This window comes from Mesoplodon bidens, assembly GCF_964165515.1.
Source record: "Mesoplodon bidens genome assembly, contig: HAP1_SCAFFOLD_190, whole genome shotgun sequence".
NCBI lineage: Eukaryota > Metazoa > Chordata > Mammalia > Artiodactyla > Ziphiidae > Mesoplodon > Mesoplodon bidens.
The window spans coordinates 593,470-665,558 of NW_027671870.1; positions in this window are offsets into that span (position 1 = coordinate 593,470).

Sequence of the window (72,089 nt, forward strand, 5' to 3'; positions counted from 1 at the left end):
ATGTACCAATAGTGTATATAATCGCATGGGGACTATATACACTAAAGAACACACCGGAAAATTCTGGATTTTATGGTAAATGTGTTCTTTTGGGTTGCTTTGGGTTCTCAAAAAAAAAAATTAGAAAGAAATCAAGAGCCCAATATAAGGAGCAAGATAGCAACCCTCTTGTCTGTTATCCTTTAAAGGGGTAACCCCTTGAATTTTGAATAAAATCGATGATGGAAGGAGTTTTAACAGGCACGTACACTGGAATTTTTATCCTTATAAAAATCGTTACTGGGCTTCCCTGGTGGCGCAGTGGTTGAGAGTCTGCCTGCCGATGCAGGGGACACGGGTTCGTGCCCCGGTCCGGGAGGATCCCCCATGCCGTGGAGCAGCTGGGCCCGTGAGCCATGGCCGCCGAGCCTGCACGTCTGGGGCCTGTGCTCCGCAACGGGAGAGGCCACAACAGTGAGAGGCCCGCGTACAGGAAAAAAAAGAACAGTCGTTACTAATTTTCAAACATATAGGCTTGAATGCTAACAAATTTTAAAGTACTTATTTTGCAATATAGAGAAGAGCAAAGCTTCATCTTAAGACAGGAAATCTAGCTTTGCTCTCCCCAATTCATGCAGACAAAGTTTTCCAAAATTGAGAGTTTTGGAAAATACTTTTACTAACCAGTCTTTCTAAAAATATATTACTTTTCAAAATTCCAGAACTGAGACTGCTTTAAATGTCAATTTTATTTTAGGTACAGCCAACTTTCTATTGTAGACTAGTAGTGGCATTTGGTAACTATACAATGTATGAACGTGTCTTTTTTTCTTAATGTCAGAAATATTATTTTGCAATTTATTCTTATTACCTGCCTTAGACTATAGAGTTCTATGAAGAGAAAGGCATTGTGTTATTTACAGTTGAATCAACATAACAGTCCAGGTTCTGAAATGTTGGAAGTTCTCATTAAATATTTCACAATAGAAAAATTTAGAAATGAATGAACAAGGTGATTTAGCTTATGTTTCTCCTGCATGAATCCTTTATGCTAATAATTCCTGAATCGTATTTTACCTTTATGATCAGATAGTTGTTACAGTGTCCCTCCCTTGCCTGGGGGTGTGTGTGTGTGCACTCAGATGCACGTACACACAGTAATGTTGCAGCTAACGTCATGGGTTTAAAAACATATATTTTTAAGATTTTTTTTTTTTTGGATGTGGACCATGTTAAAAGACTTTTATTGAATTTGTTACAATATTGTTACTGTTTTATGTTTTGGTGTTTTGGTTGCAAGCCATGTGAGATCTTAGCTCCCCGACCAGGGATTGAACCCGCCCTCCCTGCATTGGAAGGTGAGGTCTTAACCTCTAGAATGCTAGGAAAGTCCCCGTGATGGCCTTTATAGGCCCTAGAATACCATTTCTCAACCCATTAGACTTCAATGGGCCCCAGGGGTACAACGAATGTTTTGGCCAGCAAAGAAAAAGAAAGGGAACGGAAAAGGGGCCAGAACTCATCATGCGGCCTGTGCGCTCTCTCTAGCTAGCCTTCTTGAAGGTTTAACTGACAAAATAGACACTGTCTCTATGGTGATCTTTCTCCCGGAACATTTTTTAGTACCATTTTTCGACATCAAAGAGTAAAGCTTTAAAGGTAGACTCACCAATGGCTCTCTGCGGGATCTCCTTTGTGTTTCTATGATGTAGTATATGCCACCCCTTATCGTTCTAATACATTCTTAAAGTAGAACTCTTTTTATGTCTGCAAAGATCTTTCACCTTCTCAGTCCTGAAGATATCTATCTGTTCTTCTTGGACAAAAAAAAAAAAAAAAAAATAGAAACCCTGGGCTACAAAATGCTAAGTAGGGATTAAACCACCTCTGACTCTGAATTCTTGAGTTCTTCCTGTCCATGAACCCACAATTACTCACCTTTCTTTAAATATAATTAATGTATATGTTTTTAAAAAGTCATATGGGAAATAGTAAATGAAAGTTAAGTAATAGAATTAATTGAAGCAGCAGAGGTTAATCACAAAGTATGTGTGTATTTATCCTTGAAGCCGTTCATCCCGAACGTGTATACAAATATTTGGACGCTCATGGAAGGGTAAAGACGTATCATACTATATTTTACATTTTCTGTTAACATTCATCATTGTTTTCCGATTGATCCCAGTCTGTGTAATTATGATTATAATGTTATAAAGAAAGAATGTATCTAATTGATCAACAGTGACAGAGTATTAACAGAAAACGGGCCCACGCTTACTCACCACAATATTTCATCATTTTGAAGGACACATACTCACTCAGTAGTGCTTATATATTTGCAAATACTGATCTACTGAAGCAGGTTGGCTTCGTTTCTCCTTACTTGACGCTGAGTATGGCTTTCAGCACTTCTCAAAACCCTTCACTCTCAACATATTGATATTGTATATTTAAAAAGAAGACAAGGGCTGAAGGACTTAATTATTGACTCACTTGCATGCTAACACATTCTTTATAGACTATTTTCCCAGTAAGAGTTTTCTGATGTGAATAGCAAGTGAAAGATTTTCCACATCATCTTTAGAATGGGCATCTCCTCAGCGTGAGCCCTTTCTTGTTCAGTCAGGAATATGGAACCACTGAAGAATGTCCTTCCTTCATGACACTGAGACTACTTTTTCAGTGTGAGCCCTGTCATGTCTCATGAGTCCAGGTCTAATGGAACTCGAGCATTCATTTCATCCGATTTCTTCTACAGCAGTGATTAGATGGTGTACCCCAAGAGGGCTCTCCTTGTAGTAAACCTTGGGCTGTCTTCTCTACTGTGTCAGGGATGCAGCCCACTCTGAGCTCTCTGTGTATCCTGAGGCTGGAGCTCCACCTGAAGGCTCTTCCACCATGATTACAGGCTCCGGGTTTCTCTCCACATGACTTTCCTGGTGAGTTAAAAGGGATAATTTCTGGCTGAAGGCTCAATATCATTGATTAGAGACACAGGGTTTCTACTCGGTATGAATTCTCTGGCGTTTATAAAAGCGGGAGCTCTGGGTAAAGGCTGCACCACCTGGATTCCAGACATAGGGTGTCTCTCCTGTGAGTTTTCTAGTGCGTATAAGCGTGAGAGCTGCGTTTCAAGGCTTTTCCACACTCATTGCCTTTGTAGGGTTTCTCATCAGTGTGAATTCTCACCCATGACTAAGGTTATGGCTTCGACTAAGTGCTTTCTCACATAAATGATATTCATTGTGGTTTCTCTCCTGTGTGACTGTGCTCATGACATTGAAGGGTTGCATGGTCACCGAAAGCTCCTCCACAGTCATTCCAAGCATAGGGCTTCTCCCCCGTTTGAGTTTACTGGTGTGAATAAGTGTCAGCTCTCTGGCTGCAGTACCTTTATAAGGTTCGTCTCCTCCAGTGCGAGCCGTTGGTGTATACATGCGAGGCTTCAGCCGAATATTTTCACACGTTCAGGACATTTGCAAGAGTCACTCCAGGGTGCACTCTCTCATGTTGTCTAAGGTTGGAGGGTGACTAAATGCCTTCCACATTCTGAGTTCTGCATGATTTCCCTCTAGTATAATTAGCTTAAGCCTCTCGCATTCGGGCTGAAAGTGCAACACACGTGGAGTTAAGGTTGCTGTATGCGAAATGTCCTCATATCCATGGCATTCTGTGAGCTCTTCTCCAGCATGAAATCCCTGCTGTTGACAAGGAAAGAGAGGCTGTTAAAGATTACTCACATCATACTCATTCAGTCATTTCCCGACATGTGAATTCTAGGCGGCGCCCTCCGTGATGGTCTTCATTCAAAATCTCCGCATACTCGTTACTTTCACAGGTAATGTTACTTTGCTGAATTCCCACAGATTTTCTGTCTGGTAAACCCTCACTGGTCATAGCCTTCTGATTAAGTTTTAGGTCTTCTTTATGTTTCCAACACCATATCCATGAGCTCTGTTTAATCAATTACATTTTCATTGACGCTCAGGTCAGAGTTTGACATGTAATGTCAAATGACATGGGTCCTCAGATTAAATGGATAGAAAATCTCCTGGCCACAGGTCCAAGGCCATGGAGGGCAGAGCTAGGGTGGAGGCTCTGATGTTGCTGATTCCCACGTGGGGAGGAACCAAGGTGACTGAGGACAATTGCATCCGGGGCAGCGGTGGGGGCGGGGGGCAACAGGGAAGGTGGGGCGCTAAAGACCTGGAATGGGTGTTGTTGAACAAATGACGGTTCCTTTCACCAAGAATTATTAAATAAGAACTTTGGAAGAGGTGTCCTTGCTGTGGAGACAAGACTCTCCAGGAGACCATGGTAAGGGTTACCTGGGAATTAACGTGAACCCTAGGAACTGAATCTTAATAAACCAGTAACTGTGAACAGTAAGTCGAATCAAAGTGTAGCACCCGATCATTTGCATTGTTTCCTGCCAAATGGAGATATTCTGTACTCCCTACATGCCGAGGAGCCAATGCAGCCTTGCTCTTGACCATGGGAGGAAAAATCGTTCCTTCTGTCTGCGCATGCCTGTGGGTAAGCTGGCAGGGGTCACCCCCAGCTGGGTGGTTGGCGATTCACGTCTGGTGGATCTAACAATAGTTTGAAAGCCTGGCTTCTCATGGCTGCTTTCTCTTTCCTCAGATTTATCTGCTTGATTTTCGGATTGGCCCTGCCCAAGGATGCAGGGGAGGGCAGGTGGTGGCAGAGTTCCTGATAATGAAACAACAGGTGAGAAAAAAAAAAACCAAAAAAACAAAAAAAACTTAGTTTGATTCCTGAATTGATCCGTCTTTTGCCAAATGGTCAGGTTTCTACTTTGGGTCCGGATCTTCTAAGTGCACCCAGGAAATAGTAACTCCAGTTACGTGCACCACCCTGTTAAGGATACAGCAGGTCAGGGACCAATGTAGAAACACTCTCTTTCCCGACATTTACGTTCACTTCTTCCAGCCTCCATTAAGGCTGTGACCTCACAGAAGACGGGAGAGGTATTTTCCTTCTCTTCTTTTAAAGGTCGTCCCTTGGGCTCCGTGGCCTCCTTCATCATGCTACTGGCTGCGGTGGACTTAGGAATGCGGTGAACACAGGGGCTAGAGAATGACTCAGAACAGAAATCTGTGGGGAGCAGGCGTTTCATCAGGTGAGTCCTGTGTCATAGGTGCTGTGGTGAGCGGGGGTTTGGTGAGAGAGAGCAATAAAGAATCATTTATTTTTCCTAATTTAAAAAGCTTAACTTTTTACAGACTACTCCTAAACATTTTGACAGCTTCCAAAAGATAAACGTAAGTTCCTTAGCAAAGTTATTCACATAAGTGTTTTCCTTTGTGTTCTTAACCTTCATTCAAATTAGGAAGTTGAATGCAATGTCTGCAGATTCTTATTTTCTTAATTGTGACTGTGTATGGAGGAGAAGGGCCATAGTACACAGAACCAAATGTCGAGCGCTGGACAGCAAATGACAGTCTGGAGAGCTCCAGGACCTCACTCCCACGCAGAGACATCAGTAAAACAACCAGGACCTGCCTGAATGAGCTGGGGTTCTAGCCCAGGGAACCCCAGAAGTGGGAACAATGGGCTTTCTGATCCCACCATTGGCAGCCCTGGGAAGTGTGCCTATTAGACCCGGGGATGTGTGTGTGTGTGTGTGTGCGTGTGTGTGTGCGCACACGTGTGTTTGTTTCTTTTTCCTGACACCCCTGGACTTGCCGAGTGTGCGTCACTGTTGCATGAAAGCTACGGCCATGTGGTGCTAAAGTTCTAAGACCCTCTCAGTCTTGTATCTTCCTGCGTTGCATACATAAAATTTCTCTAATAGGTCCAGATGCAAATGTTCAGTTGTCTCCTTGGCTCCTACCTGCAATGGCATGGGGTTGTCTTGCTTGGGAAAGCAGCTCTAGGCTCATGGAGAGAAGAGCTGCACGGGTGTAGGGTGGGCAGAGAGAATTGGAGAAAGCAAGTGAATTGCTATGGTCTCCTGATTCGGAGGTAAGAGGCTGGGCACTAAGGCAACCCAAGTCTTCAGAGTCAGGCTTCTGACTGAAGAATTCTCTACATTACCGTGAGGAGCGCATCTCCTTCGCGTCAGCCTCCTGCCCACATCTTCCCAGCCCCGTCCGCTGCTGGGGTCGCGTCGTGCCATGCCTAGGCGAACTGGCAGGTAGCTCCTTCGGCGGACGCACGGAGACGAACGCGAGCCTTTGGGCGGTCGGAGCTGCTCCGTCGCCGGCCAGCGATCAGAATCCATCCCGCTGACGTTCAAGCCCGTTGTCGGGAGCCACCTGGCGGCCGCTTTTATATTGTCCCTTCCCTCCTGAGCTTTGGCGAACTTGGCGAGGGATGTGACTCGCCCGCCAGGCGAGGGCCAGAGTTCCGGGAGGCCGGCGACGCTGGCGGCGACCGTCCCGCTGGTGCGGAGCGGTGGGCGAGGCCTGCTCTCACCGGAGATTGAATGTGGAGCGCCGTGTGTTGTGGGGCCGCCGCTGAGCTCCTTGGGAGGGTTAGGGGGAGGTCTGCGCCGGTCGACCAGCACTCCCTGGTGTCCCTTGGCCCGCGGAGACACCCCCCGCCCCACACACACACGTCCTGCTACGCGTGACCAGGAGAGGATGTCCGTGCCCGACGTCGTACTCCGTGTGTCACGATGCGTCGGTGCGTCCTCGCCGCCTTGGGGGCCCGGGTCATGCCGGTGCAGTCGTGGCGGTCTGGCTGCGCAACAGGGGCCACTTCAGTTGCTCCGGGTCCCAGGCGAGGCGGTCACGGGGGCGGAACTTGCACCGAGGCAGGGGCATGGGATGCCTGTCAACAGACTGCATCCACCCGGCAGGTTAAACGGGCGTCTATGCAGGGAGCTCCCGTCCCAACTTCCTGGTAGCCTCGTCAGCGTGGCGCTTGCGTTTCGAACCTGTTCAGGTCCGCTCACCGAGGTGTGTCGAGGGCAAGCGTGTAGGGCGCTCGTGGAGGGGCGGCAGTTCCTCCTAGGCTTCGGTGGTCCTAAGTCGTAGACGTTTCTCTTTGGGAAACAGGGAACGCCCGGGGCACACGTGATAGTCGTGAGGAGACACGAGCCTGGCCGCGGTCCTGCAAGGGCGCGGTCGTCAGTAGCTTCACTGAAGAAGCTCTGCAGACAGTGAACGGCCTAGAGACGCGCGTGCGGAGGGCAGGACCCCCCCCAGAGCAAGAAATGGGAACGATGGTGTCCTGTTTCGAGGACGGGTGTCAGCGGCGTGGCGGTGCGCCTTCGCTCGTGTGCCCTCTGAATACTTCCCGTGGAAGTTCACACCAGTTGCACGTCACTTGGCGTGTGCGGCGGCAAGGTCGACCAGATGGGCAGATTTCGGTATTGGGGCGAGGGGAAAATTTCATGAATTGAGGCTCTTTTGGTTGTGAGAGTCACTACAATGTGAACAGTAGTGAAAAAAGAAACCTTAAGATTTACAATAAATCGACACTACTGTAAGAATTACTATAAAAACATACTATGCAACTTGCAGGTATTCTTGCATCTGGTAAGCCATTTCTTTCTTAAAAGGGCAGTATTGCATCATGAAACATATAAGTAAGTGCATTTTTAGATTTTGATGTTGTATTTAGGAATATATATAATTTCGAATGTACCAATAGTGTATATAATCGCATGGGGACTATATACACTAAAGAACACACCGGAAAATTCTGGATTTTATGGTAAATGTGTTGTTTTGGGTTGCTTTGGGTTCTCAAAAAAAAAAATTAGAAAGAAATCAAGAGCCCAATATAAAGAGCAAGATAGCAACCCTCTTGTCTGTTATCCTTTAAAGGGGTAACCCCTTGAATTTTGAATAAAATCGATGATGGAAGGAGTTTTAACAGGCACGTACACTGGAATTTTTATCCTTATAAAAATCGTTACTGGGCTTCCCTGGTGGCACAGTGGTTGAGAGTCTGCCTGCCGATGCAGGGGACACGGGTTCGTGCCCCGGTCCGGGAGGATCCCCCATGCCGTGGAGCAGCTGGGCCCGTGAGCCATGGCCGCCGAGCCTGCACGTCTGGGGCCTGTGCTCCGCAACGGGAGAGGCCACAACAGTGAGAGGCCCGCGTACAGGAAAAAAAAGAACAGTCGTTACTAATTTTCAAACATATAGGCTTGAATGCTAACAAATTTTAAAGTACTTATTTTGCAATATAGAGAAGAGCAAAGCTTCATCTTAAGACAGGAAATCTAGCTTTGCTCTCCCCAATTCATGCAGACAAAGTTTTCCAAAATTGAGAGTTTTGGAAAATACTTTTACTAACCAGTCTTTCTAAAAATATATTACTTTTCAAAATTCCAGAACTGAGACTGCTTTAAATGTCAATTTTATTTTAGGTACAGCCAACTTTCTATTGTAGACTAGTAGTGGCATTTGGTAACTATACAATGTATGAACGTGTCTTTTTTTCTTAATGTCAGAAATATTATTTTGCAATTTATTCTTATTACCTGCCTTAGACTATAGAGTTCTATGAAGAGAAAGGCATTGTGTTATTTACAGTTGAATCAACATAACAGTCCAGGTTCTGAAATGTTGGAAGTTCTCATTAAATATTTCACAATAGAAAAATTTAGAAATGAATGAACAAGGTGATTTAGCTTATATTTCTCCTGCATGAATCCTTTATGCTAATAATTCCTGAACCGTATTTTCCCTTTATGATCAGATAGTTGTTACAGTGTCCCTCCCTTGCCTGGGGGTGTGTGTGTGTGCACTCAGATGCACGTACACACAGTAATGTTGCAGCTAACGTCATGGGTTTAAAAACATATATTTTTAAGATTTTTTTTTTTGGATGTGGACCATGTTAAAAGACTTTTATTGAATTTGTTGCAATATTGTTACTGTTTTATGTTTTGGTGTTTTGGTTGCAAGCCATGTGAGATCTTAGCTCCCCGACCAGGGATTGAACCCGCCCTCCCTGCATTGGAAGGTGAGGTCTTAACCTCTAGAATGCTAGGAAAGTCCCCGTGATGGCCTTTATAGGCCCTAGAATACCATTTCTCAACCCATTAGACTTCAATGGGCCCCAGGGGTACAACGAATGTTTTGGCCAGCAAAGAAAAAGAAAGGGAACGGAAAAGGGGCCAGAACTCATCATGCGGCCTGTGCGCTCTCTCTAGCTAGCCTTCTTGAAGGTTTAACTGACAAAATAGACACTGTCTCTATGGTGATCTTTCTCCCGGAACATTTTTTAGTACCATTTTTCGACATCAAAGAGTAAAGCTTTAAAGGTAGACTCACCAATGGCTCTCTGCGGGATCTCCTTTGTGTTTCTATGATGTAGTATATGCCACCCCTTATCGTTCTAATACATTCTTAAAGTAGAACTCTTTTTATGTCTGCAAAGATCTTTCACCTTCTCAGTCCTGAAGATATCTATCTGTTCTTCTTGGACAAAAAAAAAAAAAAAAATAGAAACCCTGGGCTACAAAATGCTAAGTAGGGATTAAACCACCTCTGACTCTGAATTCTTGAGTTCTTCCTGTCCATGAACCCACAATTACTCACCTTTCTTTAAATATAATTAATGTATATGTTTTTAAAAAGTCATATGGGAAATAGTAAATGAAAGTTAAGTAATAGAATTAATTGAAGCAGCAGAGGTTAATCACAAAGTATGTGTGTATTTATCCTTGAAGCCGTTCATCCCGAACGTGTATACAAATATTTGGACGCTCATGGAAGGGTAAAGACGTATCATACTATATTTTACATTTTCTGTTAACATTCATCGTTGTTTTCCGATTGATCCCAGTCTGTGTAATTATGATTATAATGTTATAAAGAAAGAATGTATCTAATTGATCAACAGTGACAGAGTATTAACAGAAAACGGGCCCACGCTTACTCACCACAATATTTCATCATTTTGAAGGACACATACTCACTCAGTAGTGCTTATATATTTGCAAATACTGATCTACTGAAGCAGGTTGGCTTCGTTTCTCCTTACTTGACGCTGAGTATGGCTTTCAGCACTTCTCAAAACCCTTCACTCTCAACATATTGATATTGTATATTTAAAAAGAAGACAAGGGCTGAAGGACTTAATTATTGACTCACTTGCATGCTAACACATTCTTTATAGACTATTTTCCCAGTAAGAGTTTTCTGATGTGAATAGCGAGTGAAAGATTTTCCACATCATCTTTAGAATGGGCATCTCCTCAGCGTGAGCCCTTTCTTGTTCAGTCAGGAATATGGAACCACTGAAGAATGTCCTTCCTTCATGACACTGAGACTACTTTTTCAGTGTGAGCCCTGTCATGTCTCATGAGTCCAGGTCTAATGGAACTCGAGCATTCATTTCATCCGATTTCTTCTACAGCAGTGATTAGATGGTGTACCCCAAGAGGGCTCTCCTTGTAGTAAACCTTGGGCTGTCTTCTCTACTGTGTCAGGGATGCAGCCCACTCTGAGCTCTCTGTGTATCCTGAGGCTGGAGCTCCACCTGAAGGCTCTTCCACCATGATTACAGGCTCCGGGTTTCTCTCCACATGACTTTCCTGGTGAGTTAAAAGGGATAATTTCTGGCTGAAGGCTCAATATCATTGATTAGAGACACAGGGTTTCTACTCGGTATGAATTCTCTGGCGTTTATAAAAGCGGGAGCTCTGGGTAAAGGCTGCACCACCTGGATTCCAGACATAGGGTGTCTCTCCTGTGAGTTTTCGAGTGCGTATAAGCGTGAGAGCTGCGTTTCAAGGCTTTTCCACACTCACTGCCTTTGTAGGGTTTCTCATCAGTGTGAATTCTCACCCATGACTAAGGTTATGGCTTCGACTAAGTGCTTTCTCACATAAATGATATTCATTGTGGTTTCTCTCCTGTGTGACTGTGCTCATGACATTGAAGGGTTGCATGGTCACCGAAAGCTCCTCCACAGTCATTCCAAGCATAGGGCTTCTCCCCCGTTTGAGTTTACTGGTGTGAATAAGTGTCAGCTCTCTGGCTGCAGTACCTTTATAAGGTTCGTCTCCTCCAGTGCGAGCCGTTGGTGTATACATGCGAGGCTTCAGCCGAATATTTTCACACGTTCAGGACATTTGCAAGAGTCACTCCAGGGTGCACTCTCTCATGTTGTCTAAGGTTGGAGGGTGACTAAATGCCTTCCACATTCTGAGTTCTGCATGATTTCCCTCTAGTATAATTAGCTTAAGTCTCTCGCATTCGGGCTGAAAGTGCAACACACGTGGAGTTAAGGTTGCTGTATGCGAAATGTCCTCATGTCCATGGCATTCTGTGAGCTCTTCTCCAGCATGAAATCCCTGCTGTTGACAAGGAAAGAGAGGCTGTTAAAGATTACTCACATCATACTCATTCAGTCATTTCCCGACATGTGAATTCTAGGCGGCGCCCTCCGTGATGGTCTTCATTCAAAATCTCCGCATACTCGTTACTTTCACAGGTAATGTTACTTTGCTGAATTCCCACAGATTTTCTGTCTGGTAAACCCTCACTGGTCATAGCCTTCTGATTAAGTTTTAGGTCTTCTTTATGTTTCCAACACCATATCCATGAGCTCTGTTTAATCAATTACATTTTCATTGACGCTCAGGTCAGAGTTTGACATGTAATGTCAAATGACATGGGTCCTCAGATTAAATGGATAGAAAATCTCCTGGCCACAGGTCCAAGGCCATGGAGGGCAGAGCTAGGGTGGAGGCTCTGATGTTGCTGATTCCCACGTGGGGAGGAACCAAGGTGACTGAGGACAATTGCATCCGGGGCAGCGGTGGGGGCGGGGGGCAACAGGGAAGGTGGGGCGCTAAAGACCTGGAATGGGTGTTGTTGAACAAATGACGGTTCCTTTCACCAAGAATTATTAAATAAGAACTTTGGAAGAGGTGTCCTTGCTGTGGAGACAAGACTCTCCAGGAGACCATGGTAAGGGTTACCTGGGAATTAACGTGAACCCTAGGAACTGAATCTTAATAAACCAGTAACTGTGAACAGTAAGTCGAATCAAAGTGTAGCACCCGATCATTTGCATTGTTTCCTGCCAAATGGAGATATTCTGTACTCCCTACATGCCGAGGAGCCAATGCAGCCTTGCTCTTGACCATGGGAGGAAAAATCGTTCCTTCTGTCTGCGCATGCCTGTGGGTAAGCTGGCAGGGGTCACCCCCAGCTGGGTGGTTGGCGATTCACGTCTGGTGGATCTAACAATAGTTTGAAAGCCTGGCTTCTCATGGCTGCTTTCTCTTTCCTCAGATTTATCTGCTTGATTTTCGGATTGGCCCTGCCCAAGGATGCAGGGGAGGGCAGGTGGTGGCAGAGTTCCTGATAATGAAACAACAGGTGAGAAAAAAAAAAACCAAAAAAACAAAAAAAACTTAGTTTGATTCCTGAATTGATCCGTCTTTTGCCAAATGGTCAGGTTTCTACTTTGGGTCCGGATCTTCTAAGTGCACCCAGGAAATAGTAACTCCAGTTACGTGCACCACCCTGTTAAGGATACAGCAGGTCAGGGACCAATGTAGAAACACTCTCTTTCCCGACATTTACGTTCACTTCTTCCAGCCTCCATTAAGGCTGTGACCTCACAGAAGACGGGAGAGGTATTTTCCTTCTCTTCTTTTAAAGGTCGTCCCTTGGGCTCCGTGGCCTCCTTCATCATGCTACTGGCTGCGGTGGACTTAGGAATGCGGTGAACACAGGGGCTAGAGAATGACTCAGAACAGAAATCTGTGGGGAGCAGGCGTTTCATCAGGTGAGTCCTGTGTCATAGGTGCTGTGGTGAGCGGGGGTTTGGTGAGAGAGAGCAATAAAGAATCATTTATTTTTCCTAATTTAAAAAGCTTAACTTTTTACAGACTACTCCTAAACATTTTGACAGCTTCCAAAAGATAAACGTAAGTTCCTTAGCAAAGTTATTCACATAAGTGTTTTCCTTTGTGTTCTTAACCTTCATTCAAATTAGGAAGTTGAATGCAATGTCTGCAGATTCTTATTTTCTTAATTGTGACTGTGTATGGAGGAGAAGGGCCATAGTACACAGAACCAAATGTCGAGCGCTGGACAGCAAATGACAGTCTGGAGAGCTCCAGGACCTCACTCCCACGCAGAGACATCAGTAAAACAACCAGGACCTGCCTGAATGAGCTGGGGTTCTAGCCCAGGGAACCCCAGAAGTGGGAACAATGGGCTTTCTGATCCCACCATTGGCAGCCCTGGGAAGTGTGCCTATTAGACCCGGGGATGTGTGTGTGTGTGTGTGTGCGTGTGTGTGTGCGCACACGTGTGTTTGTTTCTTTTTCCTGACACCCCTGGACTTGCCGAGTGTGCGTCACTGTTGCATGAAAGCTACGGCCATGTGGTGCTAAAGTTCTAAGACCCTCTCAGTCTTGTATCTTCCTGCGTTGCATACATAAAATTTCTCTAATAGGTCCAGATGCAAATGTTCAGTTGTCTCCTTGGCTCCTACCTGCAATGGCATGGGGTTGTCTTGCTTGGGAAAGCAGCTCTAGGCTCATGGAGAGAAGAGCTGCACGGGTGTAGGGTGGGCAGAGAGAATTGGAGAAAGCAAGTGAATTGCTATGGTCTCCTGATTCGGAGGTAAGAGGCTGGGCACTAAGGCAACCCAAGTCTTCAGAGTCAGGCTTCTGACTGCAGAATTCTCTACATTACCGTGAGGAGCGCATCTCCTTCGCGTCAGCCTCCTGCGCACATCTTCCCAGCCCCGTCCGCTGCTGGGGTCGCGTCGTGCCATGCCGAGGCGAACTGGCAGGTAGCTCCTTCGGCGGACGCACGGAGACGAACGCGAGCCTTTGGGCGGTCGGAGCTGCTCCGTCGCCGGCCAGCGATCAGAATCCATCCCGCTGACGTTCAAGCCCGTTGTCGGGAGCCACCTGGCGGCCGCTTTTATATTGTCCCTTCCCTCCTGAGCTTTGGCGAACTTGGCGAGGGATGTGACTCGCCCGCCAGGCGAGGGCCAGAGTTCCGGGAGGCCGGCGACGCTGGCGGCGACCGTCCCGCTGGTGCGGAGCGGTGGGCGAGGCCTGCTCTCACCGGAGATTGAATGTGGAGCGCCGTGTGTTGTGGGGCCGCCGCTGAGCTCCTTGGGAGGGTTAGGGGGAGGTCTGCGCCGGTCGACCAGCACTCCCTGGTGTCCCTTGGCCCGCGGAGACACCCCCCGCCCCCCCCCCACACGTCCTGCTACGCGTGACCAGGAGAGGATGTCCGTGCCCGACGTCGTACTCCGTGTGTCACGATGCGTCGGTGCGTCCTCGCCGCCTTGGGGGCCCGGGTCATGCCGGTGCAGTCGTGGCGGTCTGGCTGCGCAACAGGGGCCACTTCAGTTGCTCCGGGTCCCAGGCGAGGCGGTCACGGGGGCGGAACTTGCACCGAGGCAGGGGCATGGGATGCCTGTCAACAGACCGCATCCCCCCGGCAGGTTAAACGGGCGTCTATGCAGGGAGCTCCCGTCCCAACTTCCTGGTAGCCTCGTCAGCGTGGCGCTTGCGTTTCGAACCTGTTCAGGTCCGCTCACCGAGGTGTGTCGAGGGCAAGCGTGTAGGGCGCTCGTGGAGGGGCGGCAGTTCCTCCTAGGCTTCGGTGGTCCTAAGTCGTAGACGTTTCTCTTTGGGAAACAGGGAACGCCCGGGGCACACGTGATAGTCGTGAGGAGACACGAGCCTGGCCGCGGTCCTGCAAGGGCGCGGTCGTCAGTAGCTTCACTGAAGAAGCTCTGCAGACAGTGAACGGCCTAGAGACGCGCGTGCGGAGGGCAGGACCCCCCCAGAGCAAGAAATGGGAACGATGGTGTCCTGTTTCGAGGACGGGTGTCAGCGGCGTGGCGGTGCGCCTTCGCTCGTGTGCCATCTGAATACTTCCCGTGGAAGTTCACACCAGTTGCACGTCACTTGGCGTGTGCGGCGGCAAGGTCGACCAGATGGGCAGATTTCGGTATTGGGGCGAGGGGAAAATTTCATGAATTGAGGCTCTTTTGGTTGTGAGAGTCACTACAATGTGAACAGTAGTGAAAAAAGAAACCTTAAGATTTACAATAAATCGACACTACTCTAAGAATTACTATAAAAACATACTATGCAACTTGCAGGTATTCTTGCATCTGGTAAGCCATTTCTTTCTTAAAAGGGCAGTATTGCATCATGAAACATATAAGTAAGTGCATTTTTAGATTTTGATGTTGTATTTAGGAATATATTTAATTTCGAATGTACCAATAGTGTATATAATCGCATGGGGACTATATACACTAAAGAACACACCGGAAAATTCTGGATTTTATGGTAAATGTGTTCTTTTGGGTTGCTTTGGGTTCTCAAAAAAAAAAATTAGAAAGAAATCAAGAGCCCAATATAAGGAGCAAGATAGCAACCCTCTTGTCTGTTATCCTTTAAAGGGGTAACCCCTTGAATTTTGAATAAAATCGATGATGGAAGGAGTTTTAACAGGCACGTACACTGGAATTTTTATCCTTATAAAAATCGTTACTGGGCTTCCCTGGTGGCGCAGTGGTTGAGAGTCTGCCTGCCGATGCAGGGGACACGGGTTCGTGCCCCGGTCCGGGAGGATCCCCCATGCCGTGGAGCAGCTGGGCCCGTGAGCCATGGCCGCCGAGCCTGCACGTCTGGGGCCTGTGCTCCGCAACGGGAGAGGCCACAACAGTGAGAGGCCCGCGTACAGGAAAAAAAAGAACAGTCGTTACTAATTTTCAAACATATAGGCTTGAATGCTAACAAATTTTAAAGTACTTATTTTGCAATATAGAGAAGAGCAAAGCTTCATCTTAAGACAGGAAATCTAGCTTTGCTCTCCCCAATTCATGCAGACAAAGTTTTCCAAAATTGAGAGTTTTGGAAAATACTTTTACTAACCAGTCTTTCTAAAAATATATTACTTTTCAAAATTCCAGAACTGAGACTGCTTTAAATGTCAATTTTATTTTAGGTACAGCCAACTTTCTATTGTAGACTAGTAGTGGCATTTGGTAACTATACAATGTATGAACGTGTCTTTTTTTCTTAATGTCAGAAATATTATTTTGCAATTTATTCTTATTACCTGCCTTAGACTATAGAGTTCTATGAAGAGAAAGGCATTGTGTTATTTACAGTTGAATCAACATAACAGTCCAGGTTCTGAAATGTTGGAAGTTCTCATTAAATATTTCACAATAGAAAAATTTAGAAATGAATGAACAAGGTGATTTAGCTTATGTTTCTCCTGCATGAATCCTTTATGCTAATAATTCCTGAATCGTATTTTACCTTTATGATCAGATAGTTGTTACAGTGTCCCTCCCTTGCCTGGGGGTGTGTGTGTGTGCACTCAGATGCACGTACACACAGTAATGTTGCAGCTAACGTCATGGGTTTAAAAACATATATTTTTAAGATTTTTTTTTTTTTTGGATGTGGACCATGTTAAAAGACTTTTATTGAATTTGTTACAATATTGTTACTGTTTTATGTTTTGGTGTTTTGGTTGCAAGCCATGTGAGATCTTAGCTCCCCGACCAGGGATTGAACCCGCCCTCCCTGCATTGGAAGGTGAGGTCTTAACCTCTAGAATGCTAGGAAAGTCCCCGTGATGGCCTTTATAGGCCCTAGAATACCATTTCTCAACCCATTAGACTTCAATGGGCCCCAGGGGTACAACGAATGTTTTGGCCAGCAAAGAAAAAGAAAGGGAACGGAAAAGGGGCCAGAACTCATCATGCGGCCTGTGCGCTCTCTCTAGCTAGCCTTCTTGAAGGTTTAACTGACAAAATAGACACTGTCTCTATGGTGATCTTTCTCCCGGAACATTTTTTAGTACCATTTTTCGACATCAAAGAGTAAAGCTTTAAAGGTAGACTCACCAATGGCTCTCTGCGGGATCTCCTTTGTGTTTCTATGATGTAGTATATGCCACCCCTTATCGTTCTAATACATTCTTAAAGTAGAACTCTTTTTATGTCTGCAAAGATCTTTCACCTTCTCAGTCCTGAAGATATCTATCTGTTCTTCTTGGACAAAAAAAAAAAAAAAAATAGAAACCCTGGGCTACAAAATGCTAAGTAGGGATTAAACCACCTCTGACTCTGAATTCTTGAGTTCTTCCTGTCCATGAACCCACAATTACTCACCTTTCTTTAAATATAATTAATGTATATGTTTTTAAAAAGTCATATGGGAAATAGTAAATGAAAGTTAAGTAATAGAATTAATTGAAGCAGCAGAGGTTAATCACAAAGTATGTGTGTATTTATCCTTGAAGCCGTTCATCCCGAACGTGTATACAAATATTTGGACGCTCATGGAAGGGTAAAGACGTATCATACTATATTTTACATTTTCTGTTAACATTCATCGTTGTTTTCCGATTGATCCCAGTCTGTGTAATTATGATTATAATGTTATAAAGAAAGAATGTATCTAATTGATCAACAGTGACAGAGTATTAACAGAAAACGGGCCCACGCTTACTCACCACAATATTTCATCATTTTGAAGGACACATACTCACTCAGTAGTGCTTATATATTTGCAAATACTGATCTACTGAAGCAGGTTGGCTTCGTTTCTCCTTACTTGACGCTGAGTATGGCTTTCAGCACTTCTCAAAACCCTTCACTCTCAACATATTGATATTGTATATTTAAAAAGAAGACAAGGGCTGAAGGACTTAATTATTGACTCACTTGCATGCTAACACATTCTTTATAGACTATTTTCCCAGTAAGAGTTTTCTGATGTGAATAGCGAGTGAAAGATTTTCCACATCATCTTTAGAATGGGCATCTCCTCAGCGTGAGCCCTTTCTTGTTCAGTCAGGAATATGGAACCACTGAAGAATGTCCTTCCTTCATGACACTGAGACTACTTTTTCAGTGTGAGCCCTGTCATGTCTCATGAGTCCAGGTCTAATGGAACTCGAGCATTCATTTCATCCGATTTCTTCTACAGCAGTGATTAGATGGTGTACCCCAAGAGGGCTCTCCTTGTAGTAAACCTTGGGCTGTCTTCTCTACTGTGTCAGGGATGCAGCCCACTCTGAGCTCTCTGTGTATCCTGAGGCTGGAGCTCCACCTGAAGGCTCTTCCACCATGATTACAGGCTCCGGGTTTCTCTCCACATGACTTTCCTGGTGAGTTAAAAGGGATAATTTCTGGCTGAAGGCTCAATATCATTGATTAGAGACACAGGGTTTCTACTCGGTATGAATTCTCTGGCGTTTATAAAAGCGGGAGCTCTGGGTAAAGGCTGCACCACCTGGATTCCAGACATAGGGTGTCTCTCCTGTGAGTTTTCGAGTGCGTATAAGCGTGAGAGCTGCGTTTCAAGGCTTTTCCACACTCACTGCCTTTGTAGGGTTTCTCATCAGTGTGAATTCTCACCCATGACTAAGGTTATGGCTTCGACTAAGTGCTTTCTCACATAAATGATATTCATTGTGGTTTCTCTCCTGTGTGACTGTGCTCATGACATTGAAGGGTTGCATGGTCACCGAAAGCTCCTCCACAGTCATTCCAAGCATAGGGCTTCTCCCCCGTTTGAGTTTACTGGTGTGAATAAGTGTCAGCTCTCTGGCTGCAGTACCTTTATAAGGTTCGTCTCCTCCAGTGCGAGCCGTTGGTGTATACATGCGAGGCTTCAGCCGAATATTTTCACACGTTCAGGACATTTGCAAGAGTCACTCCAGGGTGCACTCTCTCATGTTGTCTAAGGTTGGAGGGTGACTAAATGCCTTCCACATTCTGAATTCTGCATGATTTCCCTCTAGTATAATTAGCTTAAGTCTCTCGCATTCGGGCTGAAAGTGCAACACACGTGGAGTTAAGGTTGCTGTATGCGAAATGTCCTCATGTCCATGGCATTCTGTGAGCTCTTCTCCAGCATGAAATCCCTGCTGTTGACAAGGAAAGAGAGGCTGTTAAAGATTACTCACATCATACTCATTCAGTCATTTCCCTACATGTGAATTCTAGGCGGCGCCCTCCGTGATGGTCTTCATTCAAAATCTCCGCATACTCGTTACTTTCACAGGTAATGTTACTTTGCTGAATTCCCACAGATTTTCTGTCTGGTAAACCCTCACTGGTCATAGCCTTCTGATTAAGTTTTAGGTCTTCTTTATGTTTCCAACACCATATCCATGAGCTCTGTTTAATCAATTACATTTTCATTGACGCTCAGGTCAGAGTTTGACATGTAATGTCAAATGACATGGGTCCTCAGATTAAATGGATAGAAAATCTCCTGGCCACAGGTCCAAGGCCATGGAGGGCAGAGCTAGGGTGGAGGCTCTGATGTTGCTGATTCCCACGTGGGGAGGAACCAAGGTGACTGAGGACAATTGCATCCGGGGCAGCGGTGGGGGCGGGGGGCAACAGGGAAGGTGGGGCGCTAAAGACCTGGAATGGGTGTTGTTGAACAAATGACGGTTCCTTTCACCAAGAATTATTAAATAAGAACTTTGGAAGAGGTGTCCTTGCTGTGGAGACAAGACTCTCCAGGAGACCATGGTAAGGGTTACCTGGGAATTAACGTGAACCCTAGGAACTGAATCTTAATAAACCAGTAACTGTGAACAGTAAGTCGAATCAAAGTGTAGCACCCGATCATTTGCATTGTTTCCTGCCAAATGGAGATATTCTGTACTCCCTACATGCCGAGGAGCCAATGCAGCCTTGCTCTTGACCATGGGAGGAAAAATCGTTCCTTCTGTCTGCGCATGCCTGTGGGTAAGCTGGCAGGGGTCACCCCCAGCTGGGTGGTTGGCGATTCACGTCTGGTGGATCTAACAATAGTTTGAAAGCCTGGCTTCTCATGGCTGCTTTCTCTTTCCTCAGATTTATCTGCTTGATTTTCGGATTGGCCCTGCCCAAGGATGCAGGGGAGGGCAGGTGGTGGCAGAGTTCCTGATAATGAAACAACAGGTGAGAAAAAAAAAAACCAAAAAAACAAAAAAAACTTAGTTTGATTCCTGAATTGATCCGTCTTTTGCCAAATGGTCAGGTTTCTACTTTGGGTCCGGATCTTCTAAGTGCACCCAGGAAATAGTAACTCCAGTTACGTGCACCACCCTGTTAAGGATACAGCAGGTCAGGGACCAATGTAGAAACACTCTCTTTCCCGACATTTACGTTCACTTCTTCCAGCCTCCATTAAGGCTGTGACCTCACAGAAGACGGGAGAGGTATTTTCCTTCTCTTCTTTTAAAGGTCGTCCCTTGGGCTCCGTGGCCTCCTTCATCATGCTACTGGCTGCGGTGGACTTAGGAATGCGGTGAACACAGGGGCTAGAGAATGACTCAGAACAGAAATCTGTGGGGAGCAGGCGTTTCATCAGGTGAGTCCTGTGTCATAGGTGCTGTGGTGAGCGGGGGTTTGGTGAGAGAGAGCAATAAAGAATCATTTATTTTTCCTAATTTAAAAAGCTTAACTTTTTACAGACTACTCCTAAACATTTTGACAGCTTCCAAAAGATAAACGTAAGTTCCTTAGCAAAGTTATTCACATAAGTGTTTTCCTTTGTGTTCTTAACCTTCATTCAAATTAGGAAGTTGAATGCAATGTCTGCAGATTCTTATTTTCTTAATTGTGACTGTGTATGGAGGAGAAGGGCCATAGTACACAGAACCAAATGTCGAGCGCTGGACAGCAAATGACAGTCTGGAGAGCTCCAGGACCTCACTCCCACGCAGAGACATCAGTAAAACAACCAGGACCTGCCTGAATGAGCTGGGGTTCTAGCCCAGGGAACCCCAGAAGTGGGAACAATGGGCTTTCTGATCCCACCATTGGCAGCCCTGGGAAGTGTGCCTATTAGACCCGGGGATGTGTGTGTGTGTGTGTGTGCGTGTGTGTGTGCGCACACGTGTGTTTGTTTCTTTTTCCTGACACCCCTGGACTTGCCGAGTGTGCGTCACTGTTGCATGAAAGCTACGGCCATGTGGTGCTAAAGTTCTAAGACCCTCTCAGTCTTGTATCTTCCTGCGTTGCATACATAAAATTTCTCTAATAGGTCCAGATGCAAATGTTCAGTTGTCTCCTTGGCTCCTACCTGCAATGGCATGGGGTTGTCTTGCTTGGGAAAGCAGCTCTAGGCTCATGGAGAGAAGAGCTGCACGGGTGTAGGGTGGGCAGAGAGAATTGGAGAAAGCAAGTGAATTGCTATGGTCTCCTGATTCGGAGGTAAGAGGCTGGGCACTAAGGCAACCCAAGTCTTCAGAGTCAGGCTTCTGACTGCAGAATTCTCTACATTACCGTGAGGAGCGCATCTCCTTCGCGTCAGCCTCCTGCGCACATCTTCCCAGCCCCGTCCGCTGCTGGGGTCGCGTCGTGCCATGCCGAGGCGAACTGGCAGGTAGCTCCTTCGGCGGACGCACGGAGACGAACGCGAGCCTTTGGGCGGTCGGAGCTGCTCCGTCGCCGGCCAGCGATCAGAATCCATCCCGCTGACGTTCAAGCCCGTTGTCGGGAGCCACCTGGCGGCCGCTTTTATATTGTCCCTTCCCTCCTGAGCTTTGGCGAACTTGGCGAGGGATGTGACTCGCCCGCCAGGCGAGGGCCAGAGTTCCGGGAGGCCGGCGACGCTGGCGGCGACCGTCCCGCTGGTGCGGAGCGGTGGGCGAGGCCTGCTCTCACCGGAGATTGAATGTGGAGCGCCGTGTGTTGTGGGGCCGCCGCTGAGCTCCTTGGGAGGGTTAGGGGGAGGTCTGCGCCGGTCGACCAGCACTCCCTGGTGTCCCTTGGCCCGCGGAGACACCCCCCGCCCCCCCCCCACACGTCCTGCTACGCGTGACCAGGAGAGGATGTCCGTGCCCGACGTCGTACTCCGTGTGTCACGATGCGTCGGTGCGTCCTCGCCGCCTTGGGGGCCCGGGTCATGCCGGTGCAGTCGTGGCGGTCTGGCTGCGCAACAGGGGCCACTTCAGTTGCTCCGGGTCCCAGGCGAGGCGGTCACGGGGGCGGAACTTGCACCGAGGCAGGGGCATGGGATGCCTGTCAACAGACCGCATCCCCCCGGCAGGTTAAACGGGCGTCTATGCAGGGAGCTCCCGTCCCAACTTCCTGGTAGCCTCGTCAGCGTGGCGCTTGCGTTTCGAACCTGTTCAGGTCCGCTCACCGAGGTGTGTCGAGGGCAAGCGTGTAGGGCGCTCGTGGAGGGGCGGCAGTTCCTCCTAGGCTTCGGTGGTCCTAAGTCGTAGACGTTTCTCTTTGGGAAACAGGGAACGCCCGGGGCACACGTGATAGTCGTGAGGAGACACGAGCCTGGCCGCGGTCCTGCAAGGGCGCGGTCGTCAGTAGCTTCACTGAAGAAGCTCTGCAGACAGTGAACGGCCTAGAGACGCGCGTGCGGAGGGCAGGACCCCCCCAGAGCAAGAAATGGGAACGATGGTGTCCTGTTTCGAGGACGGGTGTCAGCGGCGTGGCGGTGCGCCTTCGCTCGTGTGCCATCTGAATACTTCCCGTGGAAGTTCACACCAGTTGCACGTCACTTGGCGTGTGCGGCGGCAAGGTCGACCAGATGGGCAGATTTCGGTATTGGGGCGAGGGGAAAATTTCATGAATTGAGGCTCTTTTGGTTGTGAGAGTCACTACAATGTGAACAGTAGTGAAAAAAGAAACCTTAAGATTTACAATAAATCGACACTACTCTAAGAATTACTATAAAAACATACTATGCAACTTGCAGGTATTCTTGCATCTGGTAAGCCATTTCTTTCTTAAAAGGGCAGTATTGCATCATGAAACATATAAGTAAGTGCATTTTTAGATTTTGATGTTGTATTTAGGAATATATTTAATTTCGAATGTACCAATAGTGTATATAATCGCATGGGGACTATATACACTAAAGAACACACCGGAAAATTCTGGATTTTATGGTAAATGTGTTCTTTTGGGTTGCTTTGGGTTCTCAAAAAAAAAAATTAGAAAGAAATCAAGAGCCCAATATAAGGAGCAAGATAGCAACCCTCTTGTCTGTTATCCTTTAAAGGGGTAACCCCTTGAATTTTGAATAAAATCGATGATGGAAGGAGTTTTAACAGGCACGTACACTGGAATTTTTATCCTTATAAAAATCGTTACTGGGCTTCCCTGGTGGCGCAGTGGTTGAGAGTCTGCCTGCCGATGCAGGGGACACGGGTTCGTGCCCCGGTCCGGGAGGATCCCCCATGCCGTGGAGCAGCTGGGCCCGTGAGCCATGGCCGCCGAGCCTGCACGTCTGGGGCCTGTGCTCCGCAACGGGAGAGGCCACAACAGTGAGAGGCCCGCGTACAGGAAAAAAAAGAACAGTCGTTACTAATTTTCAAACATATAGGCTTGAATGCTAACAAATTTTAAAGTACTTATTTTGCAATATAGAGAAGAGCAAAGCTTCATCTTAAGACAGGAAATCTAGCTTTGCTCTCCCCAATTCATGCAGACAAAGTTTTCCAAAATTGAGAGTTTTGGAAAATACTTTTACTAACCAGTCTTTCTAAAAATATATTACTTTTCAAAATTCCAGAACTGAGACTGCTTTAAATGTCAATTTTATTTTAGGTACAGCCAACTTTCTATTGTAGACTAGTAGTGGCATTTGGTAACTATACAATGTATGAACGTGTCTTTTTTTCTTAATGTCAGAAATATTATTTTGCAATTTATTCTTATTACCTGCCTTAGACTATAGAGTTCTATGAAGAGAAAGGCATTGTGTTATTTACAGTTGAATCAACATAACAGTCCAGGTTCTGAAATGTTGGAAGTTCTCATTAAATATTTCACAATAGAAAAATTTAGAAATGAATGAACAAGGTGATTTAGCTTATGTTTCTCCTGCATGAATCCTTTATGCTAATAATTCCTGAATCGTATTTTACCTTTATGATCAGATAGTTGTTACAGTGTCCCTCCCTTGCCTGGGGGTGTGTGTGTGTGCACTCAGATGCACGTACACACAGTAATGTTGCAGCTAACGTCATGGGTTTAAAAACATATATTTTTAAGATTTTTTTTTTTTTTGGATGTGGACCATGTTAAAAGACTTTTATTGAATTTGTTACAATATTGTTACTGTTTTATGTTTTGGTGTTTTGGTTGCAAGCCATGTGAGATCTTAGCTCCCCGACCAGGGATTGAACCCGCCCTCCCTGCATTGGAAGGTGAGGTCTTAACCTCTAGAATGCTAGGAAAGTCCCCGTGATGGCCTTTATAGGCCCTAGAATACCATTTCTCAACCCATTAGACTTCAATGGGCCCCAGGGGTACAACGAATGTTTTGGCCAGCAAAGAAAAAGAAAGGGAACGGAAAAGGGGCCAGAACTCATCATGCGGCCTGTGCGCTCTCTCTAGCTAGCCTTCTTGAAGGTTTAACTGACAAAATAGACACTGTCTCTATGGTGATCTTTCTCCCGGAACATTTTTTAGTACCATTTTTCGACATCAAAGAGTAAAGCTTTAAAGGTAGACTCACCAATGGCTCTCTGCGGGATCTCCTTTGTGTTTCTATGATGTAGTATATGCCACCCCTTATCGTTCTAATACATTCTTAAAGTAGAACTCTTTTTATGTCTGCAAAGATCTTTCACCTTCTCAGTCCTGAAGATATCTATCTGTTCTTCTTGGACAAAAAAAAAAAAAAAAATAGAAACCCTGGGCTACAAAATGCTAAGTAGGGATTAAACCACCTCTGACTCTGAATTCTTGAGTTCTTCCTGTCCATGAACCCACAATTACTCACCTTTCTTTAAATATAATTAATGTATATGTTTTTAAAAAGTCATATGGGAAATAGTAAATGAAAGTTAAGTAATAGAATTAATTGAAGCAGCAGAGGTTAATCACAAAGTATGTGTGTATTTATCCTTGAAGCCGTTCATCCCGAACGTGTATACAAATATTTGGACGCTCATGGAAGGGTAAAGACGTATCATACTATATTTTACATTTTCTGTTAACATTCATCATTGTTTTCCGATTGATCCCAGTCTGTGTAATTATGATTATAATGTTATAAAGAAAGAATGTATCTAATTGATCAACAGTGACAGAGTATTAACAGAAAACGGGCCCACGCTTACTCACCACAATATTTCATCATTTTGAAGGACACATACTCACTCAGTAGTGCTTATATATTTGCAAATACTGATCTACTGAAGCAGGTTGGCTTCGTTTCTCCTTACTTGACGCTGAGTATGGCTTTCAGCACTTCTCAAAACCCTTCACTCTCAACATATTGATATTGTATATTTAAAAAGAAGACAAGGGCTGAAGGACTTAATTATTGACTCACTTGCATGCTAACACATTCTTTATAGACTATTTTCCCAGTAAGAGTTTTCTGATGTGAATAGCGAGTGAAAGATTTTCCACATCATCTTTAGAATGGGCATCTCCTCAGCGTGAGCCCTTTCTTGTTCAGTCAGGAATATGGAACCACTGAAGAATGTCCTTCCTTCATGACACTGAGACTACTTTTTCAGTGTGAGCCCTGTCATGTCTCATGAGTCCAGGTCTAATGGAACTCGAGCATTCATTTCATCCGATTTCTTCTACAGCAGTGATTAGATGGTGTACCCCAAGAGGGCTCTCCTTGTAGTAAACCTTGGGCTGTCTTCTCTACTGTGTCAGGGATGCAGCCCACTCTGAGCTCTCTGTGTATCCTGAGGCTGGAGCTCCACCTGAAGGCTCTTCCACCATGATTACAGGCTCCGGGTTTCTCTCCACATGACTTTCCTGGTGAGTTAAAAGGGATAATTTCTGGCTGAAGGCTCAATATCATTGATTAGAGACACAGGGTTTCTACTCGGTATGAATTCTCTGGCGTTTATAAAAGCGGGAGCTCTGGGTAAAGGCTGCACCACCTGGATTCCAGACATAGGGTGTCTCTCCTGTGAGTTTTCGAGTGCGTATAAGCGTGAGAGCTGCGTTTCAAGGCTTTTCCACACTCACTGCCTTTGTAGGGTTTCTCATCAGTGTGAATTCTCACCCATGACTAAGGTTATGGCTTCGACTAAGTGCTTTCTCACATAAATGATATTCATTGTGGTTTCTCTCCTGTGTGACTGTGCTCATGACATTGAAGGGTTGCATGGTCACCGAAAGCTCCTCCACAGTCATTCCAAGCATAGGGCTTCTCCCCCGTTTGAGTTTACTGGTGTGAATAAGTGTCAGCTCTCTGGCTGCAGTACCTTTATAAGGTTCGTCTCCTCCAGTGCGAGCCGTTGGTGTATACATGCGAGGCTTCAGCCGAATATTTTCACACGTTCAGGACATTTGCAAGAGTCACTCCAGGGTGCACTCTCTCATGTTGTCTAAGGTTGGAGGGTGACTAAATGCCTTCCACATTCTGAATTCTGCATGATTTCCCTCTAGTATAATTAGCTTAAGTCTCTCGCATTCGGGCTGAAAGTGCAACACACGTGGAGTTAAGGTTGCTGTATGCGAAATGTCCTCATGTCCATGGCATTCTGTGAGCTCTTCTCCAGCATGAAATCCCTGCTGTTGACAAGGAAAGAGAGGCTGTTAAAGATTACTCACATCATACTCATTCAGTCATTTCCCTACATGTGAATTCTAGGCGGCGCCCTCCGTGATGGTCTTCATTCAAAATCTCCGCATACTCGTTACTTTCACAGGTAATGTTACTTTGCTGAATTCCCACAGATTTTCTGTCTGGTAAACCCTCACTGGTCATAGCCTTCTGATTAAGTTTTAGGTCTTCTTTATGTTTCCAACACCATATCCATGAGCTCTGTTTAATCAATTACATTTTCATTGACGCTCAGGTCAGAGTTTGACATGTAATGTCAAATGACATGGGTCCTCAGATTAAATGGATAGAAAATCTCCTGGCCACAGGTCCAAGGCCATGGAGGGCAGAGCTAGGGTGGAGGCTCTGATGTTGCTGATTCCCACGTGGGGAGGAACCAAGGTGACTGAGGACAATTGCATCCGGGGCAGCGGTGGGGGCGGGGGGCAACAGGGAAGGTGGGGCGCTAAAGACCTGGAATGGGTGTTGTTGAACAAATGACGGTTCCTTTCACCAAGAATTATTAAATAAGAACTTTGGAAGAGGTGTCCTTGCTGTGGAGACAAGACTCTCCAGGAGACCATGGTAAGGGTTACCTGGGAATTAACGTGAACCCTAGGAACTGAATCTTAATAAACCAGTAACTGTGAACAGTAAGTCGAATCAAAGTGTAGCACCCGATCATTTGCATTGTTTCCTGCCAAATGGAGATATTCTGTACTCCCTACATGCCGAGGAGCCAATGCAGCCTTGCTCTTGACCATGGGAGGAAAAATCGTTCCTTCTGTCTGCGCATGCCTGTGGGTAAGCTGGCAGGGGTCACCCCCAGCTGGGTGGTTGGCGATTCACGTCTGGTGGATCTAACAATAGTTTGAAAGCCTGGCTTCTCATGGCTGCTTTCTCTTTCCTCAGATTTATCTGCTTGATTTTCGGATTGGCCCTGCCCAAGGATGCAGGGGAGGGCAGGTGGTGGCAGAGTTCCTGATAATGAAACAACAGGTGAGAAAAAAAAAAACCAAAAAAACAAAAAAAACTTAGTTTGATTCCTGAATTGATCCGTCTTTTGCCAAATGGTCAGGTTTCTACTTTGGGTCCGGATCTTCTAAGTGCACCCAGGAAATAGTAACTCCAGTTACGTGCACCACCCTGTTAAGGATACAGCAGGTTAGGGACCAATGTAGAAACACTCTCTTTCCCGACATTTACGTTCACTTCTTCCAGCCTCCATTAAGGCTGTGACCTCACAGAAGACGGGAGAGGTATTTTCCTTCTCTTCTTTTAAAGGTCGTCCCTTGGGCTCCGTGGCCTCCTTCATCATGCTACTGGCTGCGGTGGACTTAGGAATGCGGTGAACACAGGGGCTAGAGAATGACTCAGAACAGAAATCTGTGGGGAGCAGGCGTTTCATCAGGTGAGTCCTGTGTCATAGGTGCTGTGGTGAGCGGGGGTTTGGTGAGAGAGAGCAATAAAGAATCATTTATTTTTCCTAATTTAAAAAGCTTAACTTTTTACAGACTACTCCTAAACATTTTGACAGCTTCCAAAAGATAAACGTAAGTTCCTTAGCAAAGTTATTCACATAAGTGTTTTCCTTTGTGTTCTTAACCTTCATTCAAATTAGGAAGTTGAATGCAATGTCTGCAGATTCTTATTTTCTTAATTGTGACTGTGTATGGAGGAGAAGGGCCATAGTACACAGAACCAAATGTCGAGCGCTGGACAGCAAATGACAGTCTGGAGAGCTCCAGGACCTCACTCCCACGCAGAGACATCAGTAAAACAACCAGGACCTGCCTGAATGAGCTGGGGTTCTAGCCCAGGGAACCCCAGAAGTGGGAACAATGGGCTTTCTGATCCCACCATTGGCAGCCCTGGGAAGTGTGCCTATTAGACCCGGGGATGTGTGTGTGTGTGTGTGTGCGTGTGTGTGTGCGCACACGTGTGTTTGTTTCTTTTTCCTGACACCCCTGGACTTGCCGAGTGTGCGTCACTGTTGCATGAAAGCTACGGCCATGTGGTGCTAAAGTTCTAAGACCCTCTCAGTCTTGTATCTTCCTGCGTTGCATACATAAAATTTCTCTAATAGGTCCAGATGCAAATGTTCAGTTGTCTCCTTGGCTCCTACCTGCAATGGCATGGGGTTGTCTTGCTTGGGAAAGCAGCTCTAGGCTCATGGAGAGAAGAGCTGCACGGGTGTAGGGTGGGCAGAGAGAATTGGAGAAAGCAAGTGAATTGCTATGGTCTCCTGATTCGGAGGTAAGAGGCTGGGCACTAAGGCAACCCAAGTCTTCAGAGTCAGGCTTCTGACTGCAGAATTCTCTACATTACCGTGAGGAGCGCATCTCCTTCGCGTCAGCCTCCTGCGCACATCTTCCCAGCCCCGTCCGCTGCTGGGGTCGCGTCGTGCCATGCCGAGGCGAACTGGCAGGTAGCTCCTTCGGCGGACGCACGGAGACGAACGCGAGCCTTTGGGCGGTCGGAGCTGCTCCGTCGCCGGCCAGCGATCAGAATCCATCCCGCTGACGTTCAAGCCCGTTGTCGGGAGCCACCTGGCGGCCGCTTTTATATTGTCCCTTCCCTCCTGAGCTTTGGCGAACTTGGCGAGGGATGTGACTCGCCCGCCAGGCGAGGGCCAGAGTTCCGGGAGGCCGGCGACGCTGGCGGCGACCGTCCCGCTGGTGCGGAGCGGTGGGCGAGGCCTGCTCTCACCGGAGATTGAATGTGGAGCGCCGTGTGTTGTGGGGCCGCCGCTGAGCTCCTTGGGAGGGTTAGGGGGAGGTCTGCGCCGGTCGACCAGCACTCCCTGGTGTCCCTTGGCCCGCGGAGACACCCCCCGCCCCCCCCCCACACGTCCTGCTACGCGTGACCAGGAGAGGATGTCCGTGCCCGACGTCGTACTCCGTGTGTCACGATGCGTCGGTGCGTCCTCGCCGCCTTGGGGGCCCGGGTCATGCCGGTGCAGTCGTGGCGGTCTGGCTGCGCAACAGGGGCCACTTCAGTTGCTCCGGGTCCCAGGCGAGGCGGTCACGGGGGCGGAACTTGCACCGAGGCAGGGGCATGGGATGCCTGTCAACAGACCGCATCCCCCCGGCAGGTTAAACGGGCGTCTATGCAGGGAGCTCCCGTCCCAACTTCCTGGTAGCCTCGTCAGCGTGGCGCTTGCGTTTCGAACCTGTTCAGGTCCGCTCACCGAGGTGTGTCGAGGGCAAGCGTGTAGGGCGCTCGTGGAGGGGCGGCAGTTCCTCCTAGGCTTCGGTGGTCCTAAGTCGTAGACGTTTCTCTTTGGGAAACAGGGAACGCCCGGGGCACACGTGATAGTCGTGAGGAGACACGAGCCTGGCCGCGGTCCTGCAAGGGCGCGGTCGTCAGTAGCTTCACTGAAGAAGCTCTGCAGACAGTGAACGGCCTAGAGACGCGCGTGCGGAGGGCAGGACCCCCCCAGAGCAAGAAATGGGAACGATGGTGTCCTGTTTCGAGGACGGGTGTCAGCGGCGTGGCGGTGCGCCTTCGCTCGTGTGCCATCTGAATACTTCCCGTGGAAGTTCACACCAGTTGCACGTCACTTGGCGTGTGCGGCGGCAAGGTCGACCAGATGGGCAGATTTCGGTATTGGGGCGAGGGGAAAATTTCATGAATTGAGGCTCTTTTGGTTGTGAGAGTCACTACAATGTGAACAGTAGTGAAAAAAGAAACCTTAAGATTTACAATAAATCGACACTACTCTAAGAATTACTATAAAAACATACTATGCAACTTGCAGGTATTCTTGCATCTGGTAAGCCATTTCTTTCTTAAAAGGGCAGTATTGCATCATGAAACATATAAGTAAGTGCATTTTTAGATTTTGATGTTGTATTTAGGAATATATTTAATTTCGAATGTACCAATAGTGTATATAATCGCATGGGGACTATATACACTAAAGAACACACCGGAAAATTCTGGATTTTATGGTAAATGTGTTCTTTTGGGTTGCTTTGGGTTCTCAAAAAAAAAAATTAGAAAGAAATCAAGAGCCCAATATAAGGAGCAAGATAGCAACCCTCTTGTCTGTTATCCTTTAAAGGGGTAACCCCTTGAATTTTGAATAAAATCGATGATGGAAGGAGTTTTAACAGGCACGTACACTGGAATTTTTATCCTTATAAAAATCGTTACTGGGCTTCCCTGGTGGCGCAGTGGTTGAGAGTCTGCCTGCCGATGCAGGGGACACGGGTTCGTGCCCCGGTCCGGGAGGATCCCCCATGCCGTGGAGCAGCTGGGCCCGTGAGCCATGGCCGCCGAGCCTGCACGTCTGGGGCCTGTGCTCCGCAACGGGAGAGGCCACAACAGTGAGAGGCCCGCGTACAGGAAAAAAAAGAACAGTCGTTACTAATTTTCAAACATATAGGCTTGAATGCTAACAAATTTTAAAGTACTTATTTTGCAATATAGAGAAGAGCAAAGCTTCATCTTAAGACAGGAAATCTAGCTTTGCTCTCCCCAATTCATGCAGACAAAGTTTTCCAAAATTGAGAGTTTTGGAAAATACTTTTACTAACCAGTCTTTCTAAAAATATATTACTTTTCAAAATTCCAGAACTGAGACTGCTTTAAATGTCAATTTTATTTTAGGTACAGCCAACTTTCTATTGTAGACTAGTAGTGGCATTTGGTAACTATACAATGTATGAACGTGTCTTTTTTTCTTAATGTCAGAAATATTATTTTGCAATTTATTCTTATTACCTGCCTTAGACTATAGAGTTCTATGAAGAGAAAGGCATTGTGTTATTTACAGTTGAATCAACATAACAGTCCAGGTTCTGAAATGTTGGAAGTTCTCATTAAATATTTCACAATAGAAAAATTTAGAAATGAATGAACAAGGTGATTTAGCTTATGTTTCTCCTGCATGAATCCTTTATGCTAATAATTCCTGAATCGTATTTTACCTTTATGATCAGATAGTTGTTACAGTGTCCCTCCCTTGCCTGGGGGTGTGTGTGTGTGCACTCAGATGCACGTACACACAGTAATGTTGCAGCTAACGTCATGGGTTTAAAAACATATATTTTTAAGATTTTTTTTTTTTTTGGATGTGGACCATGTTAAAAGACTTTTATTGAATTTGTTACAATATTGTTACTGTTTTATGTTTTGGTGTTTTGGTTGCAAGCCATGTGAGATCTTAGCTCCCCGACCAGGGATTGAACCCGCCCTCCCTGCATTGGAAGGTGAGGTCTTAACCTCTAGAATGCTAGGAAAGTCCCCGTGATGGCCTTTATAGGCCCTAGAATACCATTTCTCAACCCATTAGACTTCAATGGGCCCCAGGGGTACAACGAATGTTTTGGCCAGCAAAGAAAAAGAAAGGGAACGGAAAAGGGGCCAGAACTCATCATGCGGCCTGTGCGCTCTCTCTAGCTAGCCTTCTTGAAGGTTTAACTGACAAAATAGACACTGTCTCTATGGTGATCTTTCTCCCGGAACATTTTTTAGTACCATTTTTCGACATCAAAGAGTAAAGCTTTAAAGGTAGACTCACCAATGGCTCTCTGCGGGATCTCCTTTGTGTTTCTATGATGTAGTATATGCCACCCCTTATCGTTCTAATACATTCTTAAAGTAGAACTCTTTTTATGTCTGCAAAGATCTTTCACCTTCTCAGTCCTGAAGATATCTATCTGTTCTTCTTGGACAAAAAAAAAAAAAAAAATAGAAACCCTGGGCTACAAAATGCTAAGTAGGGATTAAACCACCTCTGACTCTGAATTCTTGAGTTCTTCCTGTCCATGAACCCACAATTACTCACCTTTCTTTAAATATAATTAATGTATATGTTTTTAAAAAGTCATATGGGAAATAGTAAATGAAAGTTAAGTAATAGAATTAATTGAAGCAGCAGAGGTTAATCACAAAGTATGTGTGTATTTATCCTTGAAGCCGTTCATCCCGAACGTGTATACAAATATTTGGACGCTCATGGAAGGGTAAAGACGTATCATACTATATTTTACATTTTCTGTTAACATTCATCGTTGTTTTCCGATTGATCCCAGTCTGTGTAATTATGATTATAATGTTATAAAGAAAGAATGTATCTAATTGATCAACAGTGACAGAGTATTAACAGAAAACGGGCCCACGCTTACTCACCACAATATTTCATCATTTTGAAGGACACATACTCACTCAGTAGTGCTTATATATTTGCAAATACTGATCTACTGAAGCAGGTTGGCTTCGTTTCTCCTTACTTGACGCTGAGTATGGCTTTCAGCACTTCTCAAAACCCTTCACTCTCAACATATTGATATTGTATATTTAAAAAGAAGACAAGGGCTGAAGGACTTAATTATTGACTCACTTGCATGCTAACACATTCTTTATAGACTATTTTCCCAGTAAGAGTTTTCTGATGTGAATAGCGAGTGAAAGATTTTCCACATCATCTTTAGAATGGGCATCTCCTCAGCGTGAGCCCTTTCTTGTTCAGTCAGGAATATGGAACCACTGAAGAATGTCCTTCCTTCATGACACTGAGACTACTTTTTCAGTGTGAGCCCTGTCATGTCTCATGAGTCCAGGTCTAATGGAACTCGAGCATTCATTTCATCCGATTTCTTCTACAGCAGTGATTAGATGGTGTACCCCAAGAGGGCTCTCCTTGTAGTAAACCTTGGGCTGTCTTCTCTACTGTGTCAGGGATGCAGCCCACTCTGAGCTCTCTGTGTATCCTGAGGCTGGAGCTCCACCTGAAGGCTCTTCCACCATGATTACAGGCTCCGGGTTTCTCTCCACATGACTTTCCTGGTGAGTTAAAAGGGATAATTTCTGGCTGAAGGCTCAATATCATTGATTAGAGACACAGGGTTTCTACTCGGTATGAATTCTCTGGCGTTTATAAAAGCGGGAGCTCTGGGTAAAGGCTGCACCACCTGGATTCCAGACATAGGGTGTCTCTCCTGTGAGTTTTCGAGTGCGTATAAGCGTGAGAGCTGCGTTTCAAGGCTTTTCCACACTCACTGCCTTTGTAGGGTTTCTCATCAGTGTGAATTCTCACCCATGACTAAGGTTATGGCTTCGACTAAGTGCTTTCTCACATAAATGATATTCATTGTGGTTTCTCTCCTGTGTGACTGTGCTCATGACATTGAAGGGTTGCATGGTCACCGAAAGCTCCTCCACAGTCATTCCAAGCATAGGGCTTCTCCCCCGTTTGAGTTTACTGGTGTGAATAAGTGTCAGCTCTCTGGCTGCAGTACCTTTATAAGGTTCGTCTCCTCCAGTGCGAGCCGTTGGTGTATACATGCGAGGCTTCAGCCGAATATTTTCACACGTTCAGGACATTTGCAAGAGTCACTCCAGGGTGCACTCTCTCATGTTGTCTAAGGTTGGAGGGTGACTAAATGCCTTCCACATTCTGAATTCTGCATGATTTCCCTCTAGTATAATTAGCTTAAGTCTCTCGCATTCGGGCTGAAAGTGCAACACACGTGGAGTTAAGGTTGCTGTATGCGAAATGTCCTCATGTCCATGGCATTCTGTGAGCTCTTCTCCAGCATGAAATCCCTGCTGTTGACAAGGAAAGAGAGGCTGTTAAAGATTACTCACATCATACTCATTCAGTCATTTCCCTACATGTGAATTCTAGGCGGCGCCCTCCGTGATGGTCTTCATTCAAAATCTCCGCATACTCGTTACTTTCACAGGTAATGTTACTTTGCTGAATTCCCACAGATTTTCTGTCTGGTAAACCCTCACTGGTCATAGCCTTCTGATTAAGTTTTAGGTCTTCTTTATGTTTCCAACACCATATCCATGAGCTCTGTTTAATCAATTACATTTTCATTGACGCTCAGGTCAGAGTTTGACATGTAATGTCAAATGACATGGGTCCTCAGATTAAATGGATAGAAAATCTCCTGGCCACAGGTCCAAGGCCATGGAGGGCAGAGCTAGGGTGGAGGCTCTGATGTTGCTGATTCCCACGTGGGGAGGAACCAAGGTGACTGAGGACAATTGCATCCGGGGCAGCGGTGGGGGCGGGGGGCAACAGGGAAGGTGGGGCGCTAAAGACCTGGAATGGGTGTTGTTGAACAAATGACGGTTCCTTTCACCAAGAATTATTAAATAAGAACTTTGGAAGAGGTGTCCTTGCTGTGGAGACAAGACTCTCCAGGAGACCATGGTAAGGGTTACCTGGGAATTAACGTGAACCCTAGGAACTGAATCTTAATAAACCAGTAACTGTGAACAGTAAGTCGAATCAAAGTGTAGCACCCGATCATTTGCATTGTTTCCTGCCAAATGGAGATATTCTGTACTCCCTACATGCCGAGGAGCCAATGCAGCCTTGCTCTTGACCATGGGAGGAAAAATCGTTCCTTCTGTCTGCGCATGCCTGTGGGTAAGCTGGCAGGGGTCACCCCCAGCTGGGTGGTTGGCGATTCACGTCTGGTGGATCTAACAATAGTTTGAAAGCCTGGCTTCTCATGGCTGCTTTCTCTTTCCTCAGATTTATCTGCTTGATTTTCGGATTGGCCCTGCCCAAGGATGCAGGGGAGGGCAGGTGGTGGCAGAGTTCCTGATAATGAAACAACAGGTGAGAAAAAAAAAAACCAAAAAAACAAAAAAAACTTAGTTTGATTCCTGAATTGATCCGTCTTTTGCCAAATGGTCAGGTTTCTACTTTGGGTCCGGATCTTCTAAGTGCACCCAGGAAATAGTAACTCCAGTTACGTGCACCACCCTGTTAAGGATACAGCAGGTCAGGGACCAATGTAGAAACACTCTCTTTCCCGACATTTACGTTCACTTCTTCCAGCCTCCATTAAGGCTGTGACCTCACAGAAGACGGGAGAGGTATTTTCCTTCTCTTCTTTTAAAGGTCGTCCCTTGGGCTCCGTGGCCTCCTTCATCATGCTACTGGCTGCGGTGGACTTAGGAATGCGGTGAACACAGGGGCTAGAGAATGACTCAGAACAGAAATCTGTGGGGAGCAGGCGTTTCATCAGGTGAGTCCTGTGTCATAGGTGCTGTGGTGAGCGGGGGTTTGGTGAGAGAGAGCAATAAAGAATCATTTATTTTTCCTAATTTAAAAAGCTTAACTTTTTACAGACTACTCCTAAACATTTTGACAGCTTCCAAAAGATAAACGTAAGTTCCTTAGCAAAGTTATTCACATAAGTGTTTTCCTTTGTGTTCTTAACCTTCATTCAAATTAGGAAGTTGAATGCAATGTCTGCAGATTCTTATTTTCTTAATTGTGACTGTGTATGGAGGAGAAGGGCCATAGTACACAGAACCAAATGTCGAGCGCTGGACAGCAAATGACAGTCTGGAGAGCTCCAGGACCTCACTCCCACGCAGAGACATCAGTAAAACAACCAGGACCTGCCTGAATGAGCTGGGGTTCTAGCCCAGGGAACCCCAGAAGTGGGAACAATGGGCTTTCTGATCCCACCATTGGCAGCCCTGGGAAGTGTGCCTATTAGACCCGGGGATGTGTGTGTGTGTGTGTGTGCGTGTGTGTGTGCGCACACGTGTGTTTGTTTCTTTTTCCTGACACCCCTGGACTTGCCGAGTGTGCGTCACTGTTGCATGAAAGCTACGGCCATGTGGTGCTAAAGTTCTAAGACCCTCTCAGTCTTGTATCTTCCTGCGTTGCATACATAAAATTTCTCTAATAGGTCCAGATGCAAATGTTCAGTTGTCTCCTTGGCTCCTACCTGCAATGGCATGGGGTTGTCTTGCTTGGGAAAGCAGCTCTAGGCTCATGGAGAGAAGAGCTGCACGGGTGTAGGGTGGGCAGAGAGAATTGGAGAAAGCAAGTGAATTGCTATGGTCTCCTGATTCGGAGGTAAGAGGCTGGGCACTAAGGCAACCCAAGTCTTCAGAGTCAGGCTTCTGACTGCAGAATTCTCTACATTACCGTGAGGAGCGCATCTCCTTCGCGTCAGCCTCCTGCGCACATCTTCCCAGCCCCGTCCGCTGCTGGGGTCGCGTCGTGCCATGCCGAGGCGAACTGGCAGGTAGCTCCTTCGGCGGACGCACGGAGACGAACGCGAGCCTTTGGGCGGTCGGAGCTGCTCCGTCGCCGGCCAGCGATCAGAATCCATCCCGCTGACGTTCAAGCCCGTTGTCGGGAGCCACCTGGCGGCCGCTTTTATATTGTCCCTTCCCTCCTGAGCTTTGGCGAACTTGGCGAGGGATGTGACTCGCCCGCCAGGCGAGGGCCAGAGTTCCGGGAGGCCGGCGACGCTGGCGGCGACCGTCCCGCTGGTGCGGAGCGGTGGGCGAGGCCTGCTCTCACCGGAGATTGAATGTGGAGCGCCGTGTGTTGTGGGGCCGCCGCTGAGCTCCTTGGGAGGGTTAGGGGGAGGTCTGCGCCGGTCGACCAGCACTCCCTGGTGTCCCTTGGCCCGCGGAGACACCCCCCGCCCCCCCCCCACACGTCCTGCTACGCGTGACCAGGAGAGGATGTCCGTGCCCGACGTCGTACTCCGTGTGTCACGATGCGTCGGTGCGTCCTCGCCGCCTTGGGGGCCCGGGTCATGCCGGTGCAGTCGTGGCGGTCTGGCTGCGCAACAGGGGCCACTTCAGTTGCTCCGGGTCCCAGGCGAGGCGGTCACGGGGGCGGAACTTGCACCGAGGCAGGGGCATGGGATGCCTGTCAACAGACCGCATCCCCCCGGCAGGTTAAACGGGCGTCTATGCAGGGAGCTCCCGTCCCAACTTCCTGGTAGCCTCGTCAGCGTGGCGCTTGCGTTTCGAACCTGTTCAGGTCCGCTCACCGAGGTGTGTCGAGGGCAAGCGTGTAGGGCGCTCGTGGAGGGGCGGCAGTTCCTCCTAGGCTTCGGTGGTCCTAAGTCGTAGACGTTTCTCTTTGGGAAACAGGGAACGCCCGGGGCACACGTGATAGTCGTGAGGAGACACGAGCCTGGCCGCGGTCCTGCAAGGGCGCGGTCGTCAGTAGCTTCACTGAAGAAGCTCTGCAGACAGTGAACGGCCTAGAGACGCGCGTGCGGAGGGCAGGACCCCCCCAGAGCAAGAAATGGGAACGATGGTGTCCTGTTTCGAGGACGGGTGTCAGCGGCGTGGCGGTGCGCCTTCGCTCGTGTGCCATCTGAATACTTCCCGTGGAAGTTCACACCAGTTGCACGTCACTTGGCGTGTGCGGCGGCAAGGTCGACCAGATGGGCAGATTTCGGTATTGGGGCGAGGGGAAAATTTCATGAATTGAGGCTCTTTTGGTTGTGAGAGTCACTACAATGTGAACAGTAGTGAAAAAAGAAACCTTAAGATTTACAATAAATCGACACTACTCTAAGAATTACTATAAAAACATACTATGCAACTTGCAGGTATTCTTGCATCTGGTAAGCCATTTCTTTCTTAAAAGGGCAGTATTGCATCATGAAACATATAAGTAAGTGCATTTTTAGATTTTGATGTTGTATTTAGGAATATATTTAATTTCGAATGTACCAATAGTGTATATAATCGCATGGGGACTATATACACTAAAGAACACACCGGAAAATTCTGGATTTTATGGTAAATGTGTTCTTTTGGGTTGCTTTGGGTTCTCAAAAAAAAAAATTAGAAAGAAATCAAGAGCCCAATATAAGGAGCAAGATAGCAACCCTCTTGTCTGTTATCCTTTAAAGGGGTAACCCCTTGAATTTTGAATAAAATCGATGATGGAAGGAGTTTTAACAGGCACGTACACTGGAATTTTTATCCTTATAAAAATCGTTACTGGGCTTCCCTGGTGGCGCAGTGGTTGAGAGTCTGCCTGCCGATGCAGGGGACACGGGTTCGTGCCCCGGTCCGGGAGGATCCCCCATGCCGTGGAGCAGCTGGGCCCGTGAGCCATGGCCGCCGAGCCTGCACGTCTGGGGCCTGTGCTCCGCAACGGGAGAGGCCACAACAGTGAGAGGCCCGCGTACAGGAAAAAAAAGAACAGTCGTTACTAATTTTCAAACATATAGGCTTGAATGCTAACAAATTTTAAAGTACTTATTTTGCAATATAGAGAAGAGCAAAGCTTCATCTTAAGACAGGAAATCTAGCTTTGCTCTCCCCAATTCATGCAGACAAAGTTTTCCAAAATTGAGAGTTTTGGAAAATACTTTTACTAACCAGTCTTTCTAAAAATATATTACTTTTCAAAATTCCAGAACTGAGACTGCTTTAAATGTCAATTTTATTTTAGGTACAGCCAACTTTCTATTGTAGACTAGTAGTGGCATTTGGTAACTATACAATGTATGAACGTGTCTTTTTTTCTTAATGTCAGAAATATTATTTTGCAATTTATTCTTATTACCTGCCTTAGACTATAGAGTTCTATGAAGAGAAAGGCATTGTGTTATTTACAGTTGAATCAACATAACAGTCCAGGTTCTGAAATGTTGGAAGTTCTCATTAAATATTTCACAATAGAAAAATTTAGAAATGAATGAACAAGGTGATTTAGCTTATGTTTCTCCTGCATGAATCCTTTATGCTAATAATTCCTGAATCGTATTTTACCTTTATGATCAGATAGTTGTTACAGTGTCCCTCCCTTGCCTGGGGGTGTGTGTGTGTGCACTCAGATGCACGTACACACAGTAATGTTGCAGCTAACGTCATGGGTTTAAAAACATATATTTTTAAGATTTTTTTTTTTTTGGATGTGGACCATGTTAAAAGACTTTTATTGAATTTGTTACAATATTGTTACTGTTTTATGTTTTGGTGTTTTGGTTGCAAGCCATGTGAGATCTTAGCTCCCCGACCAGGGATTGAACCCGCCCTCCCTGCATTGGAAGGTGAGGTCTTAACCTCTAGAATGCTAGGAAAGTCCCCGTGATGGCCTTTATAGGCCCTAGAATACCATTTCTCAACCCATTAGACTTCAATGGGCCCCAGGGGTACAACGAATGTTTTGGCCAGCAAAGAAAAAGAAAGGGAACGGAAAAGGGGCCAGAACTCATCATGCGGCCTGTGCGCTCTCTCTAGCTAGCCTTCTTGAAGGTTTAACTGACAAAATAGACACTGTCTCTATGGTGATCTTTCTCCCGGAACATTTTTTAGTACCATTTTTCGACATCAAAGAGTAAAGCTTTAAAGGTAGACTCACCAATGGCTCTCTGCGGGATCTCCTTTGTGTTTCTATGATGTAGTATATGCCACCCCTTATCGTTCTAATACATTCTTAAAGTAGAACTCTTTTTATGTCTGCAAAGATCTTTCACCTTCTCAGTCCTGAAGATATCTATCTGTTCTTCTTGGACAAAAAAAAAAAAAAAAATAGAAACCCTGGGCTACAAAATGCTAAGTAGGGATTAAACCACCTCTGACTCTGAATTCTTGAGTTCTTCCTGTCCATGAACCCACAATTACTCACCTTTCTTTAAATATAATTAATGTATATGTTTTTAAAAAGTCATATGGGAAATAGTAAATGAAAGTTAAGTAATAGAATTAATTGAAGCAGCAGAGGTTAATCACAAAGTATGTGTGTATTTATCCTTGAAGCCGTTCATCCCGAACGTGTATACAAATATTTGGACGCTCATGGAAGGGTAAAGACGTATCATACTATATTTTACATTTTCTGTTAACATTCATCATTGTTTTCCGATTGATCCCAGTCTGTGTAATTATGATTATAATGTTATAAAGAAAGAATGTATCTAATTGATCAACAGTGACAGAGTATTAACAGAAAACGGGCCCACGCTTACTCACCACAATATTTCATCATTTTGAAGGACACATACTCACTCAGTAGTGCTTATATATTTGCAAATACTGATCTACTGAAGCAGGTTGGCTTCGTTTCTCCTTACTTGACGCTGAGTATGGCTTTCAGCACTTCTCAAAACCCTTCACTCTCAACATATTGATATTGTATATTTAAAAAGAAGACAAGGGCTGAAGGACTTAATTATTGACTCACTTGCATGCTAACACATTCTTTATAGACTATTTTCCCAGTAAGAGTTTTCTGATGTGAATAGCAAGTGAAAGATTTTCCACATCATCTTTAGAATGGGCATCTCCTCAGCGTGAGCCCTTTCTTGTTCAGTCAGGAATATGGAACCACTGAAGAATGTCCTTCCTTCATGACACTGAGACTACTTTTTCAGTGTGAGCCCTGTCATGTCTCATGAGTCCAGGTCTAATGGAACTCGAGCATTCATTTCATCCGATTTCTTCTACAGCAGTGATTAGATGGTGTACCCCAAGAGGGCTCTCCTTGTAGTAAACCTTGGGCTGTCTTCTCTACTGTGTCAGGGATGCAGCCCACTCTGAGCTCTCTGTGTATCCTGAGGCTGGAGCTCCACCTGAAGGCTCTTCCACCATGATTACAGGCTCCGGGTTTCTCTCCACATGACTTTCCTGGTGAGTTAAAAGGGATAATTTCTGGCTGAAGGCTCAATATCATTGATTAGAGACACAGGGTTTCTACTCGGTATGAATTCTCTGGCGTTTATAAAAGCGGGAGCTCTGGGTAAAGGCTGCACCACCTGGATTCCAGACATAGGGTGTCTCTCCTGTGAGTTTTCTAGTGCGTATAAGCGTGAGAGCTGCGTTTCAAGGCTTTTCCACACTCATTGCCTTTGTAGGGTTTCTCATCAGTGTGAATTCTCACCCATGACTAAGGTTATGGCTTCGACTAAGTGCTTTCTCACATAAATGATATTCATTGTGGTTTCTCTCCTGTGTGACTGTGCTCATGACATTGAAGGGTTGCATGGTCACCGAAAGCTCCTCCACAGTCATTCCAAGCATAGGGCTTCTCCCCCGTTTGAGTTTACTGGTGTGAATAAGTGTCAGCTCTCTGGCTGCAGTACCTTTATAAGGTTCGTCTCCTCCAGTGCGAGCCGTTGGTGTATACATGCGAGGCTTCAGCCGAATATTTTCACACGTTCAGGACATTTGCAAGAGTCACTCCAGGGTGCACTCTCTCATGTTGTCTAAGGTTGGAGGGTGACTAAATGCCTTCCACATTCTGAGTTCTGCATGATTTCCCTCTAGTATAATTAGCTTAAGCCTCTCGCATTCGGGCTGAAAGTGCAACACACGTGGAGTTAAGGTTGCTGTATGCGAAATGTCCTCATATCCATGGCATTCTGTGAGCTCTTCTCCAGCATGAAATCCCTGCTGTTGACAAGGAAAGAGAGGCTGTTAAAGATTACTCACATCATACTCATTCAGTCATTTCCCTACATGTGAATTCTAGGCGGCGCCCTCCGTGATGGTCTTCATTCAAAATCTCCGCATACTCGTTACTTTCACAGGTAATGTTACTTTGCTGAATTCCCACAGATTTTCTGTCTGGTAAACCCTCACTGGTCATAGCCTTCTGATTAAGTTTTAGGTCTTCTTTATGTTTCCAACACCATATCCATGAGCTCTGTTTAATCAATTACATTTTCATTGACGCTCAGGTCAGAGTTTGACATGTAATGTCAAATGACATGGGTCCTCAGATTAAATGGATAGAAAATCTCCTGGCCACAGGTCCAAGGCCATGGAGGGCAGAGCTAGGGTGGAGGCTCTGATGTTGCTGATTCCCACGTGGGGAGGAACCAAGGTGACTGAGGACAATTGCATCCGGGGCAGCGGTGGGGGCGGGGGGCAACAGGGAAGGTGGGGCGCTAAAGACCTGGAATGGGTGTTGTTGAACAAATGACGGTTCCTTTCACCAAGAATTATTAAATAAGAACTTTGGAAGAGGTGTCCTTGCTGTGGAGACAAGACTCTCCAGGAGACCATGGTAAGGGTTACCTGGGAATTAACGTGAACCCTAGGAACTGAATCTTAATAAACCAGTAACTGTGAACAGTAAGTCGAATCAAAGTGTAGCACCCGATCATTTGCATTGTTTCCTGCCAAATGGAGATATTCTGTACTCCCTACATGCCGAGGAGCCAATGCAGCCTTGCTCTTGACCATGGGAGGAAAAATCGTTCCTTCTGTCTGCGCATGCCTGTGGGTAAGCTGGCAGGGGTCACCCCCAGCTGGGTGGTTGGCGATTCACGTCTGGTGGATCTAACAATAGTTTGAAAGCCTGGCTTCTCATGGCTGCTTTCTCTTTCCTCAGATTTATCTGCTTGATTTTCGGATTGGCCCTGCCCAAGGATGCAGGGGAGGGCAGGTGGTGGCAGAGTTCCTGATAATGAAACAACAGGTGAGAAAAAAAAAAACCAAAAAAACAAAAAAAACTTAGTTTGATTCCTGAATTGATCCGTCTTTTGCCAAATGGTCAGGTTTCTACTTTGGGTCCGGATCTTCTAAGTGCACCCAGGAAATAGTAACTCCAGTTACGTGCACCACCCTGTTAAGGATACAGCAGGTCAGGGACCAATGTAGAAACACTCTCTTTCCCGACATTTACGTTCACTTCTTCCAGCCTCCATTAAGGCTGTGACCTCACAGAAGACGGGAGAGGTATTTTCCTTCTCTTCTTTTAAAGGTCGTCCCTTGGGCTCCGTGGCCTCCTTCATCATGCTACTGGCTGCGGTGGACTTAGGAATGCGGTGAACACAGGGGCTAGAGAATGACTCAGAACAGAAATCTGTGGGGAGCAGGCGTTTCATCAGGTGAGTCCTGTGTCATAGGTGCTGTGGTGAGCGGGGGTTTGGTGAGAGAGAGCAATAAAGAATCATTTATTTTTCCTAATTTAAAAAGCTTAACTTTTTACAGACTACTCCTAAACATTTTGACAGCTTCCAAAAGATAAACGTAAGTTCCTTAGCAAAGTTATTCACATAAGTGTTTTCCTTTGTGTTCTTAACCTTCATTCAAATTAGGAAGTTGAATGCAATGTCTGCAGATTCTTATTTTCTTAATTGTGACTGTGTATGGAGGAGAAGGGCCATAGTACACAGAACCAAATGTCGAGCGCTGGACAGCAAATGACAGTCTGGAGAGCTCCAGGACCTCACTCCCACGCAGAGACATCAGTAAAACAACCAGGACCTGCCTGAATGAGCTGGGGTTCTAGCCCAGGGAACCCCAGAAGTGGGAACAATGGGCTTTCTGATCCCACCATTGGCAGCCCTGGGAAGTGTGCCTATTAGACCCGGGGATGTGTGTGTGTGTGTGTGTGCGTGTGTGTGTGCGCACACGTGTGTTTGTTTCTTTTTCCTGACACCCCTGGACTTGCCGAGTGTGCGTCACTGTTGCATGAAAGCTACGGCCATGTGGTGCTAAAGTTCTAAGACCCTCTCAGTCTTGTATCTTCCTGCGTTGCATACATAAAATTTCTCTAATAGGTCCAGATGCAAATGTTCAGTTGTCTCCTTGGCTCCTACCTGCAATGGCATGGGGTTGTCTTGCTTGGGAAAGCAGCTCTAGGCTCATGGAGAGAAGAGCTGCACGGGTGTAGGGTGGGCAGAGAGAATTGGAGAAAGCAAGTGAATTGCTATGGTCTCCTGATTCGGAGGTAAGAGGCTGGGCACTAAGGCAACCCAAGTCTTCAGAGTCAGGCTTCTGACTGCAGAATTCTCTACATTACCGTGAGGAGCGCATCTCCTTCGCGTCAGCCTCCTGCGCACATCTTCCCAGCCCCGTCCGCTGCTGGGGTCGCGTCGTGCCATGCCGAGGCGAACTGGCAGGTAGCTCCTTCGGCGGACGCACGGAGACGAACGCGAGCCTTTGGGCGGTCGGAGCTGCTCCGTCGCCGGCCAGCGATCAGAATCCATCCCGCTGACGTTCAAGCCCGTTGTCGGGAGCCACCTGGCGGCCGCTTTTATAGTGTCCCTTCCCTCCTGAGCTTTGGCGAACTTGGCGAGGGATGTGACTCGCCCGCCAGGCGAGGGCCAGAGTTCCGGGAGGCCGGCGACGCTGGCGGCGACCGTCCCGCTGGTGCGGAGCGGTGGGCGAGGCCTGCTCTCACCGGAGATTGAATGTGGAGCGCCGTGTGTTGTGGGGCCGCCGCTGAGCTCCTTGGGAGGGTTAGGGGGAGGTCTGCGCCGGTCGACCAGCACTCCCTGGTGTCCCTTGGCCCGCGGAGACACCCCCCGCCCCCCCCCCCACACGTCCTGCTACGCGTGACCAGGAGAGGATGTCCGTGCCCGACGTCGTACTCCGTGTGTCACGATGCGTCGGTGCGTCCTCGCCGCCTTGGGGGCCCGGGTCATGCCGGTGCAGTCGTGGCGGTCTGGCTGCGCAACAGGGGCCACTTCAGTTGCTCCGGGTCCCAGGCGAGGCGGTCACGGGGGCGGAACTTGCACCGAGGCAGGGGCATGGGATGCCTGTCAACAGACCGCATCCCCCCGGCAGGTTAAACGGGCGTCTATGCAGGGAGCTCCCGTCCCAACTTCCTGGTAGCCTCGTCAGCGTGGCGCTTGCGTTTCGAACCTGTTCAGGTCCGCTCACCGAGGTGTGTCGAGGGCAAGCGTGTAGGGCGCTCGTGGAGGGGCGGCAGTTCCTCCTAGGCTTCGGTGGTCCTAAGTCGTAGACGTTTCTCTTTGGGAAACAGGGAACGCCCGGGGCACACGTGATAGTCGTGAGGAGACACGAGCCTGGCCGCGGTCCTGCAAGGGCGCGGTCGTCAGTAGCTTCACTGAAGAAGCTCTGCAGACAGTGAACGGCCTAGAGACGCGCGTGCGGAGGGCAGGACCCCCCCAGAGCAAGAAATGGGAACGATGGTGTCCTGTTTCGAGGACGGGTGTCAGCGGCGTGGCGGTGCGCCTTCGCTCGTGTGCCATCTGAATACTTCCCGTGGAAGTTCACACCAGTTGCACGTCACTTGGCGTGTGCGGCGGCAAGGTCGACCAGATGGGCAGATTTCGGTATTGGGGCGAGGGGAAAATTTCATGAATTGAGGCTCTTTTGGTTGTGAGAGTCACTACAATGTGAACAGTAGTGAAAAAAGAAACCTTAAGATTTACAATAAATCGACACTACTCTAAGAATTACTATAAAAACATACTATGCAACTTGCAGGTATTCTTGCATCTGGTAAGCCATTTCTTTCTTAAAAGGGCAGTATTGCATCATGAAACATATAAGTAAGTGCATTTTTAGATTTTGATGTTGTATTTAGGAATATATTTAATTTCGAATGTACCAATAGTGTATATAATCGCATGGGGACTATATACACTAAAGAACACACCGGAAAATTCTGGATTTTATGGTAAATGTGTTCTTTTGGGTTGCTTTGGGTTCTCAAAAAAAAAAATTAGAAAGAAATCAAGAGCCCAATATAAGGAGCAAGATAGCAACCCTCTTGTCTGTTATCCTTTAAAGGGGTAACCCCTTGAATTTTGAATAAAATCGATGATGGAAGGAGTTTTAACAGGCACGTACACTGGAATTTTTATCCTTATAAAAATCGTTACTGGGCTTCCCTGGTGGCGCAGTGGTTGAGAGTCTGCCTGCCGATGCAGGGGACACGGGTTCGTGCCCCGGTCCGGGAGGATCCCCCATGCCGTGGAGCAGCTGGGCCCGTGAGCCATGGCCGCCGAGCCTGCACGTCTGGGGCCTGTGCTCCGCAACGGGAGAGGCCACAACAGTGAGAGGCCCGCGTACAGGAAAAAAAAGAACAGTCGTTACTAATTTTCAAACATATAGGCTTGAATGCTAACAAATTTTAAAGTACTTATTTTGCAATATAGAGAAGAGCAAAGCTTCATCTTAAGACAGGAAATCTAGCTTTGCTCTCCCCAATTCATGCAGACAAAGTTTTCCAAAATTGAGAGTTTTGGAAAATACTTTTACTAACCAGTCTTTCTAAAAATATATTACTTTTCAAAATTCCAGAACTGAGACTGCTTTAAATGTCAATTTTATTTTAGGTACAGCCAACTTTCTATTGTAGACTAGTAGTGGCATTTGGTAACTATACAATGTATGAACGTGTCTTTTTTTCTTAATGTCAGAAATATTATTTTGCAATTTATTCTTATTACCTGCCTTAGACTATAGAGTTCTATGAAGAGAAAGGCATTGTGTTATTTACAGTTGAATCAACATAACAGTCCAGGTTCTGAAATGTTGGAAGTTCTCATTAAATATTTCACAATAGAAAAATTTAGAAATGAATGAACAAGGTGATTTAGCTTATGTTTCTCCTGCATGAATCCTTTATGCTAATAATTCCTGAATCGTATTTTCCCTTTATGATCAGATAGTTGTTACAGTGTCCCTCCCTTGCCTGGGGGTGTGTGTGTGTGCACTCAGATGCACGTACACACAGTAATGTTGCAGCTAACGTCATGGGTTTAAAAACATATATTTTTAAGATTTTTTTTTTTTTTGGATGTGGACCATGTTAAAAGACTTTTATTGAATTTGTTACAATATTGTTACTGTTTTATGTTTTGGTGTTTTGGTTGCAAGCCATGTGAGATCTTAGCTCCCCGACCAGGGATTGAACCCGCCCTCCCTGCATTGGAAGGTGAGGTCTTAACCTCTAGAATGCTAGGAAAGTCCCCGTGATGGCCTTTATAGGCCCTAGAATACCATTTCTCAACCCATTAGACTTCAATGGGCCCCAGGGGTACAACGAATGTTTTGGCCAGCAAAGAAAAAGAAAGGGAACGGAAAAGGGGCCAGAACTCATCATGCGGCCTGTGCGCTCTCTCTAGCTAGCCTTCTTGAAGGTTTAACTGACAAAATAGACACTGTCTCTATGGTGATCTTTCTCCCGGAACATTTTTTAGTACCATTTTTCGACATCAAAGAGTAAAGCTTTAAAGGTAGACTCACCAATGGCTCTCTGCGGGATCTCCTTTGTGTTTCTATGATGTAGTATATGCCACCCCTTATCGTTCTAATACATTCTTAAAGTAGAACTCTTTTTATGTCTGCAAAGATCTTTCACCTTCTCAGTCCTGAAGATATCTATCTGTTCTTCTTGGACAAAAAAAAAAAAAAAAATAGAAACCCTGGGCTACAAAATGCTAAGTAGGGATTAAACCACCTCTGACTCTGAATTCTTGAGTTCTTCCTGTCCATGAACCCACAATTACTCACCTTTCTTTAAATATAATTAATGTATATGTTTTTAAAAAGTCATATGGGAAATAGTAAATGAAAGTTAAGTAATAGAATTAATTGAAGCAGCAGAGGTTAATCACAAAGTATGTGTGTATTTATCCTTGAAGCCGTTCATCCCGAACGTGTATACAAATATTTGGACGCTCATGGAAGGGTAAAGACGTATCATACTATATTTTACATTTTCTGTTAACATTCATCATTGTTTTCCGATTGATCCCAGTCTGTGTAATTATGATTATAATGTTATAAAGAAAGAATGTATCTAATTGATCAACAGTGACAGAGTATTAACAGAAAACGGGCCCACGCTTACTCACCACAATATTTCATCATTTTGAAGGACACATACTCACTCAGTAGTGCTTATATATTTGCAAATACTGATCTACTGAAGCAGGTTGGCTTCGTTTCTCCTTACTTGACGCTGAGTATGGCTTTCAGCACTTCTCAAAACCCTTCACTCTCAACATATTGATATTGTATATTTAAAAAGAAGACAAGGGCTGAAGGACTTAATTATTGACTCACTTGCATGCTAACACATTCTTTATAGACTATTTTCCCAGTAAGAGTTTTCTGATGTGAATAGCGAGTGAAAGATTTTCCACATCATCTTTAGAATGGGCATCTCCTCAGCGTGAGCCCTTTCTTGTTCAGTCAGGAATATGGAACCACTGAAGAATGTCCTTCCTTCATGACACTGAGACTACTTTTTCAGTGTGAGCCCTGTCATGTCTCATGAGTCCAGGTCTAATGGAACTCGAGCATTCATTTCATCCGATTTCTTCTACAGCAGTGATTAGATGGTGTACCCCAAGAGGGCTCTCCTTGTAGTAAACCTTGGGCTGTCTTCTCTACTGTGTCAGGGATGCAGCCCACTCTGAGCTCTCTGTGTATCCTGAGGCTGGAGCTCCACCTGAAGGCTCTTCCACCATGATTACAGGCTCCGGGTTTCTCTCCACATGACTTTCCTGGTGAGTTAAAAGGGATAATTTCTGGCTGAAGGCTCAATATCATTGATTAGAGACACAGGGTTTCTACTCGGTATGAATTCTCTGGCGTTTATAAAAGCGGGAGCTCTGGGTAAAGGCTGCACCACCTGGATTCCAGACATAGGGTGTCTCTCCTGTGAGTTTTCGAGTGCGTATAAGCGTGAGAGCTGCGTTTCAAGGCTTTTCCACACTCACTGCCTTTGTAGGGTTTCTCATCAGTGTGAATTCTCACCCATGACTAAGGTTATGGCTTCGACTAAGTGCTTTCTCACATAAATGATATTCATTGTGGTTTCTCTCCTGTGTGACTGTGCTCATGACATTGAAGGGTTGCATGGTCACCGAAAGCTCCTCCACAGTCATTCCAAGCATAGGGCTTCTCCCCCGTTTGAGTTTACTGGTGTGAATAAGTGTCAGCTCTCTGGCTGCAGTACCTTTATAAGGTTCGTCTCCTCCAGTGCGAGCCGTTGGTGTATACATGCGAGGCTTCAGCCGAATATTTTCACACGTTCAGGACATTTGCAAGAGTCACTCCAGGGTGCACTCTCTCATGTTGTCTAAGGTTGGAGGGTGACTAAATGCCTTCCACATTCTGAATTCTGCATGATTTCCCTCTAGTATAATTAGCTTAAGTCTCTCGCATTCGGGCTGAAAGTGCAACACACGTGGAGTTAAGGTTGCTGTATGCGAAATGTCCTCATGTCCATGGCATTCTGTGAGCTCTTCTCCAGCATGAAATCCCTGCTGTTGACAAGGAAAGAGAGGCTGTTAAAGATTACTCACATCATACTCATTCAGTCATTTCCCGACATGTGAATTCTAGGCGGCGCCCTCCGTGATGGTCTTCATTCAAAATCTCCGCATACTCGTTACTTTCACAGGTAATGTTACTTTGCTGAATTCCCACAGATTTTCTGTCTGGTAAACCCTCACTGGTCATAGCCTTCTGATTAAGTTTTAGGTCTTCTTTATGTTTCCAACACCATATCCATGAGCTCTGTTTAATCAATTACATTTTCATTGACGCTCAGGTCAGAGTTTGACATGTAATGTCAAATGACATGGGTCCTCAGATTAAATGGATAGAAAATCTCCTGGCCACAGGTCCAAGGCCATGGAGGGCAGAGCTAGGGTGGAGGCTCTGATGTTGCTGATTCCCACGTGGGGAGGAACCAAGGTGACTGAGGACAATTGCATCCGGGGCAGCGGTGGGGGCGGGGGGCAACAGGGAAGGTGGGGCGCTAAAGACCTGGAATGGGTGTTGTTGAACAAATGACGGTTCCTTTCACCAAGAATTATTAAATAAGAACTTTGGAAGAGGTGTCCTTGCTGTGGAGACAAGACTCTCCAGGAGACCATGGTAAGGGTTACCTGGGAATTAACGTGAACCCTAGGAACTGAATCTTAATAAACCAGTAACTGTGAACAGTAAGTCGAATCAAAGTGTAGCACCCGATCATTTGCATTGTTTCCTGCCAAATGGAGATATTCTGTACTCCCTACATGCCGAGGAGCCAATGCAGCCTTGCTCTTGACCATGGGAGGAAAAATCGTTCCTTCTGTCTGCGCATGCCTGTGGGTAAGCTGGCAGGGGTCACCCCCAGCTGGGTGGTTGGCGATTCACGTCTGGTGGATCTAACAATAGTTTGAAAGCCTGGCTTCTCATGGCTGCTTTCTCTTTCCTCAGATTTATCTGCTTGATTTTCGGATTGGCCCTGCCCAAGGATGCAGGGGAGGGCAGGTGGTGGCAGAGTTCCTGATAATGAAACAACAGGTGAGAAAAAAAAAAACCAAAAAAACAAAAAAAACTTAGTTTGATTCCTGAATTGATCCGTCTTTTGCCAAATGGTCAGGTTTCTACTTTGGGTCCGGATCTTCTAAGTGCACCCAGGAAATAGTAACTCCAGTTACGTGCACCACCCTGTTAAGGATACAGCAGGTTAGGGACCAATGTAGAAACACTCTCTTTCCCGACATTTACGTTCACTTCTTCCAGCCTCCATTAAGGCTGTGACCTCACAGAAGACGGGAGAGGTATTTTCCTTCTCTTCTTTTAAAGGTCGTCCCTTGGGCTCCGTGGCCTCCTTCATCATGCTACTGGCTGCGGTGGACTTAGGAATGCGGTGAACACAGGGGCTAGAGAATGACTCAGAACAGAAATCTGTGGGGAGCAGGCGTTTCATCAGGTGAGTCCTGTGTCATAGGTGCTGTGGTGAGCGGGGGTTTGGTGAGAGAGAGCAATAAAGAATCATTTATTTTTCCTAATTTAAAAAGCTTAACTTTTTACAGACTACTCCTAAACATTTTGACAGCTTCCAAAAGATAAACGTAAGTTCCTTAGCAAAGTTATTCACATAAGTGTTTTCCTTTGTGTTCTTAACCTTCATTCAAATTAGGAAGTTGAATGCAATGTCTGCAGATTCTTATTTTCTTAATTGTGACTGTGTATGGAGGAGAAGGGCCATAGTACACAGAACCAAATGTCGAGCGCTGGACAGCAAATGACAGTCTGGAGAGCTCCAGGACCTCACTCCCACGCAGAGACATCAGTAAAACAACCAGGACCTGCCTGAATGAGCTGGGGTTCTAGCCCAGGGAACCCCAGAAGTGGGAACAATGGGCTTTCTGATCCCACCATTGGCAGCCCTGGGAAGTGTGCCTATTAGACCCGGGGATGTGTGTGTGTGTGTGTGTGCGTGTGTGTGTGCGCACACGTGTGTTTGTTTCTTTTTCCTGACACCCCTGGACTTGCCGAGTGTGCGTCACTGTTGCATGAAAGCTACGGCCATGTGGTGCTAAAGTTCTAAGACCCTCTCAGTCTTGTATCTTCCTGCGTTGCATACATAAAATTTCTCTAATAGGTCCAGATGCAAATGTTCAGTTGTCTCCTTGGCTCCTACCTGCAATGGCATGGGGTTGTCTTGCTTGGGAAAGCAGCTCTAGGCTCATGGAGAGAAGAGCTGCACGGGTGTAGGGTGGGCAGAGAGAATTGGAGAAAGCAAGTGAATTGCTATGGTCTCCTGATTCGGAGGTAAGAGGCTGGGCACTAAGGCAACCCAAGTCTTCAGAGTCAGGCTTCTGACTGCAGAATTCTCTACATTACCGTGAGGAGCGCATCTCCTTCGCGTCAGCCTCCTGCGCACATCTTCCCAGCCCCGTCCGCTGCTGGGGTCGCGTCGTGCCATGCCGAGGCGAACTGGCAGGTAGCTCCTTCGGCGGACGCACGGAGACGAACGCGAGCCTTTGGGCGGTCGGAGCTGCTCCGTCGCCGGCCAGCGATCAGAATCCATCCCGCTGACGTTCAAGCCCGTTGTCGGGAGCCACCTGGCGGCCGCTTTTATAGTGTCCCTTCCCTCCTGAGCTTTGGCGAACTTGGCGAGGGATGTGACTCGCCCGCCAGGCGAGGGCCAGAGTTCCGGGAGGCCGGCGACGCTGGCGGCGACCGTCCCGCTGGTGCGGAGCGGTGGGCGAGGCCTGCTCTCACCGGAGATTGAATGTGGAGCGCCGTGTGTTGTGGGGCCGCCGCTGAGCTCCTTGGGAGGGTTAGGGGGAGGTCTGCGCCGGTCGACCAGCACTCCCTGGTGTCCCTTGGCCCGCGGAGACACCCCCCGCCCCCCCCCCCACACGTCCTGCTACGCGTGACCAGGAGAGGATGTCCGTGCCCGACGTCGTACTCCGTGTGTCACGATGCGTCGGTGCGTCCTCGCCGCCTTGGGGGCCCGGGTCATGCCGGTGCAGTCGTGGCGGTCTGGCTGCGCAACAGGGGCCACTTCAGTTGCTCCGGGTCCCAGGCGAGGCGGTCACGGGGGCGGAACTTGCACCGAGGCAGGGGCATGGGATGCCTGTCAACAGACCGCATCCCCCCGGCAGGTTAAACGGGCGTCTATGCAGGGAGCTCCCGTCCCAACTTCCTGGTAGCCTCGTCAGCGTGGCGCTTGCGTTTCGAACCTGTTCAGGTCCGCTCACCGAGGTGTGTCGAGGGCAAGCGTGTAGGGCGCTCGTGGAGGGGCGGCAGTTCCTCCTAGGCTTCGGTGGTCCTAAGTCGTAGACGTTTCTCTTTGGGAAACAGGGAACGCCCGGGGCACACGTGATAGTCGTGAGGAGACACGAGCCTGGCCGCGGTCCTGCAAGGGCGCGGTCGTCAGTAGCTTCACTGAAGAAGCTCTGCAGACAGTGAACGGCCTAGAGACGCGCGTGCGGAGGGCAGGACCCCCCCAGAGCAAGAAATGGGAACGATGGTGTCCTGTTTCGAGGACGGGTGTCAGCGGCGTGGCGGTGCGCCTTCGCTCGTGTGCCATCTGAATACTTCCCGTGGAAGTTCACACCAGTTGCACGTCACTTGGCGTGTGCGGCGGCAAGGTCGACCAGATGGGCAGATTTCGGTATTGGGGCGAGGGGAAAATTTCATGAATTGAGGCTCTTTTGGTTGTGAGAGTCACTACAATGTGAACAGTAGTGAAAAAAGAAACCTTAAGATTTACAATAAATCGACACTACTGTAAGAATTACTATAAAAACATACTATGCAACTTGCAGGTATTCTTGCATCTGGTAAGCCATTTCTTTCTTAAAAGGGCAGTATTGCATCATGAAACATATAAGTAAGTGCATTTTTAGATTTTGATGTTGTATTTAGGAATATATTTAATTTCGAATGTACCAATAGTGTATATAATCGCATGGGGACTATATACACTAAAGAACACACCGGAAAATTCTGGATTTTATGGTAAATGTGTTCTTTTGGGTTGCTTTGGGTTCTCAAAAAAAAAAATTAGAAAGAAATCAAGAGCCCAATATAAGGAGCAAGATAGCAACCCTCTTGTCTGTTATCCTTTAAAGGGGTAACCCCTTGAATTTTGAATAAAATCGATGATGGAAGGAGTTTTAACAGGCACGTACACTGGAATTTTTATCCTTATAAAAATCGTTACTGGGCTTCCCTGGTGGCGCAGTGGTTGAGAGTCTGCCTGCCGATGCAGGGGACACGGGTTCGTGCCCCGGTCCGGGAGGATCCCCCATGCCGTGGAGCAGCTGGGCCCGTGAGCCATGGCCGCCGAGCCTGCACGTCTGGGGCCTGTGCTCCGCAACGGGAGAGGCCACAACAGTGAGAGGCCCGCGTACAGGAAAAAAAAGAACAGTCGTTACTAATTTTCAAACATATAGGCTTGAATGCTAACAAATTTTAAAGTACTTATTTTGCAATATAGAGAAGAGCAAAGCTTCATCTTAAGACAGGAAATCTAGCTTTGCTCTCCCCAATTCATGCAGACAAAGTTTTCCAAAATTGAGAGTTTTGGAAAATACTTTTACTAACCAGTCTTTCTAAAAATATATTACTTTTCAAAATTCCAGAACTGAGACTGCTTTAAATGTCAATTTTATTTTAGGTACAGCCAACTTTCTATTGTAGACTAGTAGTGGCATTTGGTAACTATACAATGTATGAACGTGTCTTTTTTTCTTAATGTCAGAAATATTATTTTGCAATTTATTCTTATTACCTGCCTTAGACTATAGAGTTCTATGAAGAGAAAGGCATTGTGTTATTTACAGTTGAATCAACATAACAGTCCAGGTTCTGAAATGTTGGAAGTTCTCATTAAATATTTCACAATAGAAAAATTTAGAAATGAATGAACAAGGTGATTTAGCTTATGTTTCTCCTGCATGAATCCTTTATGCTAATAATTCCTGAATCGTATTTTACCTTTATGATCAGATAGTTGTTACAGTGTCCCTCCCTTGCCTGGGGGTGTGTGTGTGTGCACTCAGATGCACGTACACACAGTAATGTTGCAGCTAACGTCATGGGTTTAAAAACATATATTTTTAAGATTTTTTTTTTTTTTGGATGTGGACCATGTTAAAAGACTTTTATTGAATTTGTTACAATATTGTTACTGTTTTATGTTTTGGTGTTTTGGTTGCAAGCCATGTGAGATCTTAGCTCCCCGACCAGGGATTGAACCCGCCCTCCCTGCATTGGAAGGTGAGGTCTTAACCTCTAGAATGCTAGGAAAGTCCCCGTGATGGCCTTTATAGGCCCTAGAATACCATTTCTCAACCCATTAGACTTCAATGGGCCCCAGGGGTACAACGAATGTTTTGGCCAGCAAAGAAAAAGAAAGGGAACGGAAAAGGGGCCAGAACTCATCATGCGGCCTGTGCGCTCTCTCTAGCTAGCCTTCTTGAAGGTTTAACTGACAAAATAGACACTGTCTCTATGGTGATCTTTCTCCCGGAACATTTTTTAGTACCATTTTTCGACATCAAAGAGTAAAGCTTTAAAGGTAGACTCACCAATGGCTCTCTGCGGGATCTCCTTTGTGTTTCTATGATGTAGTATATGCCACCCCTTATCGTTCTAATACATTCTTAAAGTAGAACTCTTTTTATGTCTGCAAAGATCTTTCACCTTCTCAGTCCTGAAGATATCTATCTGTTCTTCTTGGACAAAAAAAAAAAAAAAAATAGAAACCCTGGGCTACAAAATGCTAAGTAGGGATTAAACCACCTCTGACTCTGAATTCTTGAGTTCTTCCTGTCCATGAACCCACAATTACTCACCTTTCTTTAAATATAATTAATGTATATGTTTTTAAAAAGTCATATGGGAAATAGTAAATGAAAGTTAAGTAATAGAATTAATTGAAGCAGCAGAGGTTAATCACAAAGTATGTGTGTATTTATCCTTGAAGCCGTTCATCCCGAACGTGTATACAAATATTTGGACGCTCATGGAAGGGTAAAGACGTATCATACTATATTTTACATTTTCTGTTAACATTCATCATTGTTTTCCGATTGATCCCAGTCTGTGTAATTATGATTATAATGTTATAAAGAAAGAATGTATCTAATTGATCAACAGTGACAGAGTATTAACAGAAAACGGGCCCACGCTTACTCACCACAATATTTCATCATTTTGAAGGACACATACTCACTCAGTAGTGCTTATATATTTGCAAATACTGATCTACTGAAGCAGGTTGGCTTCGTTTCTCCTTACTTGACGCTGAGTATGGCTTTCAGCACTTCTCAAAACCCTTCACTCTCAACATATTGATATTGTATATTTAAAAAGAAGACAAGGGCTGAAGGACTTAATTATTGACTCACTTGCATGCTAACACATTCTTTATAGACTATTTTCCCAGTAAGAGTTTTCTGATGTGAATAGCGAGTGAAAGATTTTCCACATCATCTTTAGAATGGGCATCTCCTCAGCGTGAGCCCTTTCTTGTTCAGTCAGGAATATGGAACCACTGAAGAATGTCCTTCCTTCATGACACTGAGACTACTTTTTCAGTGTGAGCCCTGTCATGTCTCATGAGTCCAGGTCTAATGGAACTCGAGCATTCATTTCATCCGATTTCTTCTACAGCAGTGATTAGATGGTGTACCCCAAGAGGGCTCTCCTTGTAGTAAACCTTGGGCTGTCTTCTCTACTGTGTCAGGGATGCAGCCCACTCTGAGCTCTCTGTGTATCCTGAGGCTGGAGCTCCACCTGAAGGCTCTTCCACCATGATTACAGGCTCCGGGTTTCTCTCCACATGACTTTCCTGGTGAGTTAAAAGGGATAATTTCTGGCTGAAGGCTCAATATCATTGATTAGAGACACAGGGTTTCTACTCGGTATGAATTCTCTGGCGTTTATAAAAGCGGGAGCTCTGGGTAAAGGCTGCACCACCTGGATTCCAGACATAGGGTGTCTCTCCTGTGAGTTTTCGAGTGCGTATAAGCGTGAGAGCTGCGTTTCAAGGCTTTTCCACACTCACTGCCTTTGTAGGGTTTCTCATCAGTGTGAATTCTCACCCATGACTAAGGTTATGGCTTCGACTAAGTGCTTTCTCACATAAATGATATTCATTGTGGTTTCTCTCCTGTGTGACTGTGCTCATGACATTGAAGGGTTGCATGGTCACCGAAAGCTCCTCCACAGTCATTCCAAGCATAGGGCTTCTCCCCCGTTTGAGTTTACTGGTGTGAATAAGTGTCAGCTCTCTGGCTGCAGTACCTTTATAAGGTTCGTCTCCTCCAGTGCGAGCCGTTGGTGTATACATGCGAGGCTTCAGCCGAATATTTTCACACGTTCAGGACATTTGCAAGAGTCACTCCAGGGTGCACTCTCTCATGTTGTCTAAGGTTGGAGGGTGACTAAATGCCTTCCACATTCTGAATTCTGCATGATTTCCCTCTAGTATAATTAGCTTAAGTCTCTCGCATTCGGGCTGAAAGTGCAACACACGTGGAGTTAAGGTTGCTGTATGCGAAATGTCCTCATGTCCATGGCATTCTGTGAGCTCTTCTCCAGCATGAAATCCCTGCTGTTGACAAGGAAAGAGAGGCTGTTAAAGATTACTCACATCATACTCATTCAGTCATTTCCCTACATGTGAATTCTAGGCGGCGCCCTCCGTGATGGTCTTCATTCAAAATCTCCGCATACTCGTTACTTTCACAGGTAATGTTACTTTGCTGAATTCCCACAGATTTTCTGTCTGGTAAACCCTCACTGGTCATAGCCTTCTGATTAAGTTTTAGGTCTTCTTTATGTTTCCAACACCATATCCATGAGCTCTGTTTAATCAATTACATTTTCATTGACGCTCAGGTCAGAGTTTGACATGTAATGTCAAATGACATGGGTCCTCAGATTAAATGGATAGAAAATCTCCTGGCCACAGGTCCAAGGCCATGGAGGGCAGAGCTAGGGTGGAGGCTCTGATGTTGCTGATTCCCACGTGGGGAGGAACCAAGGTGACTGAGGACAATTGCATCCGGGGCAGCGGTGGGGGCGGGGGGCAACAGGGAAGGTGGGGCGCTAAAGACCTGGAATGGGTGTTGTTGAACAAATGACGGTTCCTTTCACCAAGAATTATTAAATAAGAACTTTGGAAGAGGTGTCCTTGCTGTGGAGACAAGACTCTCCAGGAGACCATGGTAAGGGTTACCTGGGAATTAACGTGAACCCTAGGAACTGAATCTTAATAAACCAGTAACTGTGAACAGTAAGTCGAATCAAAGTGTAGCACCCGATCATTTGCATTGTTTCCTGCCAAATGGAGATATTCTGTACTCCCTACATGCCGAGGAGCCAATGCAGCCTTGCTCTTGACCATGGGAGGAAAAATCGTTCCTTCTGTCTGCGCATGCCTGTGGGTAAGCTGGCAGGGGTCACCCCCAGCTGGGTGGTTGGCGATTCACGTCTGGTGGATCTAACAATAGTTTGAAAGCCTGGCTTCTCATGGCTGCTTTCTCTTTCCTCAGATTTATCTGCTTGATTTTCGGATTGGCCCTGCCCAAGGATGCAGGGGAGGGCAGGTGGTGGCAGAGTTCCTGATAATGAAACAACAGGTGAGAAAAAAAAAAACCAAAAAAACAAAAAAAACTTAGTTTGATTCCTGAATTGATCCGTCTTTTGCCAAATGGTCAGGTTTCTACTTTGGGTCCGGATCTTCTAAGTGCACCCAGGAAATAGTAACTCCAGTTACGTGCACCACCCTGTTAAGGATACAGCAGGTCAGGGACCAATGTAGAAACACTCTCTTTCCCGACATTTACGTTCACTTCTTCCAGCCTCCATTAAGGCTGTGACCTCACAGAAGACGGGAGAGGTATTTTCCTTCTCTTCTTTTAAAGGTCGTCCCTTGGGCTCCGTGGCCTCCTTCATCATGCTACTGGCTGCGGTGGACTTAGGAATGCGGTGAACACAGGGGCTAGAGAATGACTCAGAACAGAAATCTGTGGGGAGCAGGCGTTTCATCAGGTGAGTCCTGTGTCATAGGTGCTGTGGTGAGCGGGGGTTTGGTGAGAGAGAGCAATAAAGAATCATTTATTTTTCCTAATTTAAAAAGCTTAACTTTTTACAGACTACTCCTAAACATTTTGACAGCTTCCAAAAGATAAACGTAAGTTCCTTAGCAAAGTTATTCACATAAGTGTTTTCCTTTGTGTTCTTAACCTTCATTCAAATTAGGAAGTTGAATGCAATGTCTGCAGATTCTTATTTTCTTAATTGTGACTGTGTATGGAGGAGAAGGGCCATAGTACACAGAACCAAATGTCGAGCGCTGGACAGCAAATGACAGTCTGGAGAGCTCCAGGACCTCACTCCCACGCAGAGACATCAGTAAAACAACCAGGACCTGCCTGAATGAGCTGGGGTTCTAGCCCAGGGAACCCCAGAAGTGGGAACAATGGGCTTTCTGATCCCACCATTGGCAGCCCTGGGAAGTGTGCCTATTAGACCCGGGGATGTGTGTGTGTGTGTGTGTGCGTGTGTGTGTGCGCACACGTGTGTTTGTTTCTTTTTCCTGACACCCCTGGACTTGCCGAGTGTGCGTCACTGTTGCATGAAAGCTACGGCCATGTGGTGCTAAAGTTCTAAGACCCTCTCAGTCTTGTATCTTCCTGCGTTGCATACATAAAATTTCTCTAATAGGTCCAGATGCAAATGTTCAGTTGTCTCCTTGGCTCCTACCTGCAATGGCATGGGGTTGTCTTGCTTGGGAAAGCAGCTCTAGGCTCATGGAGAGAAGAGCTGCACGGGTGTAGGGTGGGCAGAGAGAATTGGAGAAAGCAAGTGAATTGCTATGGTCTCCTGATTCGGAGGTAAGAGGCTGGGCACTAAGGCAACCCAAGTCTTCAGAGTCAGGCTTCTGACTGCAGAATTCTCTACATTACCGTGAGGAGCGCATCTCCTTCGCGTCAGCCTCCTGCGCACATCTTCCCAGCCCCGTCCGCTGCTGGGGTCGCGTCGTGCCATGCCGAGGCGAACTGGCAGGTAGCTCCTTCGGCGGACGCACGGAGACGAACGCGAGCCTTTGGGCGGTCGGAGCTGCTCCGTCGCCGGCCAGCGATCAGAATCCATCCCGCTGACGTTCAAGCCCGTTGTCGGGAGCCACCTGGCGGCCGCTTTTATATTGTCCCTTCCCTCCTGAGCTTTGGCGAACTTGGCGAGGGATGTGACTCGCCCGCCAGGCGAGGGCCAGAGTTCCGGGAGGCCGGCGACGCTGGCGGCGACCGTCCCGCTGGTGCGGAGCGGTGGGCGAGGCCTGCTCTCACCGGAGATTGAATGTGGAGCGCCGTGTGTTGTGGGGCCGCCGCTGAGCTCCTTGGGAGGGTTAGGGGGAGGTCTGCGCCGGTCGACCAGCACTCCCTGGTGTCCCTTGGCCCGCGGAGACACCCCCCGCCCCCCCCCCACACGTCCTGCTACGCGTGACCAGGAGAGGATGTCCGTGCCCGACGTCGTACTCCGTGTGTCACGATGCGTCGGTGCGTCCTCGCCGCCTTGGGGGCCCGGGTCATGCCGGTGCAGTCGTGGCGGTCTGGCTGCGCAACAGGGGCCACTTCAGTTGCTCCGGGTCCCAGGCGAGGCGGTCACGGGGGCGGAACTTGCACCGAGGCAGGGGCATGGGATGCCTGTCAACAGACCGCATCCCCCCGGCAGGTTAAACGGGCGTCTATGCAGGGAGCTCCCGTCCCAACTTCCTGGTAGCCTCGTCAGCGTGGCGCTTGCGTTTCGAACCTGTTCAGGTCCGCTCACCGAGGTGTGTCGAGGGCAAGCGTGTAGGGCGCTCGTGGAGGGGCGGCAGTTCCTCCTAGGCTTCGGTGGTCCTAAGTCGTAGACGTTTCTCTTTGGGAAACAGGGAACGCCCGGGGCACACGTGATAGTCGTGAGGAGACACGAGCCTGGCCGCGGTCCTGCAAGGGCGCGGTCGTCAGTAGCTTCACTGAAGAAGCTCTGCAGACAGTGAACGGCCTAGAGACGCGCGTGCGGAGGGCAGGACCCCCCCAGAGCAAGAAATGGGAACGATGGTGTCCTGTTTCGAGGACGGGTGTCAGCGGCGTGGCGGTGCGCCTTCGCTCGTGTGCCATCTGAATACTTCCCGTGGAAGTTCACACCAGTTGCACGTCACTTGGCGTGTGCGGCGGCAAGGTCGACCAGATGGGCAGATTTCGGTATTGGGGCGAGGGGAAAATTTCATGAATTGAGGCTCTTTTGGTTGTGAGAGTCACTACAATGTGAACAGTAGTGAAAAAAGAAACCTTAAGATTTACAATAAATCGACACTACTCTAAGAATTACTATAAAAACATACTATGCAACTTGCAGGTATTCTTGCATCTGGTAAGCCATTTCTTTCTTAAAAGGGCAGTATTGCATCATGAAACATATAAGTAAGTGCATTTTTAGATTTTGATGTTGTATTTAGGAATATATTTAATTTCGAATGTACCAATAGTGTATATAATCGCATGGGGACTATATACACTAAAGAACACACCGGAAAATTCTGGATTTTATGGTAAATGTGTTCTTTTGGGTTGCTTTGGGTTCTCAAAAAAAAAAATTAGAAAGAAATCAAGAGCCCAATATAAGGAGCAAGATAGCAACCCTCTTGTCTGTTATCCTTTAAAGGGGTAACCCCTTGAATTTTGAATAAAATCGATGATGGAAGGAGTTTTAACAGGCACGTACACTGGAATTTTTATCCTTATAAAAATCGTTACTGGGCTTCCCTGGTGGCGCAGTGGTTGAGAGTCTGCCTGCCGATGCAGGGGACACGGGTTCGTGCCCCGGTCCGGGAGGATCCCCCATGCCGTGGAGCAGCTGGGCCCGTGAGCCATGGCCGCCGAGCCTGCACGTCTGGGGCCTGTGCTCCGCAACGGGAGAGGCCACAACAGTGAGAGGCCCGCGTACAGGAAAAAAAAGAACAGTCGTTACTAATTTTCAAACATATAGGCTTGAATGCTAACAAATTTTAAAGTACTTATTTTGCAATATAGAGAAGAGCAAAGCTTCATCTTAAGACAGGAAATCTAGCTTTGCTCTCCCCAATTCATGCAGACAAAGTTTTCCAAAATTGAGAGTTTTGGAAAATACTTTTACTAACCAGTCTTTCTAAAAATATATTACTTTTCAAAATTCCAGAACTGAGACTGCTTTAAATGTCAATTTTATTTTAGGTACAGCCAACTTTCTATTGTAGACTAGTAGTGGCATTTGGTAACTATACAATGTATGAACGTGTCTTTTTTTCTTAATGTCAGAAATATTATTTTGCAATTTATTCTTATTACCTGCCTTAGACTATAGAGTTCTATGAAGAGAAAGGCATTGTGTTATTTACAGTTGAATCAACATAACAGTCCAGGTTCTGAAATGTTGGAAGTTCTCATTAAATATTTCACAATAGAAAAATTTAGAAATGAATGAACAAGGTGATTTAGCTTATGTTTCTCCTGCATGAATCCTTTATGCTAATAATTCCTGAATCGTATTTTACCTTTATGATCAGATAGTTGTTACAGTGTCCCTCCCTTGCCTGGGGGTGTGTGTGTGTGCACTCAGATGCACGTACACACAGTAATGTTGCAGCTAACGTCATGGGTTTAAAAACATATATTTTTAAGATTTTTTTTTTTTTGGATGTGGACCATGTTAAAAGACTTTTATTGAATTTGTTACAATATTGTTACTGTTTTATGTTTTGGTGTTTTGGTTGCAAGCCATGTGAGATCTTAGCTCCCCGACCAGGGATTGAACCCGCCCTCCCTGCATTGGAAGGTGAGGTCTTAACCTCTAGAATGCTAGGAAAGTCCCCGTGATGGCCTTTATAGGCCCTAGAATACCATTTCTCAACCCATTAGACTTCAATGGGCCCCAGGGGTACAACGAATGTTTTGGCCAGCAAAGAAAAAGAAAGGGAACGGAAAAGGGGCCAGAACTCATCATGCGGCCTGTGCGCTCTCTCTAGCTAGCCTTCTTGAAGGTTTAACTGACAAAATAGACACTGTCTCTATGGTGATCTTTCTCCCGGAACATTTTTTAGTACCATTTTTCGACATCAAAGAGTAAAGCTTTAAAGGTAGACTCACCAATGGCTCTCTGCGGGATCTCCTTTGTGTTTCTATGATGTAGTATATGCCACCCCTTATCGTTCTAATACATTCTTAAAGTAGAACTCTTTTTATGTCTGCAAAGATCTTTCACCTTCTCAGTCCTGAAGATATCTATCTGTTCTTCTTGGACAAAAAAAAAAAAAAAAATAGAAACCCTGGGCTACAAAATGCTAAGTAGGGATTAAACCACCTCTGACTCTGAATTCTTGAGTTCTTCCTGTCCATGAACCCACAATTACTCACCTTTCTTTAAATATAATTAATGTATATGTTTTTAAAAAGTCATATGGGAAATAGTAAATGAAAGTTAAGTAATAGAATTAATTGAAGCAGCAGAGGTTAATCACAAAGTATGTGTGTATTTATCCTTGAAGCCGTTCATCCCGAACGTGTATACAAATATTTGGACGCTCATGGAAGGGTAAAGACGTATCATACTATATTTTACATTTTCTGTTAACATTCATCATTGTTTTCCGATTGATCCCAGTCTGTGTAATTATGATTATAATGTTATAAAGAAAGAATGTATCTAATTGATCAACAGTGACAGAGTATTAACAGAAAACGGGCCCACGCTTACTCACCACAATATTTCATCATTTTGAAGGACACATACTCACTCAGTAGTGCTTATATATTTGCAAATACTGATCTACTGAAGCAGGTTGGCTTCGTTTCTCCTTACTTGACGCTGAGTATGGCTTTCAGCACTTCTCAAAACCCTTCACTCTCAACATATTGATATTGTATATTTAAAAAGAAGACAAGGGCTGAAGGACTTAATTATTGACTCACTTGCATGCTAACACATTCTTTATAGACTATTTTCCCAGTAAGAGTTTTCTGATGTGAATAGCAAGTGAAAGATTTTCCACATCATCTTTAGAATGGGCATCTCCTCAGCGTGAGCCCTTTCTTGTTCAGTCAGGAATATGGAACCACTGAAGAATGTCCTTCCTTCATGACACTGAGACTACTTTTTCAGTGTGAGCCCTGTCATGTCTCATGAGTCCAGGTCTAATGGAACTCGAGCATTCATTTCATCCGATTTCTTCTACAGCAGTGATTAGATGGTGTACCCCAAGAGGGCTCTCCTTGTAGTAAACCTTGGGCTGTCTTCTCTACTGTGTCAGGGATGCAGCCCACTCTGAGCTCTCTGTGTATCCTGAGGCTGGAGCTCCACCTGAAGGCTCTTCCACCATGATTACAGGCTCCGGGTTTCTCTCCACATGACTTTCCTGGTGAGTTAAAAGGGATAATTTCTGGCTGAAGGCTCAATATCATTGATTAGAGACACAGGGTTTCTACTCGGTATGAATTCTCTGGCGTTTATAAAAGCGGGAGCTCTGGGTAAAGGCTGCACCACCTGGATTCCAGACATAGGGTGTCTCTCCTGTGAGTTTTCTAGTGCGTATAAGCGTGAGAGCTGCGTTTCAAGGCTTTTCCACACTCATTGCCTTTGTAGGGTTTCTCATCAGTGTGAATTCTCACCCATGACTAAGGTTATGGCTTCGACTAAGTGCTTTCTCACATAAATGATATTCATTGTGGTTTCTCTCCTGTGTGACTGTGCTCATGACATTGAAGGGTTGCATGGTCACCGAAAGCTCCTCCACAGTCATTCCAAGCATAGGGCTTCTCCCCCGTTTGAGTTTACTGGTGTGAATAAGTGTCAGCTCTCTGGCTGCAGTACCTTTATAAGGTTCGTCTCCTCCAGTGCGAGCCGTTGGTGTATACATGCGAGGCTTCAGCCGAATATTTTCACACGTTCAGGACATTTGCAAGAGTCACTCCAGGGTGCACTCTCTCATGTTGTCTAAGGTTGGAGGGTGACTAAATGCCTTCCACATTCTGAGTTCTGCATGATTTCCCTCTAGTATAATTAGCTTAAGCCTCTCGCATTCGGGCTGAAAGTGCAACACACGTGGAGTTAAGGTTGCTGTATGCGAAATGTCCTCATATCCATGGCATTCTGTGAGCTCTTCTCCAGCATGAAATCCCTGCTGTTGACAAGGAAAGAGAGGCTGTTAAAGATTACTCACATCATACTCATTCAGTCATTTCCCTACATGTGAATTCTAGGCGGCGCCCTCCGTGATGGTCTTCATTCAAAATCTCCGCATACTCGTTACTTTCACAGGTAATGTTACTTTGCTGAATTCCCACAGATTTTCTGTCTGGTAAACCCTCACTGGTCATAGCCTTCTGATTAAGTTTTAGGTCTTCTTTATGTTTCCAACACCATATCCATGAGCTCTGTTTAATCAATTACATTTTCATTGACGCTCAGGTCAGAGTTTGACATGTAATGTCAAATGACATGGGTCCTCAGATTAAATGGATAGAAAATCTCCTGGCCACAGGTCCAAGGCCATGGAGGGCAGAGCTAGGGTGGAGGCTCTGATGTTGCTGATTCCCACGTGGGGAGGAACCAAGGTGACTGAGGACAATTGCATCCGGGGCAGCGGTGGGGGCGGGGGGCAACAGGGAAGGTGGGGCGCTAAAGACCTGGAATGGGTGTTGTTGAACAAATGACGGTTCCTTTCACCAAGAATTATTAAATAAGAACTTTGGAAGAGGTGTCCTTGCTGTGGAGACAAGACTCTCCAGGAGACCATGGTAAGGGTTACCTGGGAATTAACGTGAACCCTAGGAACTGAATCTTAATAAACCAGTAACTGTGAACAGTAAGTCGAATCAAAGTGTAGCACCCGATCATTTGCATTGTTTCCTGCCAAATGGAGATATTCTGTACTCCCTACATGCCGAGGAGCCAATGCAGCCTTGCTCTTGACCATGGGAGGAAAAATCGTTCCTTCTGTCTGCGCATGCCTGTGGGTAAGCTGGCAGGGGTCACCCCCAGCTGGGTGGTTGGCGATTCACGTCTGGTGGATCTAACAATAGTTTGAAAGCCTGGCTTCTCATGGCTGCTTTCTCTTTCCTCAGATTTATCTGCTTGATTTTCGGATTGGCCCTGCCCAAGGATGCAGGGGAGGGCAGGTGGTGGCAGAGTTCCTGATAATGAAACAACAGGTGAGAAAAAAAAAAACCAAAAAAACAAAAAAAACTTAGTTTGATTCCTGAATTGATCCGTCTTTTGCCAAATGGTCAGGTTTCTACTTTGGGTCCGGATCTTCTAAGTGCACCCAGGAAATAGTAACTCCAGTTACGTGCACCACCCTGTTAAGGATACAGCAGGTCAGGGACCAATGTAGAAACACTCTCTTTCCCGACATTTACGTTCACTTCTTCCAGCCTCCATTAAGGCTGTGACCTCACAGAAGACGGGAGAGGTATTTTCCTTCTCTTCTTTTAAAGGTCGTCCCTTGGGCTCCGTGGCCTCCTTCATCATGCTACTGGCTGCGGTGGACTTAGGAATGCGGTGAACACAGGGGCTAGAGAATGACTCAGAACAGAAATCTGTGGGGAGCAGGCGTTTCATCAGGTGAGTCCTGTGTCATAGGTGCTGTGGTGAGCGGGGGTTTGGTGAGAGAGAGCAATAAAGAATCATTTATTTTTCCTAATTTAAAAAGCTTAACTTTTTACAGACTACTCCTAAACATTTTGACAGCTTCCAAAAGATAAACGTAAGTTCCTTAGCAAAGTTATTCACATAAGTGTTTTCCTTTGTGTTCTTAACCTTCATTCAAATTAGGAAGTTGAATGCAATGTCTGCAGATTCTTATTTTCTTAATTGTGACTGTGTATGGAGGAGAAGGGCCATAGTACACAGAACCAAATGTCGAGCGCTGGACAGCAAATGACAGTCTGGAGAGCTCCAGGACCTCACTCCCACGCAGAGACATCAGTAAAACAACCAGGACCTGCCTGAATGAGCTGGGGTTCTAGCCCAGGGAACCCCAGAAGTGGGAACAATGGGCTTTCTGATCCCACCATTGGCAGCCCTGGGAAGTGTGCCTATTAGACCCGGGGATGTGTGTGTGTGTGTGTGTGCGTGTGTGTGTGCGCACACGTGTGTTTGTTTCTTTTTCCTGACACCCCTGGACTTGCCGAGTGTGCGTCACTGTTGCATGAAAGCTACGGCCATGTGGTGCTAAAGTTCTAAGACCCTCTCAGTCTTGTATCTTCCTGCGTTGCATACATAAAATTTCTCTAATAGGTCCAGATGCAAATGTTCAGTTGTCTCCTTGGCTCCTACCTGCAATGGCATGGGGTTGTCTTGCTTGGGAAAGCAGCTCTAGGCTCATGGAGAGAAGAGCTGCACGGGTGTAGGGTGGGCAGAGAGAATTGGAGAAAGCAAGTGAATTGCTATGGTCTCCTGATTCGGAGGTAAGAGGCTGGGCACTAAGGCAACCCAAGTCTTCAGAGTCAGGCTTCTGACTGCAGAATTCTCTACATTACCGTGAGGAGCGCATCTCCTTCGCGTCAGCCTCCTGCCCACATCTTCCCAGCCCCGTCCGCTGCTGGGGTCGCGTCGTGCCATGCCTAGGCGAACTGGCAGGTAGCTCCTTCGGCGGACGCACGGAGACGAACGCGAGCCTTTGGGCGGTCGGAGCTGCTCCGTCGCCGGCCAGCGATCAGAATCCATCCCGCTGACGTTCAAGCCCGTTGTCGGGAGCCACCTGGCGGCCGCTTTTATATTGTCCCTTCCCTCCTGAGCTTTGGCGAACTTGGCGAGGGATGTGACTCGCCCGCCAGGCGAGGGCCAGAGTTCCGGGAGGCCGGCGACGCTGGCGGCGACCGTCCCGCTGGTGCGGAGCGGTGGGCGAGGCCTGCTCTCACCGGAGATTGAATGTGGAGCGCCGTGTGTTGTGGGGCCGCCGCTGAGCTCCTTGGGAGGGTTAGGGCGAGGTCTGCGCCGGTCGACCAGCACTCCCTGGTGTCCCTTGGCCCGCGGAGACACCCCCCGCCCCACACACACACGTCCTGCTACGCGTGACCAGGAGAGGATGTCCGTGCCCGACGTCGTACTCCGTGTGTCACGATGCGTCGGTGCGTCCTCGCCGCCTTGGGGGCCCGGGTCATGCCGGTGCAGTCGTGGCGGTCTGGCTGCGCAACAGGGGCCACTTCAGTTGCTCCGGGTCCCAGGCGAGGCGGTCACGGGGGCGGAACTTGCACCGAGGCAGGGGCATGGGATGCCTGTCAACAGACTGCATCCACCCGGCAGGTTAAACGGGCGTCTATGCAGGGAGCTCCCGTCCCAACTTCCTGGTAGCCTCGTCAGCGTGGCGCTTGCGTTTCGAACCTGTTCAGGTCCGCTCACCGAGGTGTGTCGAGGGCAAGCGTGTAGGGCGCTCGTGGAGGGGCGGCAGTTCCTCCTAGGCTTCGGTGGTCCTAAGTCGTAGACGTTTCTCTTTGGGAAACAGGGAACGCCCGGGGCACACGTGATAGTCGTGAGGAGACACGAGCCTGGCCGCGGTCCTGCAAGGGCGCGGTCGTCAGTAGCTTCACTGAAGAAGCTCTGCAGACAGTGAACGGCCTAGAGACGCGCGTGCGGAGGGCAGGACCCCCCCCAGAGCAAGAAATGGGAACGATGGTGTCCTGTTTCGAGGACGGGTGTCAGCGGCGTGGCGGTGCGCCTTCGCTCGTGTGCCCTCTGAATACTTCCCGTGGAAGTTCACACCAGTTGCACGTCACTTGGCGTGTGCGGCGGCAAGGTCGACCAGATGGGCAGATTTCGGTATTGGGGCGAGGGGAAAATTTCATGAATTGAGGCTCTTTTGGTTGTGAGAGTCACTACAATGTGAACAGTAGTGAAAAAAGAAACCTTAAGATTTACAATAAATCGACACTACTGTAAGAATTACTATAAAAACATACTATGCAACTTGCAGGTATTCTTGCATCTGGTAAGCCATTTCTTTCTTAAAAGGGCAGTATTGCATCATGAAACATATAAGTAAGTGCATTTTTAGATTTTGATGTTGTATTTAGGAATATATATAATTTCGAATGTACCAATAGTGTATATAATCGCATGGGGACTATATACACTAAAGAACACACCGGAAAATTCTGGATTTTATGGTAAATGTGTTGTTTTGGGTTGCTTTGGGTTCTCAAAAAAAAAAATTAGAAAGAAATCAAGAGCCCAATATAAAGAGCAAGATAGCAACCCTCTTGTCTGTTATCCTTTAAAGGGGTAACCCCTTGAATTTTGAATAAAATCGATGATGGAAGGAGTTTTAACAGGCACGTACACTGGAATTTTTATCCTTATAAAAATCGTTACTGGGCTTCCCTGGTGGCACAGTGGTTGAGAGTCTGCCTGCCGATGCAGGGGACACGGGTTCGTGCCCCGGTCCGGGAGGATCCCCCATGCCGTGGAGCAGCTGGGCCCGTGAGCCATGGCCGCCGAGCCTGCACGTCTGGGGCCTGTGCTCCGCAACGGGAGAGGCCACAACAGTGAGAGGCCCGCGTACAGGAAAAAAAAGAACAGTCGTTACTAATTTTCAAACATATAGGCTTGAATGCTAACAAATTTTAAAGTACTTATTTTGCAATATAGAGAAGAGCAAAGCTTCATCTTAAGACAGGAAATCTAGCTTTGCTCTCCCCAATTCATGCAGACAAAGTTTTCCAAAATTGAGAGTTTTGGAAAATACTTTTACTAACCAGTCTTTCTAAAAATATATTACTTTTCAAAATTCCAGAACTGAGACTGCTTTAAATGTCAATTTTATTTTAGGTACAGCCAACTTTCTATTGTAGACTAGTAGTGGCATTTGGTAACTATACAATGTATGAACGTGTCTTTTTTTCTTAATGTCAGAAATATTATTTTGCAATTTATTCTTATTACCTGCCTTAGACTATAGAGTTCTATGAAGAGAAAGGCATTGTGTTATTTACAGTTGAATCAACATAACAGTCCAGGTTCTGAAATGTTGGAAGTTCTCATTAAATATTTCACAATAGAAAAATTTAGAAATGAATGAACAAGGTGATTTAGCTTATATTTCTCCTGCATGAATCCTTTATGCTAATAATTCCTGAACCGTATTTTCCCTTTATGATCAGATAGTTGTTACAGTGTCCCTCCCTTGCCTGGGGGTGTGTGTGTGTGCACTCAGATGCACGTACACACAGTAATGTTGCAGCTAACGTCATGGGTTTAAAAACATATATTTTTAAGATTTTTTTTTTTGGATGTGGACCATGTTAAAAGACTTTTATTGAATTTGTTGCAATATTGTTACTGTTTTATGTTTTGGTGTTTTGGTTGCAAGCCATGTGAGATCTTAGCTCCCCGACCAGGGATTGAACCCGCCCTCCCTGCATTGGAAGGTGAGGTCTTAACCTCTAGAATGCTAGGAAAGTCCCCGTGATGGCCTTTATAGGCCCTAGAATACCATTTCTCAACCCATTAGACTTCAATGGGCCCCAGGGGTACAACGAATGTTTTGGCCAGCAAAGAAAAAGAAAGGGAACGGAAAAGGGGCCAGAACTCATCATGCGGCCTGTGCGCTCTCTCTAGCTAGCCTTCTTGAAGGTTTAACTGACAAAATAGACACTGTCTCTATGGTGATCTTTCTCCCGGAACATTTTTTAGTACCATTTTTCGACATCAAAGAGTAAAGCTTTAAAGGTAGACTCACCAATGGCTCTCTGCGGGATCTCCTTTGTGTTTCTATGATGTAGTATATGCCACCCCTTATCGTTCTAATACATTCTTAAAGTAGAACTCTTTTTATGTCTGCAAAGATCTTTCACCTTCTCAGTCCTGAAGATATCTATCTGTTCTTCTTGGACAAAAAAAAAAAAAAAATAGAAACCCTGGGCTACAAAATGCTAAGTAGGGATTAAACCACCTCTGACTCTGAATTCTTGAGTTCTTCCTGTCCATGAACCCACAATTACTCACCTTTCTTTAAATATAATTAATGTATATGTTTTTAAAAAGTCATATGGGAAATAGTAAATGAAAGTTAAGTAATAGAATTAATTGAAGCAGCAGAGGTTAATCACAAAGTATGTGTGTATTTATCCTTGAAGCCGTTCATCCCGAACGTGTATACAAATATTTGGACGCTCATGGAAGGGTAAAGACGTATCATACTATATTTTACATTTTCTGTTAACATTCATCGTTGTTTTCCGATTGATCCCAGTCTGTGTAATTATGATTATAATGTTATAAAGAAAGAATGTATCTAATTGATCAACAGTGACAGAGTATTAACAGAAAACGGGCCCACGCTTACTCACCACAATATTTCATCATTTTGAAGGACACATACTCACTCAGTAGTGCTTATATATTTGCAAATACTGATCTACTGAAGCAGGTTGGCTTCGTTTCTCCTTACTTGACGCTGAGTATGGCTTTCAGCACTTCTCAAAACCCTTCACTCTCAACATATTGATATTGTATATTTAAAAAGAAGACAAGGGCTGAAGGACTTAATTATTGACTCACTTGCATGCTAACACATTCTTTATAGACTATTTTCCCAGTAAGAGTTTTCTGATGTGAATAGCGAGTGAAAGATTTTCCACATCATCTTTAGAATGGGCATCTCCTCAGCGTGAGCCCTTTCTTGTTCAGTCAGGAATATGGAACCACTGAAGAATGTCCTTCCTTCATGACACTGAGACTACTTTTTCAGTGTGAGCCCTGTCATGTCTCATGAGTCCAGGTCTAATGGAACTCGAGCATTCATTTCATCCGATTTCTTCTACAGCAGTGATTAGATGGTGTACCCCAAGAGGGCTCTCCTTGTAGTAAACCTTGGGCTGTCTTCTCTACTGTGTCAGGGATGCAGCCCACTCTGAGCTCTCTGTGTATCCTGAGGCTGGAGCTCCACCTGAAGGCTCTTCCACCATGATTACAGGCTCCGGGTTTCTCTCCACATGACTTTCCTGGTGAGTTAAAAGGGATAATTTCTGGCTGAAGGCTCAATATCATTGATTAGAGACACAGGGTTTCTACTCGGTATGAATTCTCTGGCGTTTATAAAAGCGGGAGCTCTGGGTAAAGGCTGCACCACCTGGATTCCAGACATAGGGTGTCTCTCCTGTGAGTTTTCGAGTGCGTATAAGCGTGAGAGCTGCGTTTCAAGGCTTTTCCACACTCACTGCCTTTGTAGGGTTTCTCATCAGTGTGAATTCTCACCCATGACTAAGGTTATGGCTTCGACTAAGTGCTTTCTCACATAAATGATATTCATTGTGGTTTCTCTCCTGTGTGACTGTGCTCATGACATTGAAGGGTTGCATGGTCACCGAAAGCTCCTCCACAGTCATTCCAAGCATAGGGCTTCTCCCCCGTTTGAGTTTACTGGTGTGAATAAGTGTCAGCTCTCTGGCTGCAGTACCTTTATAAGGTTCGTCTCCTCCAGTGCGAGCCGTTGGTGTATACATGCGAGGCTTCAGCCGAATATTTTCACACGTTCAGGACATTTGCAAGAGTCACTCCAGGGTGCACTCTCTCATGTTGTCTAAGGTTGGAGGGTGACTAAATGCCTTCCACATTCTGAGTTCTGCATGATTTCCCTCTAGTATAATTAGCTTAAGCCTCTCGCATTCGGGCTGAAAGTGCAACACACGTGGAGTTAAGGTTGCTGTATGCGAAATGTCCTCATGTCCATGGCATTCTGTGAGCTCTTCTCCAGCATGAAATCCCTGCTGTTGACAAGGAAAGAGAGGCTGTTAAAGATTACTCACATCATACTCATTCAGTCATTTCCCGACATGTGAATTCTAGGCGGCGCCCTCCGTGATGGTCTTCATTCAAAATCTCCGCATAC